Source organism: Motacilla alba, chromosome 1 (genome assembly GCF_015832195.1).
Source record: "Motacilla alba alba isolate MOTALB_02 chromosome 1, Motacilla_alba_V1.0_pri, whole genome shotgun sequence".
Lineage (NCBI taxonomy): Eukaryota > Metazoa > Chordata > Aves > Passeriformes > Motacillidae > Motacilla > Motacilla alba.
In genome coordinates this window covers 58149642-58221730 of record NC_052016.1, presented here as the reverse complement: position 1 = coordinate 58221730, position 72089 = coordinate 58149642, and positions in this window count along the sequence as shown.

The window sequence follows — 72089 nt, the reverse complement described above, 5'->3', positions numbered from 1 at the left end:
GCTGCGCCTCTTGCCTCATACCCCCAGTAACATGTAAAATATTAAAGGCGACTGTTTGAATCCAGAATAATTCTTTGATAGCTCCTAGATAAATAGTTGTCTGCGGTCTTTCTTATTTACCTTGCCATGCCTATGAAGCTCCACCTTTTTAATAAACGTGTTTCTTGTAAGACCAAAAGAGTTAATCTGGCAGGAAAATCTTTTAAGAACATTTTCTTTTTTTCTTTTATGATAGTTGAGACATAGTTGAAGATAAATGCAAATAAGTAAAATTTATTCACCTGTCATTTGGGAATTACAGTTTATGTTAATACATCAGAAAAAGGTAAGCTTGCCCACTCTTTATTTGCACTATACTGCTGCCAAAGAGGATGTAGGTGCCTAGAATGACAGATCATTTAGGGAAAGTCTTTGCTTACTTGTTCCTGATAATCAAGTAAAACTTGTTACTGTGAAAGCAGAATGCTAAAAATGAAAAACAATTGTAAAAAAAAAAAAACTTTCATTTTTTTACCATACATTTTATTGGCATAGATCACAAATTCTGTCAAACTTTCAAGCCTGATGAACAGAAGCATGCCATGTATGGGGTTGCTTTTGCTGGTGAGTCACCAGCAAGAAATAACCTTGAACAGCCCAGCATTCCCTGAGGAGTTCAGAAGGACAGAAGGACAGACCATCTTTATCTACCATTACACACTGAAGGGCCAGAAATGCTGAGAAAGGATGCCAAAAAATGTCCATGATGCCCCTTACAGGGTAGGGGTCATCTGTACATGGCAAGGTGGCCTCTGGGAGAGTTCACAAGTGCTGTTTATCTGGCAAGAGAAGGACTGTCTAAAGTGTCATCTCCATGCCAAGAATTGTGAGGGTTGAAGGAGACTGACAGCAGGATCTTCTTGTTAAGGAGTGTGGCAGCAGAGCTATCAGCACAATAACCAGGAGTAGTAAAAAACCTAATTAAAAATGAAAAAAAAAAAAAAGAAATTAACCCCACAATATTTATCATACTGTGAGATTTCATCTGGGCTTAAAACAGCATTGATAATTCAAGGATGTTTTAGTTAGTCCTGGGCAGGGTTTACACAGCATCAAGGCATTTTCTCCTTCTCACACCACTCGGCCAATGAGAGAGCTGGGGGTGCAAGAGGAGGTAGGAGGTGACACAGCTGGGACAGCTGACCCTAGCTGACCTAAGGGACAATCCAGGCCATGTGGTGTCATCTTCAACACCAAAAAGTGGGAGAAGAAGCACGAAGGGGGACGTTTAAACTTATGATATTAATCAACCCAATTCACTGTTAAGTGTGGTGGGGCCCTGCTCTCCTAGGCTGAACACCTGCCTGCCCATGGGACATGGTGGCTGAATTCCCTGTTTTGCTTAGTTTGTGAAGCTTCTGATTTTCCTATTTGTTTTTATCTCCACTGATGAGATTTCTCACTTTAACCCTTCCAATTCTCTCCCCCACCACACTGCAAGGGAAGGAGTCAGTAGCTGTGTGGTCCTCAAGGGCTGGCTGGGGCAAAACCATGAAAAATGCTTAAGAAAGTAAGATGTTTTCAATTGTAGCAGAACTCCCAAACCATACCAACATTCATGCTTTAATATATCATGTTGCAAAATATATACACACGGAAGATAGTACAAGGCAATGCTTGGATCTGGGTGCAACCAGAGGTCAAGGAATTTAGAATTGGATTTCAGATTCATTTATTTAGGTTCTCCTCAATTCATATCCTTGATCTTCATGCACTGTTATTCTAAAGTTGTTATAAAATATGTTAAATCTTATTGATTAGTTCAAGGAATTATAAAAAAGGTGGGTAAATAGTGCTACTGCTTCATTTTGTGTTTATTTGGTATTGAATTAGAAAGACTCAGTACTATTTTCATTTGGTACACTTAATGTGTTTGTGTTTTAAATGTTACCAGTGACACCAATTAGAGATACATCCTGTCATACTAGGCACTGTGCAAACATTACTTTCTAGAATAAATGGGTTTTATTTGCAAGAGGAAATTCTACTATTCTTTATTGTTGCAGTCTTGAACATAAAGAGCAGATCTTAGACACACTGGGAGTTTTGTGTGACATGAGAACTGAATTTGGCTTTCGAGACCTAGAAATGTAAAATAAACCTGGAACCATTTGTGATTCTTTTGAAAAAACAAAAATCAAACCAAATAAACAAACAAAACAAAAACAAACGAAAAGCTTTCTGGAATGTAAAACACATTTTTAACTATAAAATACTGTTTGGGTTTTTTTTGGTAGATGTACAGGTACAGAGGTTTTACCCACTCCCTTTAGATTTTCTTGCATGTAAAATTTGGTGTGTGATTTGTTTACTGGCTATCGAGACAATACAGACAAATAATTTTCAATTTATACCTTATGTTACCTTTAATTCCTAAACATCCTGCAAATGTTGATACTACCCTCCATTTATATGACTCTTCATTTTCCTGGTGAAATTTTACAGTACTGAAGGTAATATTCCTGCCTAATTTGATCCTTGCAGTTTGTGATGAAAAGATTATTTTTGTTTATATCCCTCATGAATTGTCATGCTTTATATATAGAAACAGCCTGTGAAATTTCTTCCTAGAGGTTATTCTCAGTTTCAGAGTCTGAAATCAGAGATTAACCTGTTTAGGAGAGAATAGAATAGAATAGAATAGAATAGAATAGAATAGAATAGAATAGAATAGAAAAGAATAGAATGGAATAGAATAGAATATTCCAGTTGGAAGGGACCTGCAGTAAGCACCCAGTCCAACTGCCTGACTACTCCAGGGCCGACCACAAGTTAAAGCTTGTTGTTAAAGGAGTTCTCTATATGTCTCCTCATCCCTCACAAGCTTGGGGCATCAAGAACTTCACTAGGAAGACTGTTCCAGTGCCTGACTACCCTCTTGGTAAACTAATGGTTTCTAATTTCAAATCTCACCTTGCCCAAAACAGCCTTGAACCATTCCCATGTGTCCTAGCACTAAATACCAGAAAGAAGAGTTCAGAAACTCCCTCTCTGCTTCCTCTCCTCAGGAAGCTGTATAGAGCAACAAGGTTCAGATTCCTTTCTCCTAACTAGACAAGCCTAGAATACTTTTCTAATCCCCATAAGACATTCCTTCCAGCCCTTTCACCAGCTTTGATGCCCTCTCCTGGATACATTTAAGGACCTTCACACCCTTTTTAATTTGGGGGCCCAAGAGCTATACTCAGTGCTTAAGGTGAGGCTGCACCACTGCTAAACACATCATGGTTATCACTGCTTTTGTCTGGCTGGTGATGCTGTGTTTGACACACCCCAGCAACCATTTTTTCCAGACTTTGAATAACTACCCATTTGCTCTTATAGAAGATGAATATTGAGGCAAAAACTTTAGTTATCAAGAAAAATATTATGAATGTCTAATGCCAGAATAATGTTTGGGATATTCTTTCATTTCTTTATAAACATTGTCAGTGAATTATACAATTCATTTTAGATTATTTTAGCTTAAATTTTATGTGTAACTTCTCCAGAAATCCCCATATAACTCTTGTGCTCCTTGAATAGCTAGTCAGAGGAGTCTAAGCAGAAGAAAATCTGACCTCAGTCGGCACTTTCTGTACAAAGAAACATGCTGGTGAATATAGCCATAATTCATTCCAGCATCTTCTTACCTCTGTTTTATATACAGGTGTATTTAGAGCAGCTTCATTATTTCCTAATTATACTTACTTCCCCCCCTTTTTTTTCTCATTAAAAACGGAGTAGTCAGCATCTCAGCAATATCATCATCACTAATTTTCTTCCTCTTCATTTTTTAATTAGACTCTTTTGTTTTAGTTGTTTTTTTTCCCTCTGCATACAAAATTAATCCTCTTATTTTTATATCCTTTGCCTAACAATATTTCTGTTAATAATTATTTGTTCAGCATTAATATCATGGTCTGGAAAAATAAGGTTTAATTTTTCTTGATTTTGTGCATACAGAAGCCAAGAGTCAAGTTAAAAGCAAAAAAAAAAAACCAAAAAAAACCAAAAACAAACAGGTCCATTTTAGTCCAAACTTTTAGCAAAGCAAGTCTGCTTTAATCCTAAATACTCTTGGTCACTTGTTCTTCATGAACCGCTTTGGTTTTTAAGACACGTTCAGGAAACAAAGTGAGTCTAGAAATACCGAAGATGAAAGACTCACTGTTCAGATGATTCTGGCAGTTTACTAAATGTTGTGTCATGGCTATGAGGGAGGCAAAGCTCTTCTCTGCCTCTGTTACATCAAGAAAGATAAGTGTCAGCAGATTTGCTCTGGCTCACGCACAAACCTGGTGGCAGGGTGCCCAAAGTACCCTAGGTGTGTTTTCCATATCCAAATGAATTAAATCTGCGTATGTCTGTCTGAAATGATTTTACATGCACAAATACAAAGAATGTCCCAAAGCTACACTATATTCATGCCAGTTGTTGTAGATAAGTAATAAAATTACTGTCATATAATTTTGGTATTGTACAGTCCGCACAGTACTGTAACCTTCAGAAGCCTCAGTCAAGATGAGGAACTCAGAATAGCAGATACTCTTCGAAATACAAATCATTCTCCAATTCTTATTTCCTAAAAATCATATGCATTCAAGTAAGCACAAAGCCCCAAATATTTCTCACATAAGGCCTCTTCTAAATGTTTTAGATAAAACCATACTCCATGTGTCCCTTGACCAGTTTATTCATTTTAATTTGAGCAATTTTTGAAACTTTTTGCAATTTTTCCTGTCCTACTTCCTGGTTTCCTCATGCATTTTGTTAAATAGCTTTTCTGCTATCTCAAGGTTATTTCCCACTCTAGTTCTCTTTCTGTTCATGCTCTTTTGGTATATTTCTTTGTTCTTCTTCAGTGTCTCCTGCTGCTGTCTAGCCATTTCCACATAGTAAGGTGCATGGAAACAGATTCATTCCATTTTCCTACTAATGATGCTTTGCATATCTCTCTGTATCTCTGAAATATTCTCTAAACTTCTCCCCCTGATGATGGCATGCAGTTACGCGGGCCTCCTCCAAACCATTCCTGCTCTTTATAGTGAAGCGTTTCTCTGTAGCACTATGCTGCTTGAAAGATCCCTTTTTCTATGCTGGTCATCCCAGCAGATCAGGTATTTACTCCCAATGATTGTCATTACACTGAACCCTCTTAGCAATGTAATGTTCCCTCATTGGTTTGTGCTTTGCCCGTGTCTCCCAAGTGCCTTCTAAAGAGGAAATGGGTATGTGCTTTAAAGGTCACGCGAAGTTCAGTTTTGGTATTATCAACAGCAAGCCTGCTTTCCTGTCCAAAATATCCAATGAGCAGTCTTTTGCACTTTTACTCTCATTCTTTTGGACACTGGCTCTTTACTACTTCTCTTTATCACTGTATTCAGGACTGAAGCTAAATGTGTTTCATTTGGGCTCCTCCTTCTGGAGACATATAGCTCTTTTTGTTTCGCCCATACTCATTTCTTGCATCAACAGCTAATCTTAAAAGCCTTCAAGAGAAAAGGAGAAAGACTGCAACAGGCAAAAGCATTTTTCAAGCTTAGATTTATTTTCTAATCTTCCAAATCACATGCATTTCACGTCTCTAGCAGCTCTGCTGGAATGTTAGACATTCATCAGGGCTGCTGACATTACTCAATAGTCCTTCCTTTCCTTTAGCATCCTCTTTTCATCCAGTCATGTTTTTTTTCCTGCTTTCTCTTTCACTGATCTTACAATGAGCAACCATGGGGAAGTGACACACGGATGAACAGCAATGATAGACAAAGACAGAGAACACGAGTGCCTCCGGTAGCAGGGCTTTGCCTTTCAATCCTGCAATATAGGCAAGCCAGCTCTTAAAAACAAACGCACTATCCAATATCATTTACTCATAGGTACTCATGTGAACCCCCTACAGCAGCTGCAGGTGTCCTATTGCAATTCTTGCCACTCTGGTAATGCTCAAGCCTGTCTGATGCACTGAGGCCTTCCATAAACTAGTCACAGCTCTTTTCTTCTATGCCACTGTCTACTGTAACTAAATCAGCTTCTCTCACCCTTCCTTCTTCTCTCAGTCTCCGGCATGATCCAGGCTCATCTTTCTATGTTCCTCCCTGTTTTTTAAATAAAAGTTAAAATTCTGAAGGCCATAGCAGCATTTATTTTTCTGGAATGTGCAGATTTAGTGTGCCCAAATTTCCGCTCTTATCATTTGCCAGGCTAAGAGAGCTGGTAATTAATAATCTTCATTTTTGAGGAAGTACAGAGATGAAACTGCAAAACTCAGCAAGTCTACACAACCTCCATCTTTACTCGTATTTTCTAATTTTCTTTCCTTCCCCAGTGCCACCCATATTTCACCTCGCGGATTCTGGTAATGCCTCCTGTGAAAAGACATACTTCAAATACAGTAGTGTCCTCTGCCTCTATTACTGATGTGGAGGATGAGTCACTGTACAAACATTATAAGATTAGCATCCTGTCCTCTAACAGCCTAGACTGTGAAAGTCAATATGGTGGCCATTATCCAGATTGTGTGAGTGGTGCCAGGAAAAAAACAATCAGTCTCCTGCCAGAGCTCTGTGTTGCAGCTTTATTACACTGATCCTTTCTCCTGAAAGTCATAAATATGACATGCTGCTTAAATAATTTTTTCTAAAGAAAGTTCAGGATGAATAATATGGTGGTGGTGTTCTGCACCGGTATTCTTAAGTTGGGGATTTTTCTATTTAAACAAATGTTCATAAATAATGAACCATCAGGAAATAGTAATTCATAATTCAAATTCAAACGGACAACACTGAGAAACTGAGCACTGCCTGTTTATACACACTTTCCTGGTTTTTACCAAAGTGAATCTTCATTGACACTACTTCTCATGACAGCAAATCTGAAAAAAAGAGCCCTTGCCTAAGAATAAGCGCCTCTTAGATGTTTTTTGGCTATTTTTTTTAGAGTTAGAATCACACTTTATTTTTTATGATAATAATGTACTTCCTAATGAATTGGTGATACATTTTACTGCTAAAATCAGTTTGACCTTCAGAAGGTTTTGATTAATGAAATACTGGAAAGCCTTTTTCTGCTAACTTTTTCATGTAGCAATTTTAAAATCTGGACATATAGAGGGAGGAAAGAAGATATTTTAAGGAATGGCATAGAATTTTATATGATCACCTTTTTCTGAATACTAAGTAATTTTTTCACTGTTTTTTCTTCCTGAGGGTATAGATATTTGATGCTCCCTCTTGTACATTCATAAAGGTACACCTTTTTATTTCTTCTTTATTTAGAAATGAGAAGAAAATTTAAAATCCAAAAGACCTAGATTCTTATGTCTTATGTTTCTAGGACTACACTTATTTTTATAAAAATAATTCTTATTGGGTAAGAGTGAAATTATTTGCAAGAGGTAATGCCTTTAGCAGCTGAAGTGTGTCAGCAACTTATGGAACTGGATTTTTAAGACTTTGTCCAAACAGATTGTTTTCACATCCAGTATTTTATCTTATAGAGATACCAATTTATAGGTACAGAAATAATTTACACTTCCTTTTGATAAGCTGAACACCCTCAGTCTGCAAGTAAAGAGGATTTTCCTAGCTCTGAATAATTTGAGTTATACTTCTTGTTTCTAGTGTAACTTTTCTACGTCTTTTTTGAGGTGTAAATGCAAGAACTACAATATGCTGCTTGTCCACTGTGTCTCTCCCCTTTCTGAGCTGTTGCTTTTTGGTATATGGACCTCATTCAACAGCTTTGTCAAAAATGTTTTTCCTTAGAAGGGTGCTCTTTATTAAGTAATATGAGAATGGCTTTTCACTACTATTTGCCAATCTTAGTTGTAAATAATAATTTGAAAGTTATATCTATGGCATTATATAATATTTTCACATTCATTTATGAAAGCACAGAATTGCACCTCACATTTAGTAATGTCTGCGCAGGCTGAAGACAATTCTGAGTTTAGGACCTCAGTTTTATAGATTAAAGAGTTAATGCTGTTGGCTTAAAGCATTTTTACATCCTGTATGCCTGTATTGTCCAACCCTGTGCAGGAACATGCTGCTTGTTTCGTTGTGTCCATTGTATAAGTGAATTAATATGGGCTTAAGATTACTCAACCCATTTTTTAAATTCATGACCATGACTAAAGCAGGTAGCAAGAACTTCTTCAGCTGATCTTCCTGCCAAAGCTTTTTCTTTTTTTAAATTTTTTTTATTGTGGAATCACTAATTCCTTTAACAAATGAATTATTGATATTTCATGCTTAAATAAAGCCCAGAAACCTGTTATGCATATTTAAATTATTTTCCAGCAAATGTGGTCCCACCACATAAAAGGCATCCATGGATAGCTAATATCAACCCTTTTAGTTTCAAAGAAGTTTCAGAGAAATCCTTAATGCCTAAAAGGCTCATTCTATGTTGTGAGACATAATAACAAATGAGATTGTGTAAATTGGGCTGCCAATGCATTTTCAACCATGTGAATATGAAAAGGATTTTTATCTTAAACATAGTATCTTTTGTAGGTGCTAGAAAACATTTTCTCTCTACACTGAGCACAAGAAAAAATATATTTAAAGGGTTAATAAGTAAAAAAAGAAAGCTAACAAAACTAGGCTTTGCTAAACTATTTTATGTTCTCAATAATGTGTTAATTGTTTCCTAGCAACAAAGATAAAGAAAAAGATAAAGATATTTGAAATGGGATAGAATAACGTCTTCTGTAATTTGCAACTATTCAGCTTCTTAGAAAATTGAGACCATGAATGCCTACTTCATTTGTCTGCACTTGATTACTGAAGTATCACACATAATTTAGAGTTGTCTTTTATTATATTTGAATCTTAAATATGATATATTCAAATGATCTGTGAAGTTGAACAGCAACAGATAGCCTCAATAAGTGGTGTGGAAGTAGCCTCTTTTCCTAAAACTATCATAAAATTTTTGGTGGAAGCTATTTTTAGGTATTATATGCATATAAAAATTATAATACACATAAGGTATTATATCAAGTTTAAAGTTTTTTAACTGACTTAGAATGTCTCAAATGAAACATGTTAGTGAATACTTGCAAGTTTTCTTTCATTTAAAGCAAACTAGGGGCTTGCAAGTAACAGAATCTCAAGATGGGCTTTTATATATATGACCTTGGTAAAGCTAGTCTTTACTGTGAGCAGAAATTCTGCTCTGTTTCCTCTGGCAGAATTGTGGTAATATTACCACTCTATGTTTCATAGCATCATAGTACTTAAAAGAAAAAAAGATTTCCAGAAGTGAAACAAGGGCACAAGGATAATTCTCCTACTCAAGTTTAGAGAGTACTGTCCTTTCCCCCTGCTGACAAAAGGTATTGCAGGCTATGATCTCATTCCCTGAACAGTTTACTATAAAATATATCTGCATTTTCATAAATTTTTTCCTCTGCATCCATCTTGAACCAAGCCAAATAATTTCTTCATACTCCAAATTCTCTGTAGTATGTCCTGATATATACACAGGCTCCTAGTCATAATGTCACAGATCATTAAATTACCCTTACCATTCATCATTAACATTCTAATGTCTATATTGTGCACATTTGACATAGGGTCACACTCAAGTAAATTCCCAAAATTCAAGGCAGTATGTGTTGCTCTTTACTTCCTTGAATATGCTTCTAATTTATTTCTTCTGCTACTGTTTACAAAGATATTGTGGCATATTTGTTTATATTACCAATATATCTGCAAGGACAGGGTAGAAACTTGTTATTTGGAAGTCCCAGAAATTCTCAAAATTGGCACTATATCAAAGACTAGTCATTTTGAAAATACATTATGTTCATGATAAAATAGAGGATCAGGGAGATCATACAGACTCACTAACATATGAGGATAACTGAAACAGCAAAAAGCATTGTCAGCCAATGCTTTGTTTTCATGCTTTGTCTAGACTCAAAGTCCCATGCAGTAGACTCAAACAAACTAATACTGACTGTATCTGAATGATAAAACCCCGTGACATTGTAATTACATTTTTGTGATATCCATGAGAGGCATTTTGCCAATGTGCCATATAAGGAAAGCTTGGAATCAGGCTTTTTTTAGCCAACTGTTTCATATCTGGTTATGTGACTGTGTAGAGAATGGTAGACTGTATTACCATGATAAACCTTGTGCAAATAGAAAAGGCCTGAACTATACTTTTTAATGTACCAAGTTTTCAGAGAAATGTGAGACTGAAGGAAAAGTAATTTATCTATGGAGGAGTTTCATTCAGTTGATGAAACCAAGTGGCTTTTGCTTGGTGCTTATTTGCTATCTTGTTGTTCAGAAAGGTAAAATTTTCACATAAAATACTTTGATTACTCTAATCCAGAGTTTTTGTGTATGTTTATTTCTGAATAAATGCAGTTCTTTTCTTTATATATGCAGCATAGTCTGCTGTTTATACTCATACAGACTGAGTTTTCTACCTCAAAAGTTCTTTATTTGTTTCTGAGTGGTGTAGCAAAATACTATGCTGCTGTGGTGGACTGTTTTGACATAGTAGGATGTGTTCCATTTTCTTGTGTACACACCATTTTAATTCTAAGATTGCAGGAGAATGCACGCTTTCTTTTTGTCTTCCATCTTTTGAATCTCCAAATCGGTGTGTATACAACAGTTGTCTGAGAATGATCTCAAGCACCTAATGCATCGAAAGGTCGTGGTGGTTTTAGGGATTTTAGAAAAGAGAACAAGCAGTTCCAGCTTGTACACAACATCTGTAAATTTTTATAAGATTGCTGTATCGCAATTCAGAATGTGTAGGACAAGGTTAGACTGGAACACTTGTCAAGGTACTTTCTCCTTTGAATAGCACAGGAAAGAGAATAACATGATTCTCACAGAGAAGGCAACAGAATAAACACAAAAAGGTGGACACTAATTTCACTGAATTTAGCCCATCTAAAGCTCCCCTTTATTGAAGATAATAAAACACACCAGAAACACTTATGGGAAAGAGACATGATAAAGAGAAACAATTTAGCTCATCCTAAGAAAAATGTCAGTGCAGGTAGGAGTTAAATGCTTTTTTCCAGGAACACAGAGGGAGCTAAGGTGATTAGTTTAACTGGCCAAAAAAAGGAGAGAATAATCTGTTTATGACTATTTGAGCACAGTTTTGACCTCCAGTGAAGAAAGATCTATAGGTGTGAAGCATTTATATTCTTCCTGATGGATCAGAGAAAATAATTTGTTGTTTGGAAGTATTCAAGTTCGTGGTGCAATTTAACAAAGGTTTATTTTCATACTGAAACAAAGAAGTTTCTTAGTTGACAGAGAATGCAAGCCACTATGAAGTTTCAGGAGGAAATTCCCAAAGAAATACTATTTTTTTTGTCAGGGAGGTAGGGGGGCTCATGATTTCCTTAGAATACAGTGTCATTGGGGGGAACTTACTTCATTTAAAGATGAAAGTAATTTGTTGCTCAAAGTACTGCAGCATGGTACAGAAAAAAACCCAACATATACTATAAATTTCAAAAGAATTTTGCTTTTATTATTTCATTCGTTTCTCTTCTTTGCTTTTAAGAAAGTTATTCATGCAAAAATAAATGGCTTAGCCTAAATATCAGAGGGTGAGGGATGACAATTGAATTAAAACCAGTGCAACTCAAGGGAGACCGAGTGAGATCTGGCTGAGAAGTGGAAACAAATCATAAGTCATCTACAGAGTTAGGAAAGATATTAATTTTATTTGAAGTGTGTATAATTCTGGAGGAAATCATCAAGACACTGAGCAGTCTATTTATGTGAATACTATTGAAAAAAGTAGCAATATAGAAAACAGATATTCTGTGGCATTTGAAAAATTGGTATTTTCTAGAATGTTTTCTACAGACTGAATAAGAATGAGGATTAGAACTTAATCAAGTTGTAGTATATAGTGAATGAATTCATATTCCAACACTGAAGAGGTATCTGAACAGGGCTTTGAAAACCAAAGCACTATAAGTTGTAATTGATGGATATTGGTTGTTATTCAGAAATTTTTAGTTAAGGTTAATAGATATTTGTTTCCATACCATTCCACCTCCATTCTTTTAAACACAAATCATAGTTACAGGGCCAGAGAGCTTTTACCAGTAATAAATGAGAAGACAGTCATGGTGGTTTTGGCTAGAACTGGGTTAATTTTCTCCACAATGACTGGTATGGGGCTGTGTTTTGATTTGTGCTGAACACAGGGTTGATAATACAGAGGTGTTTTTGTTATTGCTGAGCAGGGCATGCACAGAGCCAAGGCCTTTTCTGCTTCTTGTACTGCCATGCTGGTGAGGATGATGGGGGTGCTTGGGAGGCTGGGAGGAGACACAGCCAGGACAGGTGACCCCACCTGGCCAAAGGGAAATTCCAGACCTTGGGGGGAAAAGGAGGAAGCAGTGGATGTTTGGAGCAATGGCTTTTGTCTTCCCAAGTCACTGTCACTCATGATAGGGCCCTGGTCTCCTGGAGATGGCTGAACACCTGCCTGCCCACAGGGAGCAGGGAATGAGCAGTGAACTTGTTTTGCTTTCCTTGCATTCAGATTTTTCACTTTCCCAGTTAAACTGTCTGTATCTCAACCCATGAGTTCTCCAGCTTTTACCCTCCTGATTCGCTCCCACATGTCAGTGGTTGTGTGGGGCTTGGCTGCTGGCTGGGCTTAAACCATAACAACAGTGAAAAGCTTCTCCTGCCTATATGTTGCTTCCATTTTTCAGAATGCTCTGGTGCCAAAACTTTTCTTCTCCTTTAAGAAATCGCTTATGTGAGAATGTGACTGGATATAGTGCATATCTCTTGAGTGTGTTAGTCCTCTAAAGTACTGAACAGCATGCATTAATTAAATGTTTTTGATTGACTATGAATCATCATCTCCTAAGGGTGAGCTTGATGTACTTGGGATTAAACTTCTCCAAGTGATCCTCTGAAGAGAAATAAGGAATAACTTGAGAAGATTTAGTCTTTATGTACTTCATGTACAAAGTCTTACAGCAACCTATTTGAAAAACCACACTCAAAAGTCTGTTTCAAGTTTTGCAGGTAATCTAATGCATTAAAGTACTTGGAGAGAACATTATAGTAGTATGGAATTTCACACCATTCACAGTTCATGGATTGTGACTACTTAGAGTTGAGTCATTCAATGGGTAGAAAAACATTCTAACAGAGGGTGGTACAAAAAAAATTCATAATCTGAAATGCTGGAAAAGTTGTTCTTTTCATCATTCTGTAGCTCATCCTGTTTTAAAATATCTCAGGTAGAGCAGATGAGCCTTGAAAGATTTCAAATTATTTTGTTTCAAGAAAAAAAAATGAGTGGAGTGGAAGTCTTACTTTCACATTCACAGTGTTTATTTTTCAGTAATCAAGTTGATGACCCTTTTTGCATATAAGATTACGATCAGGGCTATTTGTGCAAATGTCCATTGATACATCCAAAAGGGGTTTGAAAAAGATAGGTGTTACAGGAATATATATCACAGTTTTCTTCTGAAGTCTCCAGACATTAAAATCTTTTGAGCATAAAGTGGAGAAGGTCTGGCACAGCAATCCTACAGGTGTTCTCACTTGGGAAAGTTCATTTTAAGCATTTTCAAATCTATGCATTCATCTAATTCCTTTCTCAAGTCACACAAGCCTGCTAATTTCCACCTTTCTCCAGGAAGGGAAAGCAAAATACCACACTCCTTATAGTAGGAGTCATTTTCTGATTTTTTTTTCCCCTTTCCAGTCAGCTTTCATAATTGCTCCTTAAACCAGCTAGGCTTCACAGCTGTGGTGCCTCTTCTCAGTGGGTGGCCCTTTTATTCCTTTTGAGTCCTGGTGGGGAGCCTATACAATCACAGCAGGCACTACATACAACTCTATTTCTGAAGGGGTAGCAATATGGTGAAACTGTATATTAACTTTCACACAACCATTTTAATTTATGAATGAAAATTATTTTAACTCTTTACAAAAAATTCTAAAAATATATGTGACATTAAAATTGATCCTTAGTTTACGCTTGTTAAAGAGGAGCACAGATTGTGAAATCATGAAAATAAGGTCTGAATGATACTTCAGGAGTCTCTTTCAGGCATGTTCCAGCTATACCAAATCATAAGTTATAACAATTTCTCAGACTTACAGAGTAACACTTCTGAACATTTGTGATTTTTATTTTTTTCTCTAAGAAAATTATTATTAATTTCCAGATTTGTAATCAAATCAAAATATGTGAAATGATACTTACCTGCATTCAAATTCATCCACATTCTCTATTACTTTCATAATGATATTCATCATAATGGATTAACACAAAAAATTGCTGTCTTCTTACTATATAATATTGACTGTACTGTTTCTTGGCAAAAGTTGCCTCTACACAATGAGAGTTGAAATAAAAGTAGTACATGGATCCTACTTGCTTCCTTCAGTCAACTTCTTATCACTTAAATGGCTAAAACAGCATGGATTTGTGGAGCAGCTTCAAAACAGCTTGAGATGATGTGGAAATAGGAAACACGAAATAATTTATTATGACATGGATTGTGCATTGCATGTTCACCTGCAAAAAAATGGAGCACCAACGTCAGTGTATACAGGCATTTGCACACACCTTGTGCATGTTTGTATAAAACTTGTTCCTCCACTCTGAGCTGTTTTGACACAGAAAGGAGAGTTGCTAATGTCAACAACTTACTTGGCACTGACAGCTCTTTGAACTGGTAGAATGTCAATGAGCCTTCTCTACATAGTCGCCTCTGTCAGTCAACTGGAAACCTGGTCTATAAAAGACCCATAAAAATATTTCTTGGGAAACATGTGTAGACTTTTCAAGATTTAAGAAATGTTAACTGCAAATAGCATCAGCTGCAGTATGTCAAGAATTATGAATCCATAAAATTTTAGGAACAAATTGTATTTGTAATTGAATATGAGCTCTCAAACTTATGTATTTGAATGAATTATTCTACCTTATAGAATGTCCTTGATTTCCAAGAAATAGTTACATCAATATTGCATTCGTTCCCATGTAAGAGTATCAGGTAAAATACTGGTTTCAGCACAATAAAAACAAATGACTGCACTAGGATCTGAGCTGGATATTTCTTCATTACTAATGCCTTTAAGCCATCTTCAAAACTAGCTTCTGTAAAATGAGTGTGCCTTCACGACCGATGCAGCCTAGATAGGTAATCTGTGCTTCTCCCAAAACTAATTCTTTCCCTTGTTTGACCTACTTGATAGGTCCATGGTTTTTCTTTCTGTTTCAAGAGAGTCTGAGATGTGGAATACACATGTAGCATGAAGTATAACAAAAATGCATCTTGTGTTTTGCCCTGAAGGTGACCAGCTCATCCTTGCATGGTTATCGCAGTGGCAGGATCTTGTCATTGGCAAGGCACAAGCAGGAGATGCATTCATATGAAGAGTGGCTCTTTCTTTCCCATGAGGATAATATTGGGGAAAAAAGTCTCCAAGTTGGGATAACATCAAGACCATGTGTTTGACTTTGTGCGTCCACTGGCTCAGATACACGGGGATGCTGTTGCCAGCCTGTTACTTAGGAGACCATTTTCTGTACTGCACACCAGCAGCTACCTCTATTTGAGACTTGATGACTGCATTCCCCAGTATATTGTGCTGCAGTTGTAACAGCTGAACCCAGAGGATGCAAAGCTGTGGACCTCATACTGCTCACATACTTTTACATCAGCTTCTATGCTCTGCACAAATATTTAAAATATTTACAACTCTGTACGGCAGCGTCCCCCTTTGGCATTCCACAATCTTCTAAATACAAATTTTCTTTACTCTTTTTTCAACTTTTTTGCAAGTACTGTCACTCAAATACTGATGGAAAATTGGATTGCAGGGAAAGCAGAAAATTTGTCAAAAAGGTGAATATCAAATCTTAAATAAATCACATCAAATTATGACCCAGGCTAAATTTTTGACTTGGGCTCTACATAACGTGAGTTCAAGGCAGCTCTGCAGCCAGCATGTAAACCTACATTTTCCTGAGGTTAACACATGAAAGACATCAGTCATGTTAATTTGGCCTAGCACCAGCTGAGTACTATGTTTAAAACAACCTGGCTCATTCAATGTTTAAAACAGGAACATTTTATTTTGTTTGTCTCCCTTTGCTGTGAGGCAAGAGGCGAACTTTTTCTGTGTTTTTATTCATCCCATTTATTCATAAGGTATTTCATGCCTGAGCAAAAGACTCCCAGTTAAGCTCTTAAACACTCAGACTACACAGACTTTTTTCAACATAAGAAAATAGCATCTCGAAAACCCTATAATTTTTGTCTTTAAAATGAACAGGATTTTTTTACAAAGCTGTTCATTGGTTTATTAGTTCCACTTCAATTTTTCTCAAATTCTATTTGTTTAACTCTACCATTAAAGAAAGATTTTTGTGGTGGAGGGTAGAAAGTTTGGTGACTTTGGTACATCTATTGGCAGTATTATTAATTATACTTTGTGTCTTTGAGCGATAGCAAAGATTCATATATATTATTTGCCTAAATTTGCAGTTTGCATTTATATGAGTGATTAACTGCTTTAAAACAGCTATTTCCTAGGCATACATTTCTAGCATTAATCCAAATTTATGCCTTATAGACAATGACAAATTTTTTCTGGGTGCCCTGTGGGCATCTCATAACATTGTCAGGGAAGAGATCAGATTCTTATAAATTCCTTTATGTATTAAATCCTCTAAGTCCTTGAGGACCTTCTAAAGGGTAGAAAGCTTACTGAGCATGAATTCCCCTTTAACAACAGAGAACACTGATTTCTCACAGATTATTTATTTCTGATGTTAGTTAGCCCAGATTCTTCAGTGTAATATCTAAACCAGCATTTCCTGACTATAAGGTAAGTGTATCACAACTTGTCAAAAACAGCTGCAGCACCGGGGAATATGAATTACTCTGCTATGCCCTGACTCAGTGAAAGGTAATGGAGGGGAGGATGTCTCACAACATGAGAGACTGGCTGAATGTCTCCCTGGTAAATGAAATGGCAAGACCCATAGGACTGCACTGTGCTCTCAGTCTGGGGTGAGCAGCATCTGCCTAGTTTTCTGATGGAGGACACCACCTACATGATATTCTGGCAGACCTAGTACTGATTATGTAGCAGGATGGTTGGCCCAGTATTTGAATGAAAACTTAGAGGGTGTTATGCAGGCTGACCATACACATTGTTGCAGATGGGCTAGGAAACACTTCAAGGTAAGTTAGTCCTTTGCACAGAGGTAACATCCCAATGCCCGGCTTCCAGATGCAGTGAATGTGTCTGCTAGGGAAAAAGCTGAGATCCCTTATCAGCTCAGGTGCCATTGACAGACTGTCACTCCTAGAAAGCACACAGAAGAAAGCACTGCTGTATCTGAGAGGTGGTCTTGAGTGACTAGGTCAGTTTGTGCACACATACGTATTGGAGGCATGTTGTAGGTAGCAACATGGTGCAGGTAAAAACATGAAGTAATCCCTACACGGGTACTGGCCTGGCACAGTATTGTTTGCCTGGAAACACCCCTGGCTGCAGCCTTCAGGTGGCAGGACAGGCACACCCGCTGCCTCTCTGCATTGTTCCCATGCTATCCCTGACCAACTCCAAGGGCACGTGCTGGTGGGACAGATCTGCCTCGGACAGCCTGTGGACTAGGTATTAAAATCCAATGTTGATTTGCTATTGGCATCATTCTCGCTTTAGAATTTAATAAACTACTACAAATTGTGTTTCTTTTTATGTAATTCTTGATATCTTTCATTCTTCACTTTCACTAAAAATAATTAATTTTGTTCACAGAGGAAACAGATGATAAAATGATGTTTACCCAGATAGGGGTGAAGCACTGAGGTTTTTTTTCTGAGACAAAAGGCACTCAGGTTATAATATTGTTCCAGTTTATTTTCTTTTAGATCAGGTGTTCAATTGCTTATTCTGTGTCTAATGTTGGTAGCAGTAACATTCCTAAGGCAACCACTTATTGGGAGTGCCAGTAAACAGCAATTCATTGAACAAACCACAGTTCTATTGGCGACTAGGAGGACATACCTGTCAGAGACAACTTTGTTTTGGAGAAACTGACCCATGATACAAGCAAAAATGATGTATCAAAACAGATTATTTTTGTTAATTTTATTAAAAAGACAAGCTAATCTAGAATTAAATATATACATCATTGACTAAAGCTATTACTACTGTCAAAGATTAATAATGCAATAATGCAAGGATTAAATCAAGATAATAATTGAAATTGAATCAATAAATCAATTGCATCAAATTATCAAGTGCCAAATTATTACAGCTAGTTAAATTTAATCATGAAGTCAGCAGCAGAAAGAAGTGTTTGGGTTTTTTTTCCTTTACTTCTGCCTTAGTAGCTGAAGGAGAAGCTCTTTTCTTTCACTTGAGTCTTAACTAGTGCTTCATCTTTAAAATGAGCACTGATAAAATTTTCTGATGGAAGATTAACAAAGAAAGGCTGTGAACTAGGTTTTACCAGTTTTACAGAAGTATAGAGATGAAAGTGACTCTTTTACCACTCACCACTGCCAGTCAGAACTCATAGCTGCTAAAGAAGCCACTTTTACTTCTTCTGTTCAATTTCCTCCATACATAAAAATAGAAAATTTAAGAAACTTAAAATTCATTGGATGCTTTGGAATACTGTTGCTTGGTTTCCTTGATAAGATAGCCAGGAATGACAGATTTCACAACCTGAGCTTTTAGTGTTGTATAAATATTCTTTTCCATCCCTATCTTTGCAAAGCATGGAAGAGCCCTGACCACAAAGACAGCAAAATAACGCTCTTCCCAAAATAAGGCAGGTGGCTACTTGATTTTCCTTGTCTCTTTGCTTTATGTGAATATTTATTACAAAGATACTATTTATTATGACCAATCTTGTGCGCAGTGATGGACTAAATATAGCAAACTATATCTTTCACCCTTCTTCCTTTGGACAACTTGTCAAGATAAGAAAAGATTACCTCTCTACTATGTGGTCTTAATTACTCTATAAAACATGTTCCAATTCCTTAATAATATATTAAGGAATTTTCTATGTTACTTTGGGATAAAGCAGAATGCTAATCAATTTTAGATATGGTCTGGCCCAAGCCCCAAAGGGAGTAATCTTTGGCTTTTTGACAATTTAAGTTAGACTCAAGAATTACCAGTAACCTACAAACTCCGTTATTAGAACATTGTGCTAACATGAATGGGAACCATAATAGAAAAACTAGAACCAATCTTCAATCTGCTCCATGAACTATGGTTCCATTCTCATAGGAATTACTGGTAACTGTCAACATCTAGTTAAGTATGATTCAATTGCTTAGTTACTTTCTTGCATCGGGCAATGATATCATGGAAGTTATAACGTGGCTTCATTCAAGACAAAAATGTATGGATTGCTCCAATCACATTTAATCTAACCACATACAGCTGTGTTTGTATCTCTGTATGGTGGTCTCCCATTTTCTGTAGAGCAAACCTTTCCATGCTGTGCTCAAAGATGGACTTCTCTGACAGACGTGGCAATAAAACTCTGCCATTGTACCAGTCCTAAGGTGAGCTATATAACAGAGTTTTCTATTGTAAGGATGTAAATCAGCAGCAGATATGAAATGCCTACAAGTGAAACATAACAATAAAATGATAAAACGTTGTAGTAAAACATAACAATACAATGATAAAACTTTGTAGTAGCACACAGATTTCCTCAGTTCGCTACTGTCTGTTCAGGCCTCCAGGGCTTAATACCTGCATAAACCTTGTAAACAGGAAAGAGCCATTAATTTGAATGAATTCAGGCATGAACTTAGGGGGTAGAATTGCATCTCCACGGGGTACTCATTCTTTTCTTGTTGTCTCTGAATCACCATGATGTGCACAGAATAACATCAGCCTCTTACAATGCCCACCTCTACCACTTAAACCCTGCACAGTGCTCAGTCTCTAGTGGTGCGAGGCAGGGCGTGCAGCTGGGAATGGGCTGGGGGCAGTTGTGCAGTTGCTCCATTTCTGTTTCCAGAAGCTCGTGTCCTCTCCTGCCTGTATGCCCTGGGCATGGCCCACTGCCCAAGACCATTTAATTGCAAGGGCTAGGATATGAATTGCCAACTGCCACGTTTGGCACAGGAAAACAGCAATTTCGAGCTTACTGCAAAAGAACTGAAACAGTATGTGGCTGCTTTCAGAGGTAATGTAGAAAGCTTGGGTTATAATGTAGCTGACATTCTCTGCATACTGTGCAAATACAGAACTAGATTTTCAAACAACTAATACTGACTGCTACAGAAAAAAAAATCCTGGATGTGTCCTTCAGAACAAGGAGAAAACGATGAAAAATGAGTAACATATAAACATGTATTTCAATTCTCATAGAAAGCCATTCTCCTCATTACAGAATGAGGTTTTCCAGGAATTCTTGCAAAAATTTCTTCTGAGGGCTGCAAGCAATTGTGATTTACTGTGTTAGCTTCCAGCTAGTCCGTGGTTCCCCTTGGAGTAGTGGTCTCTCTACTTGTGCCTGAATGATTTTGGATAGGCCTAGGAAACCCCCATAGCATGAAAGTAACGGCTCAACCCAAGAACACAGTGCCGTATTCTTATGCACAGACACACACAGGTGGCCAAATACTAATACCAAGACAATTTAAAAAAGGAAAATTATGATTATTTTTTATCACATTATTTTGTGGAAGTAGCAATTAGACAAGAAAAATAAAATGTGTACTATTTTTCAAAACAGTTACATAAGCCTTAAATTAAAAAACTCTTCACTACTGTCTGGAGCTGCTATTCTTTAATGGAGTACATTCAATGTTATTGAAATATCTTTTTCTGAGAAAATACTACATCAACTTTCAAATTTCTGTGGTTTAGTAATAGAAAACCATTGACAATAAATACTGTTAGGTTGGATTCTTACACTAAGCCGAGTTATTCTAATGAGATTTCAAGCATATTTCACAAAACAGAAAGAGCATAATCAAATAAACATCATACATAAGATTTATGATATGGTTGTATCTTAACTGCAACGTGTATCCTCCTGCCTTAGTGACACAAAACAAGACACATTTTAAAGGGCATGGCAACTTCTTCTTTTCCCATTCAATGGATTTCTTTCCCAGACTGCCAATATTTCATTTATTTTCCTCTAAATGGATGAAGCGGCTTACTGTTTTGTCTCTTTGCCTCAACATGCTGTACTGACTTTTTATGCTGTCATTCTGAACACTAAATTAAATGCATGATACTTGCAAAATTTCTGATGGTGGCTTTCCTTTCATGGGGAATTGACCTATGTTTATACTATTTTATTGGTGCTTAGAGAATATAGTCTGTTTGACTAAAAGTTCAAAAGCAAGCCACAAAACAGACTATAATTCAGTCAGGAAAAATAAACCCTTGCTACTCAATTTTGAATTTGGGTACGCATTGTGGAATTTAGGCTTTTTCCTTTCATATCAACAAAGCTTTAGTGGTTTGTTTCTATCTAGTGTGTAATGGGTCATTTCTGACTTGTATTTCCCTTTGATGGTAATTTTTTTATCCTATCTGTATATATTTTGTATTTGTTTTGTTTTCATAAAGTGCTTCCAATGACGACATACTATGTAAAAAGTGCTTTTAATGCCTACAATTACTTCAATCAGCGCTCAAAGAACTTGTTTTAAAGCAAAATAAACTCAAAATGGAAAAACTAAATTCAAATGTCTAAGTTACAACACAGAAAAGAGAGAGTGATTACATTCCAGATGAAGTAGAAAGATGCCCCAGTGAAAAGGAATGCACTATAAATGAATTTAATCACTAAAAGGCTCAGTGAGGAAGTTGTTTGTGATTTTGGTTAAATACATATCCTATTTTTCATGGCCTGGGGTTCTGCTTTCCGCATGTGGTTATGCAGACTGGAAAAATCCTGCTGCTATTCTACAAAATAGGATAACTGTGCCTTCACTGCCTCAGGGAAGACCCAAGCCCCAGTTAATTCATATTAATTAAGAAGTTATTAATCATAGTATTGGCTATAGTGTAGTTATTATTAGTAGTAATAATTATAATAGGAAGAGGAGGCATACACACACACACACACACACATATCTGGCAATCTTTTAGAAAACCTTGCAGTGAGGATGTCAGGTATAACAAATGCTTTGGGTCCTTTTGAAAAAGAAAGCATGACCTTTCCTAGGAGCACTATGATGTGCCAAGCCACAAGGGCAGGTGGAGTGGAAGGCAATCAGAACTTGGACTGAATTTAAGCTATTTTAAAAAAAGAGTTTGGACACTTGATCATGGGTTTTGAAGAAAATAGAGGAGAAATAAAATGTGGTCATTGCTGAGGTAGAATTCCTGCCCACATCTCCAGCATACAGTGGAACACTGCAATCAGGCTTTCAGAGGATTTGGGTGCTGTGGCACAATCCAGTACTAATACAAAATGGCAGGGATTTTTGAGCTGTGTCACAGCTCTTTGTGTTAACGTTTCTTTTAAATTGCTATTTCTGTCAGAAACAGATAACTTTTGTTATTTTGAAGTTGTTGCTTTAGTTCACCTGTCAACTGCAGTGGGAGTCTGTGAGATAAACCCTTGGAAAAAGATAAATATATACAGAAATGGCGATATAAACATACATACATTTATATATATATACACATATATATATACATACATACATATATATATATATATATATATATATATATATATATATAAAAACACAAGTCCTTAAAATTCTATGAAGTGATTCTTTCTTGGATGTATAGATACATGCCCATCTATAAAGTTACTGTTGCTTTTGTCAAAGACTCCCAGAAAATTCCAGCAAAGTTCTCAAATTTGTTTGCTAAAGCAAAGCATCCTCCTACCCCTAACAGACTGAGATCATTCATCAAATGCTGATTCCCTACAAAGCATTTTCTTGCTTCATATTTTAACTCACACTAAAGCGATTGATGCAGTTGTAAATTCTGTAAATGACTAAAAATTACTGAAATTGGGAAAACTAATAAAATAGTGAAAATCAAACCCTGTGTTTTCAGGCTGCTGATCCTGCTAAAAAAATCACATCACCAAAAATTAGCAATTTGAGCTAAGTATCTTGGCACATCCCTCCTTGCTAGTCTACAGTGTAATAAAGATGTTTCCTGTGAAGAGGAAGATAAAAATATTGTATCTAGGAAGATAAGTAGTGCAAGTATGGGAAATCTAACAATTAACTTTCTTCAGCAAATCTTCATAAGAAGGGTTCCAGTTACACTGTAAAAGAAAACAGATAAAAACAAAACAAGAAGCAAAATAAAAAATGTATGTAACATGCAAGTACTAGGTACCCAGAGAGCCATATGTCTGCCAGTTCTCTGGGGATTAAAAAAATGAAAGGAAAATGAAACAATTGAAGACATTTTTACTGGATAACTTCCACCATATCTGGTGCATGCTTTATTATCACCAGTGTAGCTGAGGAATTCCAATTTCTCTGATAAAAGGAGCAACACTAAATGATTTTGTTACAGATTTCCAGGGTTGCGTTGCTAAATCAATTGGGAGAATTCAACCCTGACAGAAGAATGCTCAGCTTTGTAATAGAGCTAAAGAACTTGGTTTATATGAAGGCAAAAGTTCAATAGGCTGACGCTGAAATGCCAACATTTTTATACTGAATCTGCAGCAGTTTTGATGCTTTTTTGTTTGTTTTTGTTTCCTGTCTGGATCACCATCAGTCGAAATGATATTTCTTGGAAATGATTCTCATAGACATGGATCTTATTGTGAAGGAGGACATCTTTGTCTGGGAACCTTGTATAAGGATTATCTTGTACAGGAGTGCAACAGTGGCACTGCTATCCTTTAGAGGTGTTAATCAGTCATGCTTTGAGAAGAGCATGAGGGGCACTAGTTGTCACTTGATCCTAAGGCACATATTAAATGAATTCAAGTATTTGGATAGCATTTTTTTTCACAAATGAACAGTCTTTACTTTCCCATAGAGTTTCTGGCTATAAGAATTTAAGTAGCTAAATCATCTGCAATTCTATGGAAAGGAGGTTGTATCCACACCTTGCATCAAAAGTTCAAGAGCCAACATATCAATGAAAAGCTGTGATCAGGGTAAGCAACATACAAAAAACACCCCCCAAAGTGCCCCCAAACATTCCCAGAACTTTGCTTGTGATTCAAGATGCAAACAGCCATGGGATGGTCCATCCATTTGGGGTACTAATAAAATGTGGTGGGCTCTTCCCCTTATATAGAAGTTTTAGTCACTAGGTTGGAGAGTACATTTTAAAAGTGTGTGTTTTCACAAGAAAAGGGGGAATGAATCATCCTTAGCTTAAGCATCTAAAAGTTAGAAAATCCGCATGACTTAGGCTCCTTTTATTATTAGTGGGGAGGGAAAAAACCCATTCTGGAATCAGAATTCACAAAAGGGCACATAAATCCCTATTTGATAGTGTCTATTTTTGTCTCTTGATCATTAAGTATCATACAGGGATAAGTTCAGGCTTGCTATCTCACTTGCAGATATCTTGACGATATAGCTCTCCCACAACCTTTGTAGTATATTATTGGTGAAAGGAAAACAATTTTATGTTTTAGTTGCACTGCTAGCCGTCTCTTGTACATGCAGCTAATTTTACTCTTTTTGATTCTTTTCCTTCCTGAATTTTATTTTATTTTTTTTAATTCTGAACACTTAGAATTTTCCATTACCACTATTGATAACTTTTGTATGTTGTCTTGAAAGTTTCTATCTGGTTTGTGTGCTAGAGAAATTCTTGTAGTCAATTACAAAATCCATCAAAGATAATAATATTTTCAATATTTTACTTGCTGTTTTGCATTTCTTTTTTAGAAATGATATAGCATCAATCAGACTTGAAAATTGAGTTAAAGTGGGTAATTTTATTTTTCTGTGTGGTCATTAAGTATTTAACATTTCCTTTTTGTCTTCTAGGGGATAAATTTAAGAAAAATTACTTCCTGTCTAAATGGTCTCACTTCTGCCAAGTGCCCCAAATAAGCCTTTCTGTGATAGATTATGCTTGGTTCCATGGAGCTTCTACCTGCTTTCTTTGGAGGTGACAATTATGCTTGCCCAGAGATTTTGGCTTTTGGTAAGGACCCTTTGTGATAAATTTCAAAATAGGTTATTTGCATTCAAGGTCTTATGTTTGTATTGAAAAGCTGAGAGTGGTACACTATTTTATCAAAATATTTAAATTGAAGTATGAGCATATATTTCTTTAAATTGCTTTAGGTGCAAAGAAAAACAAGGAATTGGTAATGAATGAGAAAATTTATCTTTAGCATTATGGAGTGCTTCACATCTATTAGGATATATATGCTATTTACATTTCATCATGTACTTTACCTAGTCTATGGGTACTGACTGTCCTTCAAAATATTCTTGCTATGTGCATTTTGTAATCCATTTATAGGCCTGGTTTTGAGAAAGATGACTCTATTTTTGCTAAACACTAGTATTCTGAACAATGAATAATGAAAAAAAATCAGTGGCATTTCAACACTGTTAAATGTAATATAATTTTTATTAATATTATCTGTTTTCATTATCTTTTTTGTGACTGGGGAAGGAAATTTTTCCGTGTTCATATGAAAGCTCCGATAAAAAAAAAATCTGTTGTCAAAGTAAACTTAATTATAAATCAGAAAATGTTTTGGGACTGTTCCTTCAGGTGGAAAAGATATATCATCCAATAACCCATATGAAAAACTACAGAAATATAAACCTACAATATTAAAACTCAAAGTCTTAGAATTATAGTCAAAGTCTCCAAATATTTCATGAGAGAAGCTTCCTCCCATAAAAATCAAAATAACTATAAATGATAATGGCAATCCCTTTGGTTTATGGAAACTTTTATGGAACCTTTAATGGAACCTTTGGTTTATGGAAACTTTTATGGAACAACTAATGTAATGATCCTGGAGTCAGCCACCATTTCACCACACTTCACACCATCTACCAACATATAAATAGCATTGAAAAAATTGTCTCATTAGAAAACCTGTCAGAGGGAGACCTTATTCTGAATTAGGCATCTATGTCATACAAAAAAGCAGGAGGGAAACTCCTCTTCACACCCTTTCTTCTAGCCCTGGTTCAATGCCCTGCCAACACAGAGAGCTCCAGGAAGAGTCTCCTCTCTATCCTGTGAACCTGGCTGCTAGGTTTGGGACCATAGTGCAAGATAGAGCAATTTAGACATAGAGAATTTAGTGTCCATGACATTAGAAAGAGATTCACCAGAGATACACAGAGTCCAGGGGTCCCAGGGGGTACCAGAATCACAGATAACTTGTCCTGCTGTGTTGCAATCTAACCAGGCAGGGCTGCTGCCTCTCCAGTTTCCATTTATTTGTTCTGCGGACAGAGCAGAGAACTCTTCCCAGACAACCACCAGACAACAGGGACAGAACAACTACTGCAGACAAAAATGAGAAAGAAAATGAATAACCAAAGGGCTCATGTGTGATGTTTTTCCAGAGCACTCACTTTGAAAATTCCTCACTAAGTACATTCTTTTTAAAAGGTGTTTTTGTACCAAAATAGAATGCATTATCAACTGAGTCTCCATGGTAACTTTGTTTCTTATTAAATGGAAGACGAAAAAAGCCTAATTAACTCATATGACCTTGTATTTGTTAAAGCATTCTGCCATACCTTTAGTGACTTTGTCTGCTGTATATTGAAAGATGCTGTTTTTCTTTGGCTGTTTCTCTTTTTAAAGAGTTACAGGTTTTTCCTATTAAATGTAGATCATTGTGCAAACAGCAAATGGTATATCAAGGGAGAAAATGATGCCTCTCTGCCTGTTGCTCCTTTCTTAACTTTCAGATGTAGAGCTACCTTACTTTGGTACTGCAGGAACAGTCATTACGCTCCTCATTCTTTTCATAAAAAACCTAAATGATAGGCTTCCAACAATCATATCTGGTGCTAGTCAAGTGCAGTACTTTAGACAATTAGTTTAACCCCTTTACCCAGGGAAATAAACTAAAATAAATAACTTTATCCAAGCCTTTCAAAAGCATTCTAGAGTAAAATTGATGAAAAGAAAATATAAAAAATACAATAAATAAAATAAAATAACATAATAAAATAAAATAATAAAATAAAGAACTTTCTAAAGTAAAAAGGGCAAGCAAGTCTATGGGCCTGGTTCCAGTTCACACTGTGGCCTTTTTACTTTTGTCATAGTCATAAGAAAAGCATCCATTGTACTTGAAAGTAACACAAGACTGGAAAATACTGTGGAGGCAGAATACCAGAACTGATACATTTTTAAAATATACAAATAATATTCAAAGACCTTCTACTTTATGAGTTTTAGCATATCAAAAGAAAAAAAATCATTTTAGAATGAGCCTTGAGTTTCATTTTTTGAATTTTCCACACACAGATTGAGTTCTAATGAGCCTGTGCCTTGGCTACCCTGGTGCAGTTAAAAGATTTTAAAGAAGGTCTTCAGCAGCAAAGTTTGACTTGGTGATGTCAAAGATATTTTCCAACTTTATCAATCCTATGATTCTCTTAAAGCTGCTATTTGGCCCTTGGGAATGCTTAGCTCAGTCTTGATAGGGAAAAGCATCATTACCAGTGAGAATGAGGGGAAGGAAGGGGAAAGCTTTCAAACTAAGGATACCCAAAAGGAGTTCTTCAAACTACAGACATATGTGAGAAAGCCTCCCCTAACCACAGACATCCAAGGAACTCCTATTTACTGGAGGCCCATTCCTAAGCCAGCAATGGACAACAACAGGTAGCAGAATGACCATCATCCAGGGCATGATGCTAAACCTCACCTGCTGGGAGGCAAACCTGACAGGTGGTTGCTTAAGAGCTCTTGTGGATCATCTGGAATAGGGCAACCATTGTTCCCTGGTCTTCTTCCTGGTTTCTTAGAAGCTGGCTCAAGTAAAAGAAGCAGGCCTAGGAATTAAGTCTTTCAAGACATTGATTCCAAGTAGTGCACAACGATCAGAATACAAATGTAAGCCTCTTCTTATCCTTTGCATCTGGGTATTTTTCTTGGGTATGCTAGCTCCAGAAGGCAGCTATTCTTTATATACACCTCTTTTGTATACTCATTTATGTTTCCAAATAGCACAGTGCTCTTATTCACAGACTCTATGCCTGGAGTGTGGCATGACAACAGGTATACAGTTGTGTGGAAGCTTTTGGAAATGCACAATAAAGAAGCTTTTAGACAGGTATTCACAGAATGATAGGGAGCAAATCTGATCCATTCTTGCCATTGCTGCATTTTGACAGCCATCCTTTATCAGAACCATGCCCAAGTTTGGCTTTAGAGAAAACTAGTCCCAGGGGTAAGTCAACATCTGTGCAACCAGGGGACCAGTGTGCTGCAGAGCAGGATTGGTGCGGATGCTGGGGCAAAATGGAAGGCAGCTCCCTTATGGAGGAAGGAAAGCAGGACTGAAAGAGCATATGAAATAAAATAGGGTATGACCTAAGATCTGGATGGTCTTGCCAAAGAAAAGTCTTGCCCAACCCAAGTCCTGCAGAATAACAGCTATTCCTAAAGGCTCCCCATATGATATGTAACATAGAGATAGCTGTTAAAGCCAGAAGGCACTTTATGAGCTTGAAATGATTGAGAAAGATCAGGCTTTGCCTTTTTTATTGGCATGTCCCTTGGGAACAATCTAGCAGAAGTAGCACAGATAAAGGATTTGAAAACACTTCCCCATCGGACTCAACAGTTTGGTGTTTATTGTCTGTGCTGGGGACGCAGCTCTCCCCAAACTCAACAGCAACAAAGAATTATAGCAGCTGGACTTTAGATGTGTGTGAGGGGTTGAAGCAGTAGCTCAGAGAAATGTGTGGAGAATCACTGGCAAACTGCTCGAGATATGTGACACTGTTCCTGGAATTTGTGAGCTGTGATTTTAGATAGATCCTAAGCTCTTTAGATAGAGCCCCAGCAGTGCAGGATGCAGAACAAGGCACAAAGCATCTAGGGTTTGTTTTTTAGAGAAGTTTTCCCATCCCTTGTGGTGGACCTGGATAGGAAACCCCCCTCGCTAAAAACACATCCTTAGAAAATCCGCAACTGCAGCTGCCACAGAACCTGGTTCACTTGCAGCTCTATAGGCCGTCCTTGAGCTCCAGCTTTCTGACAGAACTGTGGATTCAGATTCCCTCATTCTAAATTCTGCGCATGAGAACATCCAAAATGTCACATCAGTCATTGAAGAAGTGAACATAACATGAGCATTATAAATCTCTGATTGTCTACAGCTCAGTGTAATTTCTGGAACCAGCAATGAAGCAGAAAAGATGCCTGACAGAGCAGTACATAGTACCAGCTGCAGTGGCAAAAACCATCTGAGTTTCAGTTGGCTAAAGGAGCTGGAAAGTTATTAAGGAACAGAATTAACGTCTCACTTATGTGTCATCAGCTAAAAAGTCTTGTTTCCAGTAAACTCCACCAATCTGAGAAACACTGTATTAGAACATTCACTTCCCTCCAGTGCTGTCTACAGCTCCTGGAAAATCTGCTCAACTCCTTTGCCCTTCTACACTAATGCATTCTGTATCCATTTAAAATTGTAAACACAGAATATGACTCAGATCAGACATGACTCTGTGAAGGGTGATGCTACAATAATTGTTCCTGTCATAGATTTTTATACTATTACAGTTGTTCAGCGTCTTTTTTTTTTTGTTGTTGTTGTTTTTACAATAGAAGTAGTATATATATTTTCTGTGCAAAAATGGTAATAATTCCACCAACAGTAAATGATCCCATATTTCAGTGCAATATAGCTAAAAAATTGATCAGTAAAACAATTGTAGTTTGGTGTCTAATAACCTCATCCTAGTAGATTTCAGCTTTTTGCAAGTCTTTGTTATCTCCTCCAAGCCACTCTAGGTTCCTCAAGACTACAAGGGTACTCTTGGGTCACCAGCATCCACAGGACCAACTCCTATAATGTATGTATCGATTTACCTTTTTCTAGAACAGAGAAGCTCAAAAAACCTGGAAGGTGTTCTCTCTTAAGCTTCAAACCTGTTCAGCACTTCACTGTGCTGTTTAAAAATAAACTAATCTTGAAAATAATCTGATCTGAAGTCAGTGTATCCATGGTTCATTCATACCTGTGCCGAAGTGGCTCTTTAGCATAAATAGATCTGAATCTCTCTTGTTCTTCTCTGCTTTAGATATTTATAGACAGCAATGACACCTCCACTCAGTTTTCCTCCTGCTTGCTACACATCTCCATCTCAGCTAATAAAATGTGTTTTGCATTCTCTAGGACAATCTGGTTAATCTTCCCCGAGTTTAGATTATCTGAGTTCACAGTAACCAGAAGTGTATTATCTAGCTGATAGGACCGGCAGAGAAGCAGGTCTTTCTCTCTCTGTCTCTCTCTCTCTCTGTGGGAAGGGATACGCTCTAGATTTAGAGTTTCATTTTTCAATCTCCTCATACTGTTGGACATAGTTCTTGTGTGTCATTCTCTTCCCTAAAATCCTCGCACACTTTCCAAGTATAAACTCCAAGCTTAAAAATTACAAATTTACAAATAATTTCTCACACCAGTCCCTGCCAACATGGCACTGCACCTTGTGCATTAATCTACCATTCACATTCAGTTTGGCCGCAGTTTTTTCTGAACTTGCTCTATATAACTAATTTCTGATTTACCTCACCAGCAAATTTTTATATACTGTGGGTTTTTGTATAATTACTTTTATTTTTGCCTTGAAAGTGTTCCTCAGAGCTAATAGTTTTTCAGCCTTAACATTTTGTTTTTATCAGTGTTGATCGTAGTCACTGTTATTTTTACAATGGGTGTCATTTTGCCATGCAAGCACTCTTGATGCTTTAATAAAAAAATAGTGGAGTAAGCTATCACTTACAGAGAAAGGAATTGCGTTTTACTTAAAATGTAAAAAATACAATATAAATCTAGTTTACAGGCTAAGTAAGAAGTTATCAAGTACCTGGAGGATTATTCCTTTTGTTATGCACTTCTGTTAATACATCACTCTTTAAATCACTCTTTGATCAGAAAGACTTGATTCTTCCCAATAAATATATATGTAGAAAAAAAAATCTCTGAGATTGTTTCCCCTTAAGCTGAATATTTTAAGAAGTATTATTGATAAAGGCACAGAAAAAAGACAGAGGATTTATGATGTGTATAAATGTGTTAGAAGCTGATGTGAATTCATTTAACCTGAGGCCTCTAACAATAATGTAGTTGAAATAATTTCAATTATTATTATTCTTATTGGAAAGAGTAAAATACTTTTTTCATTAAAATCTGTGGCTTTCTAAATGAACTAAGTCAGGCATCTTAAAAAAATGGCATTAAAATGAATATGCCATCCATTATAAGGACATACAATATAAGATTCTATTTACATCTTTTTTTCAGGGTCAAATCTTCCTATATATCACCATATTATGTGTTTCAGGGATTGGCAGAGTTTGTAGAGTATGCAGTGGTGTATATTCTAAGCATTTAATGCTTTTGTGTATGCTTGAAAATAAAGATGGTGGTACACACAATTTTCAGGGCAGGCATTCCTGTATTTTTTTTACTTACCTGACTTTGCCATCAGAGCAATTCTTTGTTCTGGCTGCTGCTTGAACTTGTGCTCTCCTGTACAATGCAGGTGCCTGAAAGCTATTTCCTTTGATGGTGGATTTGTTGCTTTTTGCTGAACATTTAGTGTGGTTGCCTTGCTCCTTGGGGGCCAGGAGTGGACAGGCTCCCCAGGGCCATCCGGAGGGGCAGCAGGGCACTGCCACACCAGTCAACTCTCCAGCAAGTGCCAGGCAGCCAGAGCAGTAGGCAGATCTGGGGTTAAGTCCAGAGCTCTGTCTGTAGGTCAGAGTCCAAATTTAGTCCAGCAGGTATGTACAAGGTGCAAGCGCGGCTGTGACTGGGGAGTGGCTCTGGATGCACCTCATGGGCAAGCCTCATCTTAAAGCAACTCCTGGACTGGGACAAGGACTCCTTGCTGGAGTATCTTAGAAGACCTGTTCAGGAGGAGCCTCCATTGCAGCTTTTTTAGCAGAGATTCTGCCAACAGCTCTCTCCAAGGCTGGGCACCTACACATTATCTAAGTAGTCCCTAAGCCCAAGCAGACAAATCCCCAGCAGTGGGACATTGTGCTCAGACACATGACATTCTGAATCACTGTATATATCGACTATCATACAGGAAATAATATTGTTGAGAAGAAAAAAAATGTCCCCAGATGGCAAATAAACCAGAGGTACAGTTATTTTATTCACTGAAATTAGTTGAATGTGATTGCCGTGTGTCACTGAGGCTAAGTGGAGGTTCCTGACTAGATATTGTTCTCTCTGAGGGGGGCTTAAAGAAAAAACAATGGAAATGTTTTCAATTTAGCTACCAGCAAACTTTGATGTTTAATTATTTACTTTAACTTTTTGAGACATTTCTTTGGTTTGTAATAATGTGAGCACCTTAATGTTAACTTAGGTCTTGTGGCTCCAGGATTTTCTCAAATGTCAGATAACAACAAAGGAGGGGAAAGCAGACTGATGTGATAAATTGAAGAGAATTGGTAAAAGTGCCATAGTTCATCACAATTAAAACAAACAGGAGGCCAAGATAAAAAAGAGAAACACTCTTACCTTTCCTCAGCTTTCTGCTATGAAATGAAGCTATTTATAAAATGGTGTTGAGTCTAGAAGGGGTTTGAAACTGCAAGCAAGGAAATCCTGGCCTTTTCATTCTTGCTGTTTTAAGAGTAAAAGAACTTAGTCTTTACTGTTTGTAAATAAACAGGACAGCAACAAAGGTACCTGGCTCCACTCATTCCTTCTTCTAACAGAAATAAGCTGCAGGACCCTGAATCTTGGGTAAATGCAGGGGTCAAGAGAGGCAGCAACTTTTATGCCTCCTGCCTTGGTATCTGTTTGCATTACTGATAACATTTTCCAAGCACTGCATTGAAAGAAATGCAACTTCTTCGAGTCAAGAACATTTGATGATCCAACTTTTTCTGCTTCACTGCTGCTTAAGTTTAGGGTTAGAATTGTACAAACACCCCATTTAAAAAAAAAAAAAATTGGTCCTGTCTTTAGTCTTTAAACATCTTCCTTCCCAGGAAGATAGAATTTCTTGGTGAGGACTCTTAGGTGAGCTCAAGTATACTTTTTTCACAAAATAAAACTCCCCCCAGAGATTCAGGAGGAAAAATATGGATATAAAAGTATTTAAATGAAAGAATCACAAAGTCAGTTATATATTAGAATTTATATAAATAAAAAAAAAAAAGGAAATGCTTTCCTCACTGCTGGACAGCTAAAGAGTACAATATTTTACTAAATAATAGAATCTCTCTTCTACGAGCATTAAAAAAACCAACATACACTCATGAAAAAAAATACAAAAACTTTTATAAAAAGTACAGGAAGATTTCTAAATGAAAGGCCCTTTGGTTGATTCCTACCAGACAGTAATATCAATTAATTTTCTACTGATATTCCTATTGATAAATAATTTACTAAGTGCTACATGAAGTACACTTTCCTATGAGAAATGTATTTTAACCATGCTATATTGTTGCTATTATCTTTTGCTCACTTAACTTCATCTATTTTGAGACTTCAGTAGCTACTATGAAAAAGTTCTATATTTCTCTTGTTGGTTGTCTGGAGTGGACTCAACATCTCTGGAGAGCATTTCTGCTCACTAACCTTCCCTTATTTAATTTGTTTTTTCCTAATTTGGTTGATTTATGGATGGCCTACCTGGGAGATAGAGATTCAAATTTTGAATAACTATCCAGACAAAAGCTAAGCAAATAACGTATCAGGAATTATGCTGCCAAATGAATGACTTTGATGAAATCTGTCACATTGGGGGTATCAGTATATATCTTGCTTACCATGTGTTTGGTAAGATCTTCTTCACCTTCATTAATATTAAGCACATGCATTAAGAGGAAAATTCTTGTTTTGATCAAGCTTCAATTTGGTGTAATTGAAAAGTACTTAGTCTTTAAATATAAAGTTCCCTTTTCTGCAGCATTGTTATTATTGTTTGGAGGAAGAAAAAGAACTTATGATGTACTTGTTCTATAATTGGACTCTTTTTCTAGTATTTATTTCTGTGAGAGACTTTTGTTTTCCTTGACTTCTTGTTCTGTTCTCAAACATGTATGATAATCTCACTTGGCTCTCCTACTGCTACTGTTTTCAAGTGGCTGCAGTTATAAGTAGCTAACCTGCTGAGACAGAGTCTATTTAATACCTGGAGCTGTCTTAAGGACCAGACATTCCTACAGAATGTGAACAATTGGCAGTGGGCAAATGCATCCAGAAGAAAATAAGGTTCTATTCAAGCTTTCAGCAGGTGAGAAAGAGGGATGGGGGATTTTTATGTACAGAAAATAGTAATCCCTGAAATTGTGTCCAGAGTTTGTGTAAATTTTGTGAACTTTGAAAAAGATTCTTCTGATTGCTCAGTACTTTTGTTAATTGTGTTCCTCATAAAACAGGAGAATAGACAAGCAAATCTTGAGATTTATATTTTTTGGGAATAGGCTAACATAAGAAAACATGAAAAGGAAAAATAAGAAAAGGTAATAAGTATCTTGTACCTGAAGTGTCTGACTTTTCAAGTTGGCTGCCCACAACTGTGAATATTTGAAAAATTTTGCTTCCACTTTGAGATCCCCCTTCTTGCTCACTTTGAATGCCAGAACCCCTCTTCCTCCAGATCATTCTTATTAATTACCTATTCTTTGACAATTGCCTTAACTAAGGAGGATGATGGGGAGAGAGAATAGACTAGCTTCCTACCTGGGCCAAATCACATTTCCAGTTAAAGTCGGAGTAGAAATGTCAGTACATTAAGTTCTTGCAATTAAAGCATGCATTTCGTAATAAGTCATTCTTTTCAGTGTTTGATTCCCATGAAAATTTTGTTCCATTGCACTATGGAGATCAGAATTGCTTCTTTCAACATTTCAAAAACTCTAAATGAAGCTCCAATTATCATCAGATCAATTTAAAAGCAACGATGCTTTAAAGATTTTCATTCCTTTTTTGTTGTTGTTGTTTCCTGATTGCTAAACTGTCAAGATAAATTTGAACATGTATTCAAAACTTTCTCTGTATCTATGAAGCACTGAAGCTTTCAATTTTTAAAGGAAAGCCTGGATTACAGAGTGTCCAGGTGATTTCAGAAGTCTCGACTGTAAGAAAAACATTGCAAATACAGAGGCACAAAGAAGTCAGTCTTCAGTTCCACTCCCAAAGACACTATCAGCCCTAGAGATGTCACAAACTGATTATAAAGAAGCAAAAAGAAGGTAGAAGAGAAGCTTTTCTTTCTAAATAAGAAGCCAAAGTATTCAGAAGGAAAAGCTGCCACCTGTTAACACATTTAGGCCTAATTATGTTCTTAAAACCCATCGACTTCAACAGTACTCCTCAAGAACTTGTATTTATGCCCATTATGACTTACTCTGAACTGCAATCTGTCTCTCAGGTCCAGATCACCTAACCTTAGGCACCAGGCTGAAAATAGCTGCTGTGGACTCTCTTCATTGCTCAATAAGAAGTGATAACAGATGTTACACACATCTGTGAAAAATCCTTGCAGTTGTCTATAGTATATGTGCAGCCTTGTGGTCTCATGTATTTTGTGGTAGTTTTGAGCTGTCATTAAAATCACGTAACCACAGGACTGTCCTTTTCTGCATGATTTCTAGACACGACAGAACTGAACTGAGGAAGCAGCAGCTTTGTCTGATGTGGGTTATGGGAGGCAAACACTGGTGGAAGGAGAAGTTGGTAAAGGCAACCCAACATATACAGGCTCAGGCAATGCAACCACAGGACTAAATTCTTTAGAGTAGGAGGCCCCAGGTGGCAATTGAATGACTTCTTCCCATTTGAAACAGGTTCTTTGGTCTGAATGAATTTTGCAAATCAGTATGAAATACTGGTGTGGTAGAGGAAATGCAAAGGGTTTCTGCATATCTAGGTATGCACTGAGTTACTTCAACTTTGTACCACAGAGTGGTGAAATCTTGTCAGACACTGTTTAAGTACCTTAAAGAAAGAGAGCCCTGAAAGAGAACCAATTTAGAAATACACTGAGAATTTCTGTGTATGTCGGAAACAGTTCACAGGCTCTCATCCACTGAAATACACCAAGCCCCAGTTTAGTTCTCTTAGGTCTGAGTGCCTTATAGTGTCAGAATTTCCAGACACCTTCCAATGGTGCTCGATTATCATGTGCATATTGTTTTGGCTTACAGTTTATTATTATGCTCATCATATGAACACATATATATTTTTATTTTTTTTATTATGTAACTATCTGTTCAAAGAGAAAACACTGCCTGCTGAAATGTGTGCAAAAACTGTCTGTGAGACTGTACATGATGCAGGAAAAAAAGTTTTAAAGTTGAACAATCTATAACACGACATTAAATTTCAAAATAAAATATTGAACAATTCACATCTTTTCAGATTTCTTTAAAAATAGATCTAAAAAGCACTTGAAACTGGATGAGATTTTCAAATTTTAAAAGCTGTATAAGTTAACATGAGTATCAAAGGTGCTGAAACCACACCTCTGTCAGGTAGAAATATGTGCCTGGTCAAGATTTCCAATACTGTGAATTGTGCAAGTTTTGAGAAAAAAGGAAAAAGAAGATAGAATTCAAAATATTGTAGAGATGAGAAAGAAATATGATGCTTAGAAAATTCAGACACAAGAGAATCTTCTTGAGCACAAAAATTGCTTTGAAGAAAATTGTAAAATATATTCTGAGGATTAGAGTTAATATATGGCATTCAAGGACTGGATGGGAACTGGAATAGACAACTCCGAAATACTGCTAAAAAGAAATACTCTTTGGAATTGTGCAATGGAAGAAGATTTTAACTTTCCACATCCAAATTGGTGAACAGAGACAATAAAAGTAAATTACATGGTAAAGGTATTTATAAAAATGTTGGCTCAAAAATTTATTCACATAAATATTACATGAGTAAGAAATGGTGTAGGTTAAGGCTATGTTTCTAAAGCACATTAGAATATAAGGACTGACTTTAGAGTGCAATCTTGACTGTACTTTAGAGTACAATTCTTGACTGGATAACATTTGTTGCCTTTGCTCTATGTAAATTTATGTAGGAATAAAATTAGCTTTTCATCTAAGTTTTTCAGTCGCACAGGAACAAACAAGCTTTGAAGACCTAAATGGCACAGAATGGGATCTCTAATGTGCTGTTGGTTTGGACTGAAAGTTGTGAAAAGTCTTCAGAGTTTGCATCTCAAGTAAAGAAGAAAGGTGAGGGTTCTAGTTCTGACAGTCTCAAGTGCTGCCTCTGAAAAAGTATGAGGAATAATCAGGAGCAGGAAATGAGACAAAACAAGTCAGCAAATATCTTATAGCTCAGAAAGGAGGCAGTTCAGACTTGCCGCAGGTCAAACAAACTTAGGTTTTAAATTCAAAGTCAGAATAAACAGAGTTAGTTTTTTTCAAGTTGTTTAAATGAAAATAGCACAGTGACAGCTCCTGGAAGCTTGATAATGGCACCTATAATTTTGTATTATTGCCTTTATCATGGCAAACGCTTAGTGTACTCTTGTAAAGATGATATTGAGGGAGATGGACTTCCTGTTTGACCCGGTATATTTTTTGCTGTGTTTCTAAGAAGGAAAACAAGAGGGGAAATCCTAAACAATAACCATGGTATTGAGGTTCAAAACAATTGAGTTGCTCCTTCCTGTCATCTTCCTTAACTGTTTCAGTTAAATAAGAATCATGGTATAGATTAAGCAAGTGAATGCAGTGGAAATAATGGAGATGTGTACAAAATAATTAAAAAAAATTACCTAAAGCAGAGTAGAAATCTCATTTATGAAACACAATATGCTCCTGTCAGAAAATCACCATCACAAAATCTGGAAAAATTGTTGTGCAAAATCACAAATCTTGATATAAAATTTTAAATTTTACTGTTGGTGCTGACTGGTGCTTTATGATTGGAAAATTACCTCTTTCAAAACAGGAAGATGTGGAGCAACATCAGCTGCAGTAGACTGATTTCAGTTGTAAGCAAAGCTTTACAATAAATTTGAAGAGATGTTAATAACCCTGAAATAAATGTTGCAAGAACATAACATGTTATGCATGACAGATAACACCAGAATAACACAATGTCTCTCAAAAATAGAAAAATATTTTTTTAGACAAGGGACTAATGTATCTGACATTCACTACATTGCTATGGTGGCATTTGAGACAGTAATAAGAGAGAAGAGAGAGAGAGAGGAATGTTTGAAGGAGACAAGGATGAGGAGGCTGGTTGTATCAAAAGCAGAATCATGGATCTAGGGAATTATCACCACCAATGATCCTGAATTATAGATTCTGATTTTTTCTGTCAGTTTACTAATGATGCAGGCAGAAATCATAGAAGTCTACCAATTAAACATGGGACTGTAACAGTTTGGGCATTAAAAAAAAGAAAATTGTAGATTTTTGCTAAGTACATTCAGTCTGAAAAGTCAAGAAAAGCTTATAAATATCAATGTAGTAATGTTCTGCACAGCCAGTCATAAAAACAAGGAAGAAGATTGATTTAAGTAAGAGAAAGGTGACTTTTCAAAAATCTGCTACATAAGGTGATCATCTGCAGTAGCAAACTGTTGTCCTTGACGACTGAAGAGTTCCTTCCCAGCCTCATGTTCCTTGGCAAAAAGCTAAAAATCAATACAGATCTTATGTATTGATAGTCTGATGTGTCATGATGGTCTGATGCTCACCTAAAGAATCTTTCAAACCAGTTAAAAACAACCAGAAATCCTTTCAAAGATTGCAAATTGCCTTACTTTTCAGGTAATTTTTTGTAATTAATTGCAAGGAGCTGCCATCCCTTGGAGTGAAATCCCCCTGAGAGGCGTTGGCTGCAGGCAGCTGCCCTGCCTCTCGTTCTAATACACAGAGCTGAACCTTAGCCAAGATAAATCTCTGTCAAGCATCCTCAAAGTTCAAGTGTTAACCAGTGCTTTGGTGGCTTCTCTACCAGAGAAGCCATTGGTATGGAAGTATATCTAGTATATATCTAAAACGAAGTTTATCTAAAATAATTGCAATTTATTTTTTGGTCCAGGCTGGTCATTTAGCTTCAGGGAGGGCAGAAAGCTTTTTAAGAGAAGCTGTGAGCCAAGACTCACAGACAGGCAAGGCAGATCCTCACCAGTGAGGCCATCTCACTGCCCACAGTGATGAGCAGGGCAGCTGGAGGTAGCCAAGGGCAGCCCCTGCCCAAGGCATTGGGCACCTCCCTGGGAATGAAGATGGACCATGGCTGGGCCATCATGGGTCAGAGTCTGAATCCATGCGAGCCCAGGCAGACAGTTGTGGTGCAGTGCAACTCTGGTAGGGACAAAGGACCAGAGTCTTCCAAGAAAACAGTCGCAAGAGCTCCAAGGTAGGGAAGCACAGCTTAGTGAAGAAGTCTTAAAAACTGGCCTTGCTGGGCACTCAAATATAATCTTCAATTCCCTGATCAAAATGAGAAACAGTCTACTTTGAAGTCCCTAATAATTAAAAAAATACTTGGCAATTTGGTAAAAAATGCATGTTCCTTTTTATTTTACGGGGGCAAAAGGTAACCCTTATGTGCACCAAGGCTAAAGTGCACCAAATATAAGTTGTTGACCTAGTACATTTTGTTTCTTCCCTGCTCTACAAAAAGGGAGCTGTGTTTCTCCAGATAAAAATGTGAAATATCATTCATGATCTGATAATGGCATTGAAGTTAGAGCATTTACAAAATTAGCAATGGTTTTCATTATTTGCCATGGGGATTGTATTCCTCTACTTTTCAAATTTTCAAAAGTAATTGGATTATTTAGCTTTAAACTTTAAAAAACTAAATTGCTGTGGAACAGTAAAGCTACCTGAAAAGCCTGATGGACAAAACTCCTGAAAGTTGTTAATGACTGAGATTAGACAGTGTAGATAGAAACTTACACAGCAGCAACAAATTTTTTCAGTTTCACATGTTCTACAACTGCAGTATTGTTCTCTAGATAATTGACCAGCGCACTTACACAAGTCATAGGCATACACTTGTGTTAGCATATTCTTTTTCTTATCAATTCACTGTTCTCCTGCTGTGTGAGATGTTTGCTCCCTGTCAGAGGTGTCAGGAGACAGCTCCCTCTCCTGGAATACACTACCTGTTCTTTAGGTTGAAATAAAGATGAAGATCTGCCTGGAAGCTGTCCTAGTTTTGAGGAGATCCCAAATAGCTCGCTAAGCTGCTTTCCATAATACAGCTAAATATTTGTTCAAGTATAATTACCCCTCTACAAACACCATCCTTTGTATTTTTTATAAAAAGAAACATTACTGGCTTTCTGTACCTGTAATAAAGGAGCAGAAATAGCACATTCCCAGCATTTTTGCTCAACAGATCTCCTTGGAGACTGTCACACACTGTCTTGGAGCAGTTTAAATACCCTGAACCCCATAATCCATGCTTTCCTGTGCACAATGTTTCCTTAGGTAACAGTAGATTGGATTAACAGCACTCAGTGCTGAAGAACTCTGTTTGGGGATCTGTGTGCTGAACTAGACATTGGTTTTTTTTCAAGCTTGCATTAAGGCATTGCACTGTGGTTTAAATTTTCTTGCTCAGGAGAAGCTTCAAGAGGGTCAAGGACTGAGTTATGATTTTAAGATGGGGTGGTTATTTGAAAAATAGTGATGTAGCTGTAGCCTTCTTTGAAGATTTTCATTCATATCCTACAAAGCTTCTTCATTTTTTACCCTTTACAGTAACTCTTTAATAGGCAGAGACTCATCAGTCTTAGTCTTAGTCTATGTTTTTAAATGATAAAAAGAGATACCATAGATGAGTTAGACATTTGATAAAAAACTGAGATTTCTGTTAAAAACTATTTTCCAAATATTCTAATTTCTTATGTGATGTAAGCTGCAAAAGCAAGAGAATATTTTCATATCCTGTTTTCAGAGAAAGAGGAAATTGAGAAGTTGATGAATGGAAAAGCTTTAGGTTGACTCATGGTTTTCCTTTTTTAGTTATAGCTAGTCAATTAAAATGTTCCTCATTATATTTTTCTATCACAAATGCTATTTTATATATATGTGAGCTGCTACAAATTTTAAATTTGTTTTATATAACAGATATATACATCTGCTGTCACACTGGTCAGCACTATTTTTTATTTTACTCATGCAATTCCTTGGACTTGGATTTCCTTTGACAAAGAAATGAGGCTTGGTGCTAAAGACTTCTGGCAAGGCTTCCCCATTGATTTAAAACACTGAATTGGATTTCTAGTTCTGGCTCACACTGAGGCTAAGTCAGTTTTGCAGTGGTTTGCAGATACCTGGCATTGTAACAGGAATGAGGAAATGGTTGCAATTCCAAAGAAGAACCTGTGTTGCTCAGTTCATCACCAGCTCTCAGAGCCTCCAAAAGGTGGAGCAACACATTTCTCCACATCTCTCCACAGCAGTCTCTGCTTGTCCCTTTTGTTTACATTTTTTGACATTTTGTTCTGACTCAGTTGTCTCAATGCCATCTATTGATTCTTGTTAACTTGTTGAGGATTCCAGGCTCCAATGATGGAATATAATCACAGAGTTTTTATGTATTTGGTAAAAGGCAGTTAAGTTAAAAAGAGTTTAAAGAATAAAGTTACTTAAGTTTGCAATTATTGTAGAGCCCAAGGGGTATTTTAGCAAAGTGCAGCTAATGAACATGACATAATAGCTATCCCTAATCTGTAGCATTGTGGACTTCAGAAAAAAAAATCCAGATTCCTGACCAGAAATTGTTTCAAGCCTCACTGCTGTTCATTTCAACATGCAGCACTATACTGGAACTAATCCAATAAAAACTCTGAGAGTTCACCTTCATCCTCCTTTACCCTCAAGGATTTCTCTTTTGGCAGAATCTTCTGTGTTCACACGCTGTTTTGCCACAGTTGTTCACTTTGTTCAGATCCTTTGCTAAACTGGAAAGTATATCTCCTTCAGAACTGCAAAAATATTTGTTGTTAAAATTCCACTCAGACATGCTGATCGAAAACACCTTATTTCACTGTTTACCTTGCCGTACTCAGCCTTCAGTTTTTTCACTTACATTGGAGAATTACTCCGGGCTTATTCCACCTTCTAAATGTGTGCGCTCTGGGGAGACCCACTTTGCAGAAGCCATGAGTCTTAGTAGGGCATTCAACTCCCGTCATGTATCACAAACAAGTCCATCTGCACCCTTGGCACGAGCTTACTTAAGGATGAAAAGCTTGCTCTGCTTCCCAGGATGATTCTGTATCATCAGCCTTTCATGGTCTAGGGCTGTATTGGCTTTATTCGATTTTCTCCTGTCACATTACAGTAATTCCTGCTGAGAAAATCTCCTGGGCAGGTTCTGGGGTCCAGAGGTAGGTCCTCCAGGGAGAAAGAAAATTTATTTCACAGTATCTCTAAAGACACTGCTAAGCCATCCCAACTCCAGGCTAGCAACACTCATACTGCTGAAAAGAAAGGAAAAGAAATGCAGAGCCTTCCTGCTGAGACATCAAGATAAACACTGGAGGAGGCTTTTAGGTTCTTAGAAATTGTGAAAACTTCTGGAACAGAAGTACTATTTCCTTCCTTCCTTCCTTCCTTCCTTCCTTCCTTCCTTCCTTCCTTCCTTCCTTCCTTCCTTCCTTCCTTCCTTCCTTCCTTCCTTCCTTCCTTCCTTCCTTCCTTCCTTCCTTCCTGTAGAACCAGGTAAAAAAGGTGAAAAAGTAAAAAAAATCCAAAAAAACATAGAAGTTAAACAAACGGTCTTGGTGGGAGGACAGGAAGCCAGTGGAGGCAGATGGACAATACTGTTTGGGTTGAATTGTGTGTCCTCATGTAAGGGAGAGGACAGTAATGATGAGGGAAATTCTCAATGTATGAGTTCCCAGTTAAAAAGGGCACTGAAAAATAAAATATTGTGTGGGAAATATAAAAGGCCCAGAAATAAGAAGAGGAAAGCCACGTGTTTTGAACTCGCATATTCTGCTATAAATATGAAAAACAAAACTTAATGGAAGATAATTAGAGACACAGTAACAAATAAGCAGAAACTATATGGCAAATACCACATAAAATGTAGTGTATTTGCTAATATGGAAATAGTCTAATCAAATAAAAAATTTCAATGTTTCAGGAAATGTTGAAACCCTGCTGGATGTTTGAAATTTTCATTTTAAATAGGAAACATCTAGTACTATGCAATTAGGATGACAATGATTTTATGTGACCTGGTCAGAGCAATCATCAAATCAAAAGGCCAAGAAACAGAAGAAGAGCAGAGGAGGTTTGCAGTCTCTTGTTGAAAGGGTACATGTCACAACAGAGGTAGATGCTGAGACTAAATTTTTAGACATGACTAGCTGATCTGTAGAGCAACAAGTCAAGGCATGCAGGAAGGGATGCAGCTTGTGGCTTGCCCTTCCACAGCACATAATTTTTTTTTAATTAAAAATCTCTTTATACAGTACTTAGATCCAGGATTTTTGTAGTCCTGGTAAGCTCCCTGTCACCCAGTCTTCTACCCTACTATTCAATGTCCAAAAGAAGACCACATAAACATGACAGGATGTGGTTTCTTGTTTAAAAAGAAGATACAGGGGAGACCCACAGGGTAAAATGTGTTTACATTATGTGCAAAATGCATTAAATAGACAACATATAGGATATTCACAGAAAATTCATATTACTCAAGATGTTAGAAAGATCCAGAAAGCACTCAAGGCAGAAATAGGATGACATCCCAAAGGAGTTCTGATAACAAAAGGTAACAGGCTACACAATTTCCTCTGTCAAGAACTCACCAAGTACTGTTACAGAAATAACTCACATGAATTAAAAGGAGCATTCTAATGTGATTAAATACAGGAAGCCAGAGCAGTAATAAATGCTTTTCACAGGGAAAAACTGAGCTGCCATTCCCCACTGGAAACAGAGATCCCCACTGAAACTGTTCAGTATATTCACAGATGATCTGTAAACAAGAGAAAATAATTAGGTGACAGTTTGCTGGTATTAGGAAGTTTTAAAAACACATGTCAAGAGGAGAATTGACTAACAAAGGTTGCAGAAAAGGCTAAAGATAATGAATCACAGTGTAGTAAAATGCTGAATAAAATTCAATTAAAAGAAGCAGAAAATGATACTCTTATCTCAGATCTTAGTAGCATTGTAAAAGAAATAGAATTTTATTAGGAAAATACTGAGGGGAAAGTAGAAAATAAAAACATAACAATCCTGCTGTGTAGGCTTATTGCATTCAGTACTTTCCATTCCACGTGTAGTATTTCTCTGCTCAGAGATGGTTTGGTAAAATTGGAAAATATGTCAGTTACAAGCTGTGCCCCTTGGGGTCTGTATTGTGACGAATATTGTTTAACACCTTCGTTAGGGCCCTGGATTGTGGGATTGAATGTACTCTCAGCAGGTTTTTGACACCAAGCTGAGTGGAGTTGCTGGCAGGTCCTCTGGAGCATGGGGTGCCATTCAGAGGGACTAGATTTCAACAGGGCCAAGTGCAAAGTCCTAGGCTTGGTTTGGGGCAATCCCAAATATGGATATAGGCTGGGCAATGAGTGAGAGCAGAAGAAATTTCTTTACTGTGAGAGCAGTGAGGCACTGAAACAAGTTTCCCTAAAAAAAAGTGTGGATACTTCGTCCCTGGAAGTGCTTAAGGCTGGGGCTTTGGGCAACCTGGTCTAGTGGGAGTTGTCCCGGCCATGGCACTGGGGGGTTGAACTTGATCATCCTTAAAAGTATCTTGGAATCCAAATGATTCCGTAATACTGTGACTCTATGATACATGTTAAGTGAGTAGCTGACTATATTAAGAAAGAAAAGCAGTGAGTCAACCTAATACATTTCTATTCATCGGCTGCTCAATTTCCTCTGTCTTTGAAAACAGGATATGAAAATATTCACTTGCTTTTACAGCTTACGTCACATCACATCACTTGATGTCAGAACTAGGAAGCAGGACAAGGCTGGTTATATTTACTAGTACAAATGTGGCCTAGATTGGATCTGGAATGTATTGGGCTGTTTGACCTTAACTTGCACAATAAAGTCTTGGTACTACCAAAAGCTTACAAGATAAGATGCCAAGGAACTTTTCCTTTTTAATTGAATTTTCATTTTGGAGACATCATAAAAATACTGCTTTACATTTACATTATCCTGATATTTTCCTTGAGGTTTTCAGCAGAAAAGGATGGTATGGGAGAAGAGAGTGGGGAAAGACAACCTAAGATTTCTGTGGAAAATTGGGAAAGAGCTCCATGAAAATTAATACCTTCCTATAGAGGCATTACTGTCACACAAAAGAAGAAGAAATCAGTTCAGCTGTAAGCATGTCCTTGTCCTGGAAAAGTTTCAGTCCTTGCAAGAAACTCAGGATTTACTCATAACTCTTGGATATAATTAAATTCTTGAGTCAATATGGGTTTATCCACTGTCTTTAAGTCTTCAAGGTATATGCTCAGAATATTAAAGTAATTTTCTCAATTTGTTACTAGTGCTAGTTTCTCTGTCACATTTTCCATCTGACACTAATTATCCTGTCCCAATTAGACTCTTTGCTTTTTGTTTGAAAATTTTAGGAGTCACCCTGGCCTAGACTCGTTCTGAGAGGTGGGCAGGCTAAAGAGTATTCTTCTTGAGCTATTGTCTAAATTTAGTATGAATTCACATTTTCTATTGCACCTTTTACAGTCACACTTTTAAAATTCTAAAGTAACTCGAAGTGTGTGTGGGTTCATCCATTTTTTTATTGTAGTTGTGAAATTGACTTTATGTTCAATGTAATAAAACATATTTAGTATTTTTGAAAATAATACTCATGCAATTACTAAACTGGTATTTATAAGTTTTTATATGGGTTTAGTTGTAAACTTGCAATAATTGAGCTCGTATGCAGAAAATAGAATCACAATGACTGCTTGCACAAAGCAATAGAGAAGAAATTTGCATCAGAGATGTTCCTGAAGCCATTCTGGAACTATTTTTACATGTATACTATTTTAAATATTGTTTTCTATAGCATCTAAATAATTGAAACAAGATAAGAACAGTATCACACACTCCACCACAGAACATGCAAGCACATAATGGGAAATATTTACCAGAATTGCAGAATATATACCTCACCTCAGAAGTTATTCTAGACTCTACAAAAGCTATCAAATACTTAAAAAAAAAAAAGTTTTCTTGAGAGTACATAAATGGTAAAATTATATTAATGATTTGGAGAAATTTATCAATGCTATTTTCCCCATTGTCTCCTACATTTGTGTAAACTTTTTCTTCTACGACCAAACAAATGTTCTGTAGTAACATTATCCTATAGTTGAGAAAACCATTTGATAATGGATGCATTAACTAAGATCTTAGGTTTGTACCTAGCCTAACTGCTGAGGTACTACCTGCTTTTCTTTCCTTGACACCCATACAGGAGGACAGTGATTTGCTGTAAGACAATAGTACCTTCATCTTCCAGTTGTTGATTCAAAGTCATTCCCCTGCTGACCTCCCAAGGCTATAGTAAAATCACACAATCCCACTCAAACACTTCAGCCCTTCATACATGCTGGCAAGTCTTCAGTGGAGTTGTAGTTTGTAGCAGGCACTAGACACTGGCTTGCAGTGCTTTTGTTCTGTCTGCCATTTCGGATGAGTGAATGTGTACAAATGTCAAAAGAAATAAAAACGTGGTCACTTTTAACAGTGCTGATGTTTTGTCATACCCTTTACATTACTTAAAGTACCTCTTATTGTTTACCTTTCTCAGAAGAATATTTTTTCCATTTAATATTCACATTTGAAGAGCACATGGCCCCTTGACACATTCCTCCAACCCACAAAGTTTGTACATTACACAATTAATCTTAATGCCAGCAAAAAGCCCATTTGATCAATAAAAGACAAGGTAAAACCCCATGGGCCTATTCCCACCTGTGAGCTATACCAGAGATCAGCAGTGACTCGTGCTTCCCATCTCAGATGTGTGTGCTACCCAGCTGAGACAGACTGGAGACTTAGCAGAGCAAGCTTGTAAATCCTGACTAAAACCACCAAGCTCTGGTATTTGGTTTGAAGCTTGCATGCCTCTGATATCTGTTTGTCATCTTACATGCCACAATTCTTTTTATGAAAAGGAAATCAGTTTTATAGTGGGGGAAAGCCTCCTACCCATGTAGACTTTAGTGTCCATTTAGCCTCCATCTCTGTCCATGTAGCCTAATCTCCATTTTGGGATCTCCCAACCCAGATGTGTCCAACACTGCTGAACTTGGATGTCATTGTGCAGTTCAATTGCAAGAGAACTCTACTAAACTTTCATGCTCTGGCTAGCCTAATAAACATATTATCAACTCTCACAGCCGTTATTGAGAGATTCTGAGCATTTAATTTCATCTGAGACTGAGGTCACTGTTTAATATTCTTTTGGTTTATGCTAATAACTGTTACAGTTTGCACATCTACTAAGGAACATAGTTACTGATCCAGTTCACACTGAAGTAATTGGAAATCTATTCATCAGCTTCAGAAGGAGTTAAATCAGCTCAAACATGAAGACCAGTAATAGACAAGAACAACATTAATTCTTAAATTGATATTCTATTGTTAGAGATGCTGTTTCTGAACATCTTTCTTCTCACCTGTAGACTGTGACCTCTCGTTATAAGATCCAGGCTCTGAGATATAGTTTAATAAACTTTTTTTTTTGAGGGAATTGGGAGATATTTAATGAAAAAAAATTTTGAGATGCTGTTTTATCTTTTATTTTTCAGTATTGATATGCTAATTCCTATAATAAAATATCATTACATCTTTATAGTTCATACAACTAGCACAACTAAAAATATTTCAAAAATTAAGAGTACAGCTATATAAACTAAATGTGCTATTACAATTACTGCTATTAAAATAAGATGGCTTTTAAAAAGTGAATAGTTCTGTGTATTTCAAATTTAGCTATCTCATTTCTCTGAAATGTTTACTGCAGAATAACTACTTTGTTTCCTGCACTTAAGATATTCTGCTCTGCTGAAATACGGGTTTACTTGTGCTGTACAAGTCAACAAGCTGTGTATGTGTGTATGTCCTCTGTGTTGTTATCAATTATCACAGTTTTATCCTGACTAATGTACTTGCAAAAAATACATGAACCCCTGGATCTTTGTTTTAATGAATTACCGGAATTTATGTAAATTAACTTTCTAATCTTGGTTCTAAAATACAGTTTTCTGACTAGATCAATATCACATCCCTGTGGCAATTAATCATGTGCAGAATGTATCCCTTAAAAGAGAAATATAATCCTTTTCTATCCACTGGAAAATACACTCTTTGGGATAGGATTTGAAGTCTGACCAAGCTGTACATGGTGCAGGAGGAATTGTTTACCAGTGTTGATAAGACACTCTTCTTAGGCTTTCTTAATATATACATGTAGGGCAAAGTTTAGAATGCCTGGATATCTTAATGCAAATTTCTGATTATTCAAATTTCCATCTTTACCAATAATTATCTTGAAATAAATACTTTTTCCTAAAACATGAAAATATAACTAAATTTTGATGGGGTTATTTTTTCTACTTTGAAATACATACATGCATATTTGCTTAACTTTGGCTTTACTCTACAGTTTCAAAAATTTTATTTTTCTGCCAGCAAAATACTGAATTTAAAAAGGTCCATAGGGTAATAGAAAATGTATAGTGGTGATAAGCAGTAATTTCACAGTTAACTGATCACAATGTTACAAGATGCAAGGCACCCTCCTAATCTTTCTCTCTCTCTCTTTTTTTTTTTTTTCTTTTTTTTTTTTTTGCCTAATTAGTATTGCTTGGTAGTTTTATACAAAGTAATGAACCAAAGAAATAACGTAGCAGTGAAAGTGCCTGGCTGAGATTTCCAGCCGTGGTCATGAACTTGGTCTACTCAGGGGGATGAGAGGATGTGTTCTTCTGAACTGAATCCAACACATCCCCAGCACCTTATATCTCAGGTCTTGAGATGCAGGGAGATCACTTACTTCACATTCTCACAGGGAAGTTTAAGGTAAAATATTTTATTTCACTACTGTAATTACCTAGGACTATGCATCCTGACAGACACCACAGCAGAGCTCACAAAAGATTACTTGTTACACTTCTGTAATGTTGATCTTTGCATTAATCAGTATCTATCTCAAATCTCAGAATGAGCTCAACTGAACTATCATATGTCTGCATTTTTTACAAGTAAAAAAAAAAAAAAAAGTGTGATTTCATTTCTGAAAGCGAGTTGATTGGTGCTAAGTAAAATTTCTGAATGTGGTAGCATCTTTGACAGCAAGACTTGGGGAAGGATGCCTCAGAAAAAGCCCAGTAAAGATCGACTCTAAACAATTGCAAATGAGTGCAAGTGTCACAAATGTATTTATTAAGCTTTAGATTGCACCAATTCAAAAGGCTGGGGAAATGTTATATAATTTCTCTTATAATAAGGAAAAGAAAAAAGGAAAACATGGGCCAAGGAAGCACAGAGCAGGTCAAAACCTACTGACCTTCCTTTCTAGTCTATGTTTAGCTGAACATTCTACAAACTGCCCATCAGTTCCTTAACTTCTAAAATGATCTTTGCACAGATCTTTATAGACAATGTTCTCAGTTCTATGCAAAAGTGCCAAACCAAATCTCTACCTGAGTAGTTTTATAGCACCAGGGTTTCCTTGATAGAGCTGATTTTTGATACTTTTATTCAAACCATCATTATCTTTTTCTCCGGGTAGATTTTTGGTTAGTTTCACTGTTCTTAATCTCAAAAGTATACCATTCCTTTTCTGTATCTGCTTCAGGAACATAAACCCTTTATAAAGGAATAATCTCACTGTGAAAAGCAACTTGTGTCTTACACAAAAAACAACCTGAACTTAACTACACCATCCCATTAATACTTTCTCTTTTCTTATAATACTGTGAATGAAATGGAACTAATTGATTATAGTAAGGTGGATGAGTTTTAAAGCTCAAGAAGAAGTAAGCTAGAGATATCAGCAGTGTCTCAGTGTTTTTGCCTGATCTATGGTGATCTTGGGATGGAAAGTGCCTTCTCTGGCTCAGGGCACAACCCACACCTGGATTTTCCTCTGATCAGCTTGGTGATCCACGAAAATGTTAATACCATCCACATATTAAACAAAGAAAAGTTTTCTGTTTCCAGTCCCCAAAGGGATTTCTGAAACAATTCTATTCTCTAGTAAATAATTGAAAACCATTTAATTTCACTTCCATCCAGTAAGAAGCCATGCAATGGACTATTCTGCAAATGAACCTCTGTATTGCATTGTGCAGGTTGCACTAGTTAGGAATTTAAATATCTTAGGTGACTTACACTGTTCTCACTAACTGTATTTCTATTTGGCACAGTGCATGTAGGAGCAGAAGCTACATAGAACTTTCAGGATAAGATATGTAGTGAAGTTCTGAGAGTGAGATAACACAGATGTTATTATTTCTGTTGCATTACACGCAAACAAAGTTTTAACTCAAATAGGCATGGGACTGACCTAAGATTTGAAATGGAATTCATTTGTCCTAAGACAGGCATCAGGAACATCTGACCTGTCCACTGAGACATGTTCTCTTTCCAATCTGTGGAAAGAAGCAGAGGCCCTCTAAGAGATGCTCATTTTCCAGTAAAGAATTTCTGGAGAAGATTGACTGATTAGGCTGTTGGGGTTGTCTATCTGCCTCTGCTTGTTAAGAAGAGTAATTATCTCAGAAAACCAACCTGGACATGTGGTGTGCAATCACAACAACTGAACATTAGGTCTCATGACATTTTAGATTCTGTAAAGTAAACAAGGTGTCCATGTGGATATGACAGACATGGCAGAGCATTTTCAAATATTGACCTTTCTAAATTCTTTTTTTTTTAAGTATACTTTCATACTTCAGTGACTTTTGAAGACTTAACTGAGGTTAGAAGCCAGATTGATATGCATGTTTGGAGACCTGTTCAAACATAACAACCTAATATGGTGGATATGAGCAATCAGCTTGGTTAAATTTGGCTTGCAGAAGTAAGCAGACATCCTGACTGCAGAGTCACCACTCATGCCCTCTTGTCCTCAAGTTGCTGTCTTCTGTGCAATTAAAATAAACATTGCTACATTCATCTTACTGGCATTTGTAGAAGAAGTAGATGGAGAATGTGTCAAGTCAGAGAAAGTGTCAGCATCTTTGATGCTGATGAACCACTGAGAAGGAAGATGACATAGGAAGATTCCTTCTGAAGTTACAAACTTTTCAAAACCAAAAAAAAATTGAAGCTGGGAAGTTGGAGGTTGACAAAATACCATTAAGTGACCAGAAAATTTTGCTTTTCCTTTTTTTATCACAGTTAGTGATGGCACAGCTTCATGGTACTATTCCCAGAATTCATTGGTTTTCCCATTTCTGGGAAACCAATCCTGACTACAACAAACCAATCTAGTAAAGTAAGTGCTGCTATTCAGGGGCAACTAAAAGCAGAGTGAGGCTCAGTAACCAGTGACTGAAGCCTTTGTCACATATCAGACTCAATTTAATGCAAACTATCATCAGCAAGAATAAAATATTACATTCATACAGCACAGTTATTAATGCAAGAAACAGGTAGAAAATATCACTGTTTAGCAAACAGGAACTTACAGCTGGGACCAAATTTTGCAGAGGACTGAGTTGCATGGAGGTTACACAGTGCAATGCTTTGCAATGGTGTGGCAGACAGGTCTGTGGTCTGTGCCCATTTGCCTCATGGGGAGAATTTTGTACCTTGACATGGGAAACCAAAATAAACTCTCACAGCCTATTCTGGCATGGAGTAAGGCCTGAGTGTCAAGGATCAGTGCAGAGCATTTTTGACATTTAGGAAGTGCTCAGTAAGTTAAATTCTTCCAGGTGGCCTCATAATTAGCGCACGTGGCCTGAATATCTATGACACGTGAGCTATAAACCCAATGCCTCTGAAAAACACATTGGATCTGATATGTTCCCATCCCAGAGTGCAGTCCAACATTTTCTGCTGTTACACAGGTCCAGCATTCCCCACTGAGCACTCAATGCTGCTGTTGCTGGAGGGCTGTACTGTTCCTGGAGAGCAGGAGCAGCACACTGCTGGACATCTGGAACAAACATCAGTTTCTTGAACCACTCAAAGAAGAGATTTCTGGGTTGACAAAGAAGCCATGTCTGAGAAAATATTCATATATAAATCAATCTTTCTTATAGTGTTAGGTAGAGATTACTGGACTGTTAAGAGTTCATTTTAAAAATTCCAGGCTCAGAAGGAAATAAGCAGAAGAAAACTCTTGATTCCCTAGCTAGGAATAAGGACATTCACCCCGGCAGGGACTGTGTGAGACACTCACCAACTGTTTCAATATGTTGAAAATAGGTGTATGGGTTGTTTTTTAGGTTTTTTTTCCCTCCCTAGTCATAAAAAGCACACAGTTCCAAGGCAGATAACTGTCCTTTTTCAGCTGACTGTATTTGTTCTCTCTGTTTCTGATTATAGAATTATTGATTTATTTTCCCCCGGGCAATGTTGAAACTTGAACAGAAGGGGAAAAGGATTCCTGCACTCATTCTAAACTATAAGTATCTTCCTAGGGCAGTGGGGATGAGAAACCAAAGTTTAAACTCCTCAGTCTGACAAGGGAACAGAAATAGGCTCCCACCTCCTGCCAATCAAGAGCTTAGATGTTGGAAGCAGCAGGGCCAAGATGCTCAGGTGGCACTTGAACATACCTTAAAATAAGTGAGCAATGCTAGCTACACAATCAGTAGAGAGGAACTATTGGAGGAAGTCCCGAGGGAACGCATGCCGTCCTCATTGGGAGTCCCCCACTGGTGAGGATCAGAGACCTTAAGTGCAAGTGGCTGCAAGATGCAGGGTTGTCTTCCCCTCCTGAGACCACTTCTTCCCACAAAGTGCCCACAGGGGCACTTTGCTTGCCCCTGTTTCCTGTCTCTGCCCTCCTTGACTGTTATTCTGCCCAATCACTCACTCTCCTACTCCCAGTCTCACGTCCTTCCTTACGGGTTACTTAAATGGGCCTCCTTACTAAATTAATGCCTCTTTAGCTTCCACCTCAGAGTCTTTGATACCAGGCTGGTGTCCAAATACTTGAAAGTTAGACATTGGAGCACCTAATTAGCAAGTGGTCAGGCAGCTTCACGGCATGTATTTATAGGTGTCTCCTGGTAATAATTGTCTCTTGGTAATAATGAGTGATGCGCTTGATGTTTCCGAGGGGAGTAATTCAGCAGAGTAATGCCTGCAGAGCAAGCTGTTAGAAATCAAACAGAAAATATGTCCACAATGGGGTGGAGGTTTAAAGACTGTAAAGTAAGATTATGTGGGATCAAAATTCTCATTTAGATGCTTCATCTTTTCTGTGTTTATAGCCCACAATGAAGGACTTACCGGTCCTATGGGATACACCCACTGTGGATCAAGTGGTGATAATGCAAATGTTTATGATTTCATGTAAGATGCTTCTGACACACAACATCTGGTTTATTTTCTCTATATGGGCATTCAGGTACTTTAAAACACTTAGGTTCATTTGATTAAAAATGAGTGAAGTTAGAGACAGAACTCAATAGTCTTACTCTATGAAAAAGCCTTTCAAATCTTTTATACCTTAAAGTTCAATAAAGCATCTAAAAAAACCACAAGAAATCTTCCCAATTTGTAATTGGTTTGTCTTTAGGATAGTGGTATGCTCTCCTCTGCTCCATGGCTGAATTTTTTTCTTTCAAATTATTGCCTTTATTCCACAGATAAAATTTCCTTACCGTTCCCTATCCTCCCATTAAACTCAGAGGAGAGACACAGATGCCCTGAAGGGTGATTCATTCATTTCTGAAATAATTTTCCAAGATTTCTGAAATTAATGTCTCTGTGGAGTTGTCACTTCCTCTTCATGACTATGGAGAAGATCTGTACAATTAACACAGACTACACATCAAGCTTTTGTATGAACCAACTTGGGTGCAATTAAACTTGCCCTGTACCTTTTTCCATTTTCTTCTTTTTAATACTTCTCTTTTTCATTTCACATCCAATGTTCTCCCTGTGTCTATTCTGCCTTCATTTTATATACAATGTATTCCATATATTTTAAACCCATTTTAAATCAATAAGAACTGATGGCATTCAGGAAAGTTAGCCTGAAGTCAATGAAATTGACTGTATGAGTCAATCGGAGCACAAGCAACAGTGTTTGTCAGAGAAGGTTCTTTACTTATTTGCCCAGCTCAAACAAGCTAGCAAGTGCAAATCAGCATCTTTTCAGGATTGATTTTATGCCTCAAACTGGTAATATTTACATGTCTCAATTTTCTCATGAAAATGCCTTCTTGTACAAGAAGGTTATCTCTCACTGTTCCTTAAATGTACAATAAAAACATGCTAACAAAAAGAAAAAATGAAGAATATTAAAAAAAAAAAACAAACCTGCGGATTTCAGACCAAGTGTGCCACTACACTTAGGATGTTAATCATTTTTCTTCTGCTTCTTTAGCAGAAGGGGAAAAGAAAGACACGGGGCAGAACAATTTCCCATATTTAGTCAGTTTGTGCCCATATAAAAAACTCTTTTCCTCTTGTCCTTTTTGGGTGTTAGAAAGAGGTTGCTATGATGTGAGACAGTTAATTCTGCTCATCTTAGAAAAGCCTTTTTGTTGTTGGTTATGTTTAGCACATCGCTGGGTTCTCTGACTTGGTCAGTCCAGTCCAGACCACTGTTACCTCTTTCGTCCCCTCTACTCACAATATGACCCCCAGTCACTGAAGTGGAAAGTGTGCCACTGCAGCTTGCAAGTTATCATGGCAGGTGATTGCTTGTGGCAGCTGAGAAAGGGTTTTTTTGTTAATCATGTAATTTTAGTCCATCCTTTACTGGTGTGCGATGCAAGGGAATGCCTGTGGATCTCAACCTGACCACTAAACAGCCTGACAGAAAACTGACAGCAGGATCTGTGGGATGCCATGGAGAGGTTGGCTAGCTAGGAGGTGCTGTGACCTTACACGTGTGTTTTGCTGAGACGAGGCTCTCATTTCCCACCCTAGATACTACATCAGTCCTCAAGGCCTGGGTGGTAGCGGGCCTTGAACAAAGAACAGCTGTCTTGGATGTAGTCAGGAAATGCTCAGTAGTGCTCAACCTTTAAAAAGGCAATTAATACCATCCCATTACCATTAGAATGCCAGCTTTTCAGTTACTAAAACTACTCTGGCCTGTTTCCTAACATGCCTAAAATAGGGGAATATATAACAAGAAGAAAGCCTCTCTGCCTTTTCCCCAGCCAGAAAACAAAGGACCATGATGTCACACAGTCACAAACCCCAGACATTTATGAACAACCTGCTGTCTTTGTAATAGAATTCAGACTGATCATGGATATAGGAGAAAACTGAGTTAGTGTTGAGGGGAAAAACAGATCTTTCCGAACAAAAATTGGATGGGAGAATAATTTCTCCTGTATTGGCTCTTAATTAAACTCCTAACTAACACTCACTTTTTGCATTTCAAAACCTTTGAGACGATCAGACCTGACTATCTCAGATGATGTTTTCCCATGGGCTCAATTCTTGAAGAGCAGAGAAAAGCATGGAAAGAACATATCAATACAAGTTTGCACAAAAGTTTCCAAGATTATAGAAAAACGCCCTTTAAATTCTCTAATAAATAGACACAAAAACTTCATAGATGGACACTTATGCTACAGAAATTGTTAAACCAGATATTTTTGCAGTATGCCTTTCACTATAAAGGGTTTTATCATAAGAAAAGAAAAACCCTTCTTTTTGGTAGTCATTCATCCTATATGATATAGATGACAATGGAGTTTGGCCTTACTTGCAAAACAATCAATACAGACAGTGAAAAGCTTAAACAAAATTTGGAGTAACTGTAGAAATCTGCAAACAGAGCCACAGGAGAAGAGAAAAAGAGACACTGCCATAACAGCTGTCATGGGGAAACAGTAATTGATGTTTTGTGTAATGGAACACAAACCTCATACTAAGTAATAAGTACTCAGTCATCATGCCACTAATTACTCAAACTTCATTATAAAGAACACCAGGGCCACAATTAAATATTGTATATTACCCCTCATTCTAATTACACAGCTCTTTTAGTTGCACTGTAAAAGCAAGACATTATTTAATTATTTTCATTTAATGCATTTTAAAACAATATTTAAAACCTCATTCGACACCATAGGGATTTCAACTAATCATTAAAATCCCTATTCATGTGTACAGTAGCAGTTCTGTAGCCACATAAAGCTGGCATCCGTTTCAACTTCATTTATAAAAATCAAACTTGGAAACCCACAGGCTTAAAAGGTCCTGACTCTGGCTGCCAGAGACTTAATGGGGTTTCACAGATGTAAGCCAGTGTTAATTACATCCCTAAAGTGTAAAATATCAGGTGTAAATCTTGGCCTCTTCTCTCACGAGTTTTCAGAAGAAGTATGTTCCTCAGAGAATTCTGCTGGGACACTGCAGCTGCTGCACTGGTCACTAAGACTGCTTTTGGGGAAGGCAGAGACCGTGGGTCTGACAGGCCCCATCGCTACAGATATATGGCTAAGAATGTTTTATTGACCACTGAGTGCAAAGGACACTGATGAGACAGACAAATGAGAGGCAGATGAGACTGATATTGCTGTTGCACAGTCTTCTGAAGTGCTCAGAAACTTGGTGGTCTTTGTGGTCCTTGAGAGCACACCAGGGGATTCCCAGGCTGTTCTTCCCAACAAGATGAGTGGGTTCATAAATAAGATGAACATCAGAGATAAGCCCTGTGGATTCAGGGGCCCAAGTGTCTTAGACGAGAAGACAAAAAATTTGATGGCTTATTTCAGCTTCCTTTTTCTTTCTGATGGAACTGGAGATTCAGGAAAAGCTGCTAAATGACCGTTTCTGAGTGAGAAAGATTCAGCAGAACTTCAATTTTGGAAAGTTTTAGGAAATTTCACTGCAGTTGTAACATGACAGCCGATATTTTTTCAGCTGTCCCAAACACTGTGGTCTACAGAAAATACAAGACTATCTATCTTTCTATCTTGGCATTTAGAGATGGCAAGTCTAGTCTAAAAGAAGTAGACTGTGTATTTAATCAAACAAAGGTTATTTAATGGTGGAATCTTTTTTAGACTACTTGCTTTCATTAGCTATGACCATATGGAGCTCACAGATGGCAAATAAAACAGTGACGTCCTGTTCAAATAAGAAGGAGGCAAGAACAGTAAATAAAATGCTGACAAAATCAAGATGAATGATGCATGTGATATATATGTCATAGAGTTCCCAGTATGTCATGTAACAGTTGAGTCTGGAGTGGTTTTCAGTCTGAACATCAGGAGCTTTTAGACTGACATGAGAGAATAACCTTAGAGATTATTATTAGGGAAAGGAGAAGAACTATTTAAATCCTCGGAAATGTGAAAACAAAGGCTTCTCTCCACTCATCAGCTCTATTTCCACTTTCATTCTTCCATGCTAGGTTCCCTTTTTTCTTCCTTGCCTGAGGGTACTGTCATGGTCACTTTCTCTGATTCTTTTTCTTTCATCTCTTCCAAGGGAAAGTATTTCATTGCGTTCACTTTTGCGTCCAGCTTGACAAGGAGACTTTCTGTGAGCAGCAGGACCCACTGTTTCAGTTTAAACCCAGAGATACTGTAACCAGTGAAGGACTGGCTGTACACTAACTGGGAGAACAGTTCGAAGACCATGAAGCCAAAGTACAATTCTTGCTTACTGAACTTGGATTTAGCTATTTACCCTTGTCTCCAAAGCTCTCCCAAATCCTGGTCATTAAGCTATATTGCCTGATGCACATGAAGTTGGGGCACAGCACCACAGCATGTTAGGGCACTCTGGTGGTGGGCTGAAATACCACAGGCAGCAAATAGATTCAGCTCACAACTTCCACCAGCTGAAAGCTATTTCTGCAGTTCACCTCCACATTGAGGCCACTGATCTTCATTTCTTCTAAAGCAAAGGCAAGCAGGGGGATTTAAGACGTAATTACTTACTGGCATGTGTATTGCGGTGGTTTTCAGAGCAGTTAGGACTTGGTGAAAGGAAGGAGAGATCTTGACTCTATTTCAGAAGGCTGGTTTATTAAATTATGATATAAATTACATTAAAAATAACTACGCTATAACTATTCTACAAAGAATAGAGAGAAAGATTCATCAGAAGGTGAGACAGGAGTAGAAAGGAATGAATAACAAAGTTCTGTGACTCCTAGAGAGTTTGAGAGCTGTTGCCTCCTCGATTGGCCACCAAGTAGAAACATCCCACATTGACCAATCGAGAAAGCACCTCCTGCATTCCACAGCAGCAGATAACAAATTGTTTACACTTGAAGCTGAGGCCCTTCAGCTTCTCAGGAGAAGAAAATCCTAGCAAAAGGATTTTCATAAAATATCATACCTACACATGTATGGTTCCAATTCACCCCTTTGGACAGCAATAGACTGTGACTCCACAGCACAGAAAACAATTTCCCTGGGTAGGTGGCAGCAAACAGCACTTCTTCTGCAAGAATCCAGCTCCTACTGCCTTTTACCTAAAATGTGTCTGAATATAAAAAATAGCTAACAATCAGAAGGCTCACTACACCAACCTCTGACCTGAACAAGCAATATAAACTGCCCCTAAGTCAGGTGAGCCTTTGACTGATTGGTGGTGAGGTTTTATTCAGAAGAAGAATTTACACACAGGCCTTATACAATCAATATGGAACATTTTTGAGCATAAGTCCTATGAATGTGGATGATGGAGCTGGAAATTTTTAGCCTGGAGAAGAGGAAGCTCAGGGGGGATCTTATCACTCTCTACAATTACACAAAAGAAGGTTGCAGTAAGATGGGGATTGACCAAGCAACACAACAGGAGAAATGGCCTGGAGTTGAACCAGGTGGGGTTCAGATGGGATATTAGGAAAAAATTTCTTCCCTGAAAGAGTAGATGTGACACTTTGCAATATGGTATAGTGGGCATGGTGGTATTTAGTTGCAGGTTTGACTAGTCTGTGATTGAGGTGCTGACTCAGACCCCTGAGGAGATGACAGATATTTTGGGAAGTTAAGAGACATGAAGTTATTCTTGCTCAGAGAAGGTCAGTTGCATCTATTTTCCTATTTTAACTCAGACATCTCCAGCTTAGCCTATCTTGAAGCAAACTGGGCAGACCTAGACACAAGAGCATTTTGTTTGTTCTTTTACTTTAATACAAAATTTTAAAATACGGAAAAAATGGAGCTCAAGAATGTTATTCATCTCAATTTTCCAACTGGATGACAGTAACACTTGGTCACTGTTTGGCTGCTTCTTTCTGTGGTGAGAATAGAGGATTGAAAATATTCACTTCAAGCAGGTAAGGATAATGGGAGTTAATATTTTAAAGGATACATTTAGAAAGACAGAAGACTAGGGAACAATTCTGCATTTCTAGAAACAAGAAAAAAAATGTTACTCTTTTTGTGCTGATTTGTCTGCATTAAACTATTATAGGATTTTGGTTGTTTTTCTGTTTTACGTAGATGGCAGTCTTTTTTACATGGGGATCACTTTCCGATTTTCTCTAAGTGCAGCACTGCACACTCTAAAAATGCTGATACATCCATAGGCATTCTAACAATACATGCAATTGGAATGATGCTTTCAACTTTAGGATTCATTCTGATAGGAATATTGGGTGGACATAGTTAGTAAAATAATCATGAATATTGTAGAAATGCAAATATGCTATGTTTAACTAAAGGTGTCTAGTAGTTTCTGAGTATTCTGTCAGACAAGTAAAAGAAATAATTAAAAGCAAACAGGGCTTAGCCAAGGGGATCAAAACTGAGATGCCAGGAATGTTTCTTTTCACAGTAGCCCACTAATTCTCTTGAAGCTGGAATTATGCAAGATTTTCTTGGCATTCTTTAAGATATTCAGTGTTCAAATTAATTCTCCATTCAAAAGCATGAGCATGCACAATGGAGGGATACATTAACATTATGCCATTTAATAGTCACTCAAAAACTGGGTATGGTCTGAATTGAGAAAAGATCAGTTAGAGAAAAAACCATTCACGGAGAGATGTGGCATTAGCAATTACAGGCCAGACCCAGAAAAGTATTTAACTGGACTTTATATCCAAAGTCCAAAATCAAAGCCTCAAATTCTCTTACTCATAATCTGCTTTACACCAAAAGTCTCTAAATGCCAGTAGTTCTTCACTTCAAATCTGAAAATTGCCTGGATTGTCCCTTCTTTATGTATGTACAGATCTACCTGGTCCTAATAGTTAGAGTCTTCATTCCTTGCAATCCCTTCTGGGACCTAGAAACTTGTTGGACACATATAGTTAGATGTAGCAATGGATGTACTGCCAGCATGTATAGTGTTCTGACCAAAATAAAATAATCATAAAATAATTTAGGTTGGAAAAGACCTTGAAGATCATCGCTCCCAACTGTTGACATAACACTGCCAGGTCCACCACTTAACCATGTCCCTAAACACCACGTCTGCATCTCTCTAAACACCTCACCAAGGTATATAAGGACTCCACCTGGGTAGCCTGGTCCAATGCTTGAAAAACAATTCCAGCAATAAATTCTTATATTCAATCTAACCCTCTTCTGGAACAACCTAAAGTAATTTTCTCTTTTCTTATCACTTGTAACCTGGGAAAAGCTCATTTCCTTTAATCTTATGAGTTTTCTAGTACCCTAGCTAGTCTGTTTCTTAAATGCTAAAGTTTTTTTCCTTTACCTGCTTTATAATTTAAACACTCCTTTAATAAAATAAAAAAGGGCACCCTAAAATATTGGAAGACTTGCATATTTATGAAGACGATGGGTCTATACACTAGAATTAAGCCAACTAAGCAGAAAGACTCACCTCTGGTAAATAGTATAAGTTAAAATAATTTTTAAAGTTATACCCAGTCCTTAGTCTCATACTGTCTACACACTACTTACAGTCTTGTACCAATTAATGTATGGATGGATCTTTGTTCTAAATGCACAACTCTTACTATGATTAGTTTTCTAACTACTTTTAAATATTTATGTGTTATGTTTGTTAATGCTTGAAATTATTTGAATTTCACTTCATCCATTTAACTTAAATAGTTTATAGACACATTAATGTAAAAAAAAGTTAGTTTTAGAAGGCCACAGTGCTACTGAATTGTAAAAGCAATCCCATTTCTTTGTGACATCTGCAAATATGTTGCAGATGCAGCCTGTGCAGTACCAGAGAGCTATTGGTACTAGCTTTACTTTCTATTAATGCCTCTGTCAACGTAAGTCTGTCCAGATAAATTGCTTTACTGCCCTTCCAAAACTCTTCCAAAATTCCTTAAAATTAGCTATTGTTCAAGAATTCTTACAGGCATTAACAAAGGGTATTTTAGTGTGATAATTTACTAGTGGTACAGCATTTTACCAGTACTTGGGGTAAAGAATCCCAAACCAAAACAGACCCAAAAAACCCAAAAAACGAAAGAAAACTTTATCAGCCCACATTATCTATTGATTATTTATTAATTTAAATGTACTTTCAAACATTAATAAGAGCCAATCTTCCGATTCAGTGGATGCTTAAATGTACACCTTATGTATATACACCTTATTAGTGATTCACAGCTAAGTACTGACTTAAATAAATTGATCTTTTGCAGAAATAATTAGCAATAACTCCTGACCCCTGTCTTTTTGCAAATTTCCTTGCTCAGAAATCTTTCAAGCAATGTATTGTCTCTGGGTCCTCCTGTTTGAACAAGTAAGTTCTCTCAAGGAAAACAGAATGATCTGGGAAAACTTTCATATATGAAGAAACATCCTCTCTGCAGGCCTAATCAACACTCAGTGATGTTGGTGGAGAAAGCTCCCTTTGATTTGAGTGGAACTGGTTTGAAGCCTTTAATTGGATATATATCTTAATCAGAACAAAAAGCTGTTCTGTGAGGTCTCTTGATTGAGCAGATATTATTGCCCATAAATGGATAACCCTTGCCTTGTTTGCTCAAATACTGCTTCTTTTTTTCACCCATTAATCACACCGCAATGAAATAGAAATCAATCCTGATCAAGACAGTTCTCTAATGTCTGAGTTTTAATGAGAGGCTTTTTGTGTCAAAAGGCCACTGCATCTTTTCTTACCAGGCATAAAACCCAGCTTCCAACAGCCTCCAGGAAAGACTTTTTATTCTGAAATTAGTTCTAGAAAGATTTATGCCTTTTACTTTTCCATCAGTTCTACGCGACTGCAGCCAATGTACTAATGAGAAATAAGGTTAATAAAGACAATAGGGTGACATTCAACTTCTTGAAAATATTTGAAATCACCTGTAGGTGTGATGACTGAAATTAGAGAACAAAAGCAAAAGCAGAAATTGAGTAGAAACATATAACAATAATAATAATCATCATCATCATCATCATCATCATCATCATCATCTGAATTTAATCCGTTATTATAAACAGGAGTATGGTTCTAAGAATTTATCTCAGGCTTCTTGACCAAAAATGTGTGATTTCAGCTTGTGAATACATTTTAGCCTTCAGTATGGTCTTTGGTTTGTAGAATTTACAATATGCCAGGGGAAAAAGTAAAACTGGCTTATTTTGGAAGGGTAATCATAATTTATAATAACTCTGGAAAGGTTTTATGCAGGTGTGCTGCAAGATACTTTGTGTACCAGTGCTAACATGGTGGCTAAATTTTTACCCTGCAGGCAGAGGACAGGAGTTCCTGAGTCTGACATCCATCCATGGCTGGAGTGAACAGCCATCATTAGGGTATTGTCAGTGACAGCACCCCCTTTTTCATGCATGGCAAACTTGTTCCTGAAGTTTTTTTTAATGAATGAGCCCTCACAAGGCGCATGAGCTGAGGAGAAGGATTTGGACAGTGAGTACCACACGTCACACACCACCTAAGTGCCTAGTTCAGTGTGGTGAGGGACACATTAGGTTTCCACGCTAATGTGCCTCCGTCTCTGAGTTGCAGATGAATTGCTGAGAGGATAAGAGCTTTCCTTGTCACTTTCCACAGTCTATGACTCTAGTCGTAGCAAGGATTTCTGCTCCCCAGAAGATAGCTAAATAGTATGCCATTAAAGGTATGTTTTTTTCTTCCTCCAATGGTGCATGAGATTCTTCACAAGAGAAAACCTATTGTAAGAGTCTTGAACCTAAGAGAAACTATGAAAAGTCGCCTGGGGAAGTGTCCTCAGGCTTGAGGCAGAGCTTGCAGGTAGATAGACCAGCCAGCTGCAGTGGAAAAAGTCCACTTGGGAAGACTTCCCCAGAAACGCACCAAAAATCAGTGCAGCAGAAATCCCCAGAAGCTGTTTGGTTGGCCTACATTAGGAGCCCTTACTGCCTCAAACTAAATAACCAAGCACCTCACCAAATAACCACACCAAAAAACCCCATGAACATCCGGGAACTTCTGCTGCTTTATCTTCTGCCAGGCCTCCACTATCACACTCATCAGAACAAATCATTTTACTGCAGTTTCAGATATTCTTAGCTGACATGTGCTGGCAGTTGTACCCAACAGACCCAATCAGTGTGTTATTCTGCTGTTAACTATTTATAACAGCGCTTCTCCAACTTAGCTGTCAGTTTTGCTCTACACTTTAATGGAGGCATTTTACTGATTTCTTGGGTTAGGTTTATATATACACTGCATGTATGGAATCCTTAGAGGGTTATCATGTACATAGGTCTGCCCAGTGGATTGAAGAACAAATTTAACACCTGCAATCCGGTCGCCCAAAAGGTTTTTATATTTAGTCTTGGTTATATCCCAACAGTTACACTTAGGCTTTGTTCAGGGCACGTATTGTGCCTTGCACAACCAGTTGCACTTGCAAAAATTCTGCAGATTATACTGAATTATGCCAAAGCCCTGCTACTCATCTCCGGAGTCAGGGAGATGTTGATGTGCATCCACCTGCAAACACATGTCTATGTAAACACTGCGAGCAGCTCCCAAGTGTGAAATGGGAAATGGATTTAATGCTGCAGGTAATAACGCTGTGCTGCATTTCCCATAAGGTTTGTTGGGGTGGCAGGGTTGAAGGTGAGGGGAAAGGTGCAGTTTTTCTTTTCAGCTGGATGCTCAATGGCCTCACCATGTTGGAGATCCCCTGTAAGACAAGCAAATGTTTCTTGCTTAAGGCCAGGCCCTGGCTTTGCCCCAGGCTGTTGCTTAGAAATGGAAAGTGTTATAGTATATGAGTTAATAGACAAGAAAAAAGGCAAATTAATAATGAAGTAGACTGAACTTTACCAGCACTTCTGCTCTATTCCTCTCTCAGAGGATTAAAGAGATGGTACTGAGACGGTTTGTTAAACAAATCTGTTCAGCTTCTGACCTTCACCGCTGCTGAACAATTTTCTTCTTCCGTAACCATCTCTCTCCTTTGCAGAGAGAGAAATCAAAATGTGTGCAGGAAGTTATAGAACAGGGTGCACTGTTTGGCTGATACACATGCTCTTTGTCACACGGGTGACCCTGAAGCATATGATACAGGACAAACATTGCTGCAGGGCAGCTTACAGCTAGTCCTGCCTTAGTCACCGTCAACACGAGAAATGTTGCAATGCCTTCCAAGGCACTCTTTGGACTGAAATGGCTTAATATCTTAGAGTCACTTTGAGTTTTTCTTTTTTCATTTTAGACTTTGGTTGACATACCAAAGTGTAGTACTATATTAAAAGAATGTTTGTGCCTGTTTTCCTCTATGCTTTCTCCTCCCTTCCCTCTCCAACCAGCTATTCTCTTTTCCTCTTCCATTCCCAACTCTGGGTTGTTGCAGTACTAATATATACACTTCTAAAAAGCTAGGAGTTGGCTCCTAGATCTGCTCTTTTCCATTATTGGAATGTTTAAAGTCATTGTCAACTGCAACAGAAGGGTAGGGGAAGAGGTTATCTTATGACCCTTTTGTGCAGCCTAAGATAATAAATTCAAAACCTGTAGATAAAAGCTCCCATACAGGATTACATAAATAATAAAAAACCCTGGGAATCCTAAATGAATAACCACACAGGACAAAATGTGAATGTGGAGGAAAACATATCTGATGAAACCCTAGCTTTGGCCCCAATTCCTCATTTCCTTTCTTTAGGAATTACAATTTTTTTTTTCTGAATTGACTGTAAAACCAATTCCTATAAGCATTGAAAGTAAATACACAGATTTTCAAGAGCCCCAAATCTGAATGTTTTGCAGATAAATTCTGCAATCATTTCCAGACCACAATAAGCAGAAAAAAATGTTTTATTTGATGTACAAAGGCATGTATCCATCCCTGCACCTCCATTAACACAACATGTTAGTCTGCCTGTATTCCCAGCCACAGGAGCCAGAAGTATCCAAGTCCCGGTTTTGCGTTAACTATCTCCTCCTCTCCAAGCTCCTTCTGTTACAATAAATGCATGTGTATCCTAGCCAACGATAACTCATTAACACTTAGAAAACCACCTACATATAGTTTTTGCTAAATTTAAAATATTGACTCTTTATAGCTTTTCCATAGCCTGTTTCCACCACCCTTCAAAACGTCCTCATTGCTTGTTAGTGAATCATAGAGGTCCCAGTCCCAACTGGTGCTTATATGCTTAAATTCACACCTTAACCTGTCTAAAAATGGGAAGTCTCAGATATGTGTGGTTTTGGTACAGGAAATTTCATGGATGCCTTCATAATATCATAGCACATTGCACAACGAAAAGATCCCCAAGGTATATGTGTACAAAACAACTCTCTTCTTTTATGGAACAAGCTTTATCTGGATGCTCTCAGTGCTAGCCTTGGTGCTAGGCAGCTGTAAAAAAAAAGTTTGTTCCCAAGATCAGACTGCTTCAGGGGCCATTGAGAGTGTGTCTTTTTAATAAAATAATTTAATTTTAGGGTACAAAATACCAGGTCTGAGATGATGCCTTCACATGATATAAAGACTGACTTAGGGCAAATTCACTCTACCAGTTGAAATTCCTGTAAAATTTTTGAAGGGTTAACTTTGTCCCATAGTACACCAGGTATCTGTCTTTATGCAGCTGACACACAGCCAGCTGAACAGTGCATAGTGTGTTCTGGTTAATCAAAAGGAAATGCAGTTGTGTTCTCACACAGGGCTTTCATATTTATATGGCAAGTCGATCTAGGGCAAGCTGGTCTGCTATTAACAGACACAACACCAAGCAGGTAACTGGAAGTGACATTAAAAAAATGGGATATTTTACTCAGAAGCCTGGAATGAGGACTAAAAGTTGTGTCTGTTTCAGAAGAAGGAGGATTCTTCTTCTGAGGAAGAAGCCGTTTTTCTCATCCTGAGGACTTATTGCCACAATTGCTATTTCAGCACTCCTGGTAGAATTCCCAACCATTCCCCCAAGCTGCCGCTGAAGCCAGATCTGGTCACAGCTCCAGGAGCACTACAATAGGATGGAGACTCCCAAAAAAGTGGGCTACAAAGAAGCTTTTTAGTTAATAACAAGTTAATTGAAAAAAAAATAAGAAGATATTTTCACTATTAAAAACTATTACAGATAGAGTTTTAAAATCCTGTTAGTCTTTAAATAGTTAAATATTTTAGTCTAAACATAAATAACATAACAATTATTTTCAAAGTGCATACATTTACCACTTCTGTAAACATCTTGCAATTAGTTCTTTTGTTACAGCTCTAGACACTTTTTAAAGCAAATCCATCCTACACTACATCAAACAGACTTTGACTCTCTTCTCCATTATCTAAATAAAATGAACACCTGATCGAACCCTGAAGTGGCATCTTTGATGGATCCTTTGCAAAGACTTGTGGTTTTTGTCCCTTATGTGGGAACAGTGCAGGGAGGACACCAAAAAAAGAGGATGTTGATATTGATGCAATTTGAGCTATTGTGTTTGTGACTGAAAGCTGAATCCAAGCAGTCTCAAAGGGAATCAAATGCACCAGAATAAATCAGTGAAATGCAGATGTGTGAAGTACCTTTAAATGGAAATGAATCGAGTCATTGTAACATTAGGATATGATTTATTTTACTGAATGTACAGATGATTTATATTTATATATGTGTGTGCATATATATTCATACATTTGGATTAAGAGTTGATGATCCTTATGGCTCTCCTCTAATGTGAGATATTGTGAGATATTCAATGATTCTATGATATGAATTTTTTGTTACTTGTAAGCCAGTGTTAATGACTTCAATGAAACAATTGTATTATTGACTGGCATGCTCTACTAGAGTTTTACCTGAAATTTCTGTTGTACTTTAATAGCAGTCTGCTTTATTGAGATTTTACAGCGAGTTTAATTTATGTGAGTTGATTAACAGTGTTGTTAGGGAGGATCAATAATGAGTTTGAAGTATAATTTGCTTAAGTCTGTTTAATTTTGTGAAAGGTTTGCAAAAGGCTTGCAACAGCTTGAATTCCATTCATGATGTTTCAGGTATGGCAGTTTTAATGGACTTGCTCTACACTGATTTTTTGAATGAAGTCAAATAATGCTTTTGTTTGTTCCCTTTTTCTTCTTTTTTCCCACAGAAAAATACATAAAACTTAACATCAGTGGGAGATGTGATAGTGATGGTCGTGTTACCATTTCTTGCTTCCTCACTGCTGTTTGACTGTCCCTTCATGAGTGAAAGACAATTATTTTCTCAGACTTTTGTGCCTTGTTTCTGCCCCAGAATTTTAAATTCTCCTCTTTTATCTTTGGGGAAAAAAAATCCATACATGAAACCTCCCCCTCTTCCAGTCCTGATCTTTTCTTCACTTTATACATAGGCATCTGCTACAAAGAAATTAGTAAATATAAAGATGTAAAAGAAGACCAAGGAGCTAGCCTTTAGTCAACAAAGCCAAAACCCTTAAATTTGTTCCATGACACCAGGCATTGTGGAAAGTGTGAATGCAGAGCTACATCTTTGATAGAAACAGCTTCAGCATCAATGAAATCACAGCAGCTTGCTGTGGTTTAGGTCTACTTCTGTAGTCTCAGAGTGATATCCCAGTTTTTTTAAGGAAACAGAAATGCTATATATATTTGATTTTTGTTCCAAAGGCCTCCTGAAGACTGGAAAGACGCCTCTAGCTTCCATGGACTGTGAACTGTCTTAGTACTCAGCTTTTCTTACCAAATCCCACCAGGAATTTCAGTGCAAGGCTGCCACAGTTTTGCCAGTGGCCTTGATCAGCATAAAAGTCTCAAATGAAAGAAACTGAAATGAAGAATTGGAAAAATTGATGCACTAGTAGTAAAAGATAAAATAATTACACTCCTAGAGAGCTTCAGCACTGCAACAGTATTTGTTTTCTGCAAGAAAGCTTCCAGAAGGATATTAATTTTTTTAAAAATTGAACTTAAACCAAAAATATTAGGGAACCACAATCCCAAGATGCAGATGTATTCACTAATGGTAAATCCTACATAGAAGAACTATTATTGCTTGTTAACAAAAGCAAATATATTGCTGTCAGTTGCACATTAAAGATACTATATGAAAAGCCCACACTAGCTAGCTATTTCCAAACTGCATTCCGAAGCAAGGACTCTTAAACTTTTTCTAAAGTTTTTAACTTTGTTAAATAATAGCCTCAGTTTCTCTGGACTGGGAAAAAAGAGTGGCTAATTAACAAAGGTCAAATTAAAGGCTACTGGGATGAATGATGTCTTTAAGTGCTGTCTGCTCTCTGATATTTTATGCTTGTTAAAGCTTAATGCTTCTCCATGAACAATGAAGAACAATATGAACTTTTGAAGTAATGTGTACTCCATTGCTTACAATACAAACCTTTTGTCTTGGACTTGTCTGTGACAGTAGTCATGAGAACATTAGGATCAGGCAACTTGCTTCCTATAAGTCTTTTAGTAGGTGAAAAGCCCTCCAACAATTCAAACCCAAAAAATCCGAAGTCAATTCTCTTTCAAGATCTTTAAAGGGTCGTGAAGTCATTGCAGGTAAAAAAAAAAATTGCCTGACTGTGAAAAGATCCATTTCATATGGCATTCCTTTTGTTTCCCATAAACAAGGTTCTGCAAACAACATGCTAAACATTTCATGCTAGCAGATGAAAGATGTGGTATTCAGCTAGTTTTATCCTCTGTAATCCAAGGGGTAAATGGTCCACTCTGTGTGTTCATCTAGGGCAGAGACAGAACATGCAGTGGTTATAAGGTTTACAGGGCTCCCATACTTTGCATTAAAATCTAACTTAAATTAAATTTCCTTGTGTTTTGTCTAATAAACTTCAAACACATTTAACTACAGCACCATGGGTTAAAAAAAAAAAAAGAGGCAAGAAATGATCCCTGATTTGAGACCATCTCATACATTTAGATGACCTTGGGTAAAATCCGATTCCACTGAAGCCAGTAAATTTATTAATTGTGAAACAGAGCACACTTTTGTCTTCAGTGTCTTCACCTCTGTATAATAAAGACTCATTCTACCTGTCATTGACAGAAAAAAATATATCAAATTCAAGCAAAGGAGAGAAGCTTTATCCTCTCCTGCTGACAATACTTTGCTGCTGTCTCTTCTCTTAACCAAATACAGCTTCCACAGCAGCTTCTTCATATTTATTGACATATATATGAATATTTTTAGCATTTACCCCTTCATTTTCTACTTGGTTTTAATATGATAACCTCTGCCATTGTCATGCTATCACTACCTTCATTCCAGATACTGAAACTGATTTATTATTCTTTATTCCTGAGTACAGTCTATGTCCTTTCTTTCTGTCTTTAGGATGTCTAAAACAATCACTGTCATCTTTATCACTCGCTACCCATGACTCCCTCACAGACCCATTTCTGTAGGTAGTGGAAGGGAGGGGGATGATTTCCCATGACTAAACTCTGCTCCAACCATCACCACACATAAAGGTTATATGTGGCATCCACATTCTCTGAAAAAATCCCTTCGCCCAGGATTTTTCTCCTGGGAAGCTGAGAAGCCTCAGAGAAAAGGAAAACAATTCTTATCTCATTTGCTTCTCCTGTGTTGTGCTCGTGTGTGGAATGTGTTTGGAGATTGTTCACCCAAAGGTGATTGTTTCATCGGATTCTGGTGTGACTTGTTTTGACTCTTTGGCCAGTCAGGGCCAAGCTGTGTTGAGATTCTGGAAAGAGTCACGAGTTTTTCATTATTATCTTCTTAGCAATTAGTAAGTATCTTTTCTGTATTCTTTAGTATAGTATAGTATAGTATTCCTTAATACAATATAGTGCCATAAAATAATAAATTAGCCTTCTGAGAAACACGGAGTCAGATTCATTATTCCCACATTTGTTGGGGCAGTTCCCAGCAAATACAATAGTTATGTATATATATTTATATATATTTATATATATATATATGCATATTACAATTTATAGTACAAGTCTCATAGGTGGGTGATGAGGCTGTTACTCTGTTACAGACTTCTGACAGCAAGTTCCAGATGCATAAGGTAATTGGAATATTGCACTTAGCTCGAGTTGTTATAGATTTTTCACTTTTTTCCACAAGCTTGGCAAATTTATTTTCAGAGCTGTTTACAATCCCCAAAGTAAAAAAGAGATTATTTTACTGTGTACGTTGACATAATTTTCTTATTATGCACTATCTCCAATTACTTCCCTGTCATGACATACTGAAGAGTAATAAGCATGAAAGTAGTGTTTTTATATTGCTGTTTTCTGTTGATTTTGGTATAACTAATTTGTGCTGACATAAATACCAGATTAATAATAATAAGGATATGACATTTCCCAGTATTATGTTGTTCTGTATATAAAAAGACCCCGTGCTGTGCCAGTTAAAAATAGTTCAGGATCTCTGGCCTTTGCTGTAACATGATTTTCCAGAGCTTATCAGACATCATAATATTTCAACCTTAAATGTCTCCAGTCCTCTGCTTTCAGTAACTTTTGTCAGTGAGTGAAATTCAGCCCTCTGTGACAGAGGTTTCATCCCTTGTCAGCTGGGCAGCCAGCAAGCTGAATGGGATGCCCACAATTAGCTGGGAGTACAGGGAGCAGGCCAACAGGCTTTCTTCTCTCTTGCACGTGCCTTTGCAGCATCCAGTGCACAGCTTGTTTGTACACCAGAGAGTGACTTTTTCAACTCCTTTTTAGGAAGGTTTTATCAATATTATTTAATGAAGGTCCTTTTCAGGAGTAATGATTTAGGTGCCACGCCTCACAGCACATGAAGAACAGAAAATACTGATTCCCTGAAAATTAAGACAGTTTATACTAACTAACAGCAAAAAATATCTCACCTGGTTTTCACACCATGTCTTCAGAAGATGTCTCACACATTCCTTCTCAACATCATTTTCAGCTGCCCATTCCTGTGAGAATATGAGACTGTTAAAGCTGATTTTCTTACACATGGTCTCTCACTCAATTTTTAAGTGTAAACAAAGGCAGATTAGACACTGTAGTAATACTGAAGAGCTTAGTTTCTCCGTCTTGTTTTCAACCTGTTACCTGACAGTTTCCTTTAGTGCTGGGTGGCTCTGTTACTGTGAGAAATAGTGAATAATCAGTCCTTACTTGCCATTTCTACATAATTTTAAAATCATATATTTTATACTAATATTTTATATTGATAGTTTTGTTATGTTCTTTTAAGATATTATGTCCCACCTCAGTCTTCTCTTTTCCACTTTGGAAGTCTATTTTGTTTTACACCAGTTGCAGTCATGTGGTCATTCAAATTTCCTTTACTTGAACTTTTTTTCTAGCTCTCCTACATTATCATAGAGACAGACTTGTAGATTTATCCACATCTTTTTTAAATGGCAATGATCAGTGATTCCAAGCCATTAGAGTAACTGATGATTACTATCACCTGCTAG